Below are 72,089 nucleotides of genomic sequence, written 5' to 3'. Positions count from 1 at the left end.
TACTTCTTTGTAGTATCTCCCCCGACATCATACTTCTCAGGAGAGTACCTTGTGTGTATGTATGTATATACATATACATTTATTTAATTTTTAAAAAAGATTTTATTTATTTATTTGACACAGAGAGAGAGAGGTCGCAAGTAGGCAGAGAGGCAGGCAGAGAGAGAGGAGGAAGCAGGCTCCCTGCTGAGCAGAGAACCGGATGTGGGGCTCCATCCCAGGACCCTGGGATCATGACCTGAGCCGAAGGCAGAGGCTTTAACCCCCTGAGCCACCCAGGCACTCCTATTTATTTACTTTTTTAAATTTATTTGACAGAGAGAGAGAGAGAGCACAAGTAGGCAGAGCAGCAGGCAGAGAGAGGCAGATGCTGACCAGGGAGCCAAATGTGGGGCTCGATCCCAGGACCCTGGGATCATGAGCTGAAGGCAGACACTTAACTGACTGAGCCACCTGGGCATCCCAAAAAAATCTTGTATTTGGAACCTTGTATTTGTAATTTTTTGTTGACTAGGGTTCGGGTAAACTCTTTTTACCTCAAGTTGGTCTTTTCACTGTCATTGCCCTTGAGCCCCAGGGATCTCTGAAGAACAGTGTTGACAGGCACAAAGTATGCAGTTTTCCTGATGGCAGTATGCACAAGAAAACATACTCCCCAAGTATCACCCTGAACCACAACCTGTCGGAGGAGCCAAAATGGAATCTGTCAGGAGCTACAAGCCCAGAAGCATGGCTGGTGGCCATCTGTATGGACACGTGACCTTGGCGTGTCAGGCAGCCCCACACACACCCAGCACACAAGCCTTGGCCACTTACTCACCTCGTGTTCTGGAGCAGGTGGTGGAGGATAAACATTTCAAAGCTGGACTCAGAACTTGGCACAGTCCCACTTTCAACCACACGCAAGCCAGAAAACTCTGGAAAACTGAACTGGTTATAAGGGTCAAACTTCAGTAAGTCTGATAAAGTCTGGCTCCAGGTGCCCATCCTGTCTTTTGAAAGAATTGCCCAGAAGCTCGCTGCTGACTGGCTGGATGTCACCAGGCGCGTCCAGTCTCTCCTTGTGTGGAATCTGGCTGCTCAGACACGGCCCCACAGCTCAGAGGCTTGCAGCCAAGAAGATAAGCCCAGGGTAGCCCTGTAGGCTATCCAACCATCTGCCAGCTGGACTTACTCTGGGCCACTGGTGACCTCTGCAATGACACCAGACACCAGTAGCAAAACAGCCTGGGATCCAACATGCTTCTCCTTTCCTTTCCGTGCAACTCCTAGAGAGTAGAGATGGCTGGGTCCTACCCTCTCCAATGCAGCAGTAACCCCAAAGACATTCATTAATGGGGATCTCGGTTGAGGCTTGAATCCCATCCCAATCAGATCTTGTAGTCAGAGTCATGGATTAAAAGACCTGATTCTAGGGGCGCCTGGGTGGCTCAGTGGGTTAAAGCCTCTGCCTTCAGCTCAGGTCATGATCCCAGGGTCCTGGGATGGAGCCCCGCATCGGGCTCTCTGCTCAGCGGGGTATCTGCTTCCCGCCACCTCCCCCCAACCCTGCCTGCCTCTCTGCCTACTTGTGATCTCTGTCAAATAAATAAATAAAATTTCTAAAAATAAAAAAAAATTAAAAAGACTCGATTCTAGATTACATAAAGCAAATTCTAAGTGTAGAGGATTGTTTTAAGTAAATGAAGAATTCAGACCATGATATAGCATTTCTTTAGCTATTTTCACCTAGGTAGATTTTTTGTTTTAACCCTGATTTATGGGGAAAGGATCTGGAGATATTCGATATGCTGATGTTTATGAGCTCCAATTCTTGGAAATTTATCTGTGAGACTTGGTGAGGTAATAGGGTTTCCACCATTTCCTTAGGGAAAGTTCTGGAGCCCTGTAAGTTTCCAGAATTTATTATTGTAATCTCACTGTCCTTCAGATTTAAAAATGCCATAACTGTGGTGATTGCACTGTGTGGACAGCCCTTCCCAAAGGTGCCCTCTTCCTTCCTTTTTTTTTTAAAGACTTATTTATTTGAGAGAGAGAGAGAGCAAGAGTGAGATTCTGAGTAGGGGGAGGGGCCTAGGGAGACGGAGAGAGAAAATCTTAAGCAGACTCCATGCTCAACGTGAGACTGACGTGGGGCTCAATCTCACGACCCTGAGATCATGACCTGGGCCAAAACCAAAAGTCACCCAACCAACTGAGCCACCCAAGTCCCCCAAACTTACCCACTTTCTACTTCTTCCTGTGGAGTATGCTCTTGGTAGAACTCGCCACTGCTTCTTTATGATGAGGGGATAGTTTCTGTAAAATTAAATTAAAATACTAATAAGGAAGACTTCATTTTTTAAAAGATTTTATTTATTTATTTGAGAGCGAGAGAATGAGAGAGAGAGAGAGAGAGCATGAGACAGGGAGGGTCAGAGGGAGAAGCAGACTCCCTGCTGACCACAGAGCCTGATGCAGGCCTTGATCCTGGGACTCCAGGATCATGACCTGAGCCAAAGGCAGACGCTGAACCAACTGAGCCACCCTCATGCCTGGAAGACTTCATTTTAAAGATTTTATTTATTTATTTGACAGACAGAGATCACAAGTAGGCAGAGAGGCAGGCAGAGAGAGAGGAAGGGAAGCAGGCTCCCTGCTGAGCAGAGAGTCTAATGCAGGACTCGATCCCAGGACCCTGGAATCATGACCTGAGCGGAAGGCAGAGGCTTTACCCATTAAACCACCCAGGAGCCCCTGGAAGACTTCATTTTAATTTGTGTTTTTGGACAGAGTGAAATACTCTTCTTTGGTATAACCATCAGAAATCTTACCAACTGATAAATGGAGCTTCATTCCTAGACACTGCAGGCTAAAGCCCCCAGTGTTTCAGGGTGCCTGTGCAACTCATTCAGTGAAGTAGCAAACTCTTGATTTCAGCTCCTGTCATGATCTCAGGTCCAGACATGGGGTTGTCAGGGATTCAATCCTGACATGGGACTGAATCCCATGTCAGTCTTCACACTCGGGGGGAGATCTGCTTCAGAATTTTCTCTCTCCCTCTGCACTGCCCCCAAAATGAAAAAGTAAATCTTGGGGAAAAAAAAGAAGAAGAAGAAGAAGAAGCCACCATTGTTTCAAGGGCAGGGGCCATATCTGTTTCCCTCTTGCTCTCCCATGCTAGCAGTGATGATAAACATTTGTTAAAGCACTATGTGTTCCCAGCATCATTTCTAGCTTTCATCTTTTTATACTACTATTATAGTAAGTCTGAAACGTGTAAAGAGTTCAAATCCATAATTTGGCAAGTAAAATTAATATCTTTCATGTTTTGTAAAGTTTTCTGACTTACGCAACGTCTTACAGTTAAGGGAATACCTTTTATAAAAAAAAATCTGATTTATCTATACTCGAGGCTTCTGAGAATCCTATTTGATCATGTCCAGAGTCTGCTGCAATTAGTATTTAAAGCATGTTCTGCAAAGTTCACCGGGATAATTGCAGCGGTGTGCTAGAGGCAGCTCATATTAACTCTCGGGAGTCAACAGGGTGCCACCTCTTCCTAACTCTGTGCCCAGTGACTTCACACTGGTACCTTGAAATCAGCCTTGGAGGAGTATTTACACCAGGGAAATTGGAAAATGCTACAAATCAGGGCTTTCCCTCACCCTGGGAGAGCTGTTTTTTGAACATTTACCACTGGGGAGCCTGGGTGGCTCAGTAGGTTAAGCGTCCAACTCTTGGTTTGGGTTTAGGTCATGATCTCAAGATGGTGAAATTGAGCCATGAGTCAGGCTCTGTGCTCAGTGAGGAATCTTCTTGGATTCCCTTTCTCCCTCTCTGTCTGCCCCTCCCCCAGCTCACACACACACACACACACACACGCACTCTCTCTCTCTCAAAACAAACAAACAAACAAACATTTACTACTATTTCACTGAATACTTGTCTCAAATATATAACTGTGGTCATGTTTCCTATGTCATGATTTTTAAACTTTGTTTTCTTGTTGTAAAAAGCAATATATGCATGCATGTTAGATACGTAGAAGCTTGTTAAAAATAGATCTGCCAGTATAGTGGTTTAAATATGATAGAAATTTGGAGTGCATGGAGGGCTTAGTCGGTTAAGCATCTGTCTTTGGCTCAGGTCAGGATCCCAACCTCCTGGGGCCAAGCCCCTGCTCAGCAGGGAGTCTGCATCTCCCTTTCCCTCTGCCTGCCACTCCCCTTGCTTGAGCTCTCTCTCTCTCTCTCTCTCTGTTTAATAAATAAATAAAATCTTTAAAAATAAATAAATATGATGGAAATTTGATGTTTTTTTCCCTCAGGTAAAGGTCAAGAAATAGACTCCCTAGATTTGATAAGGTAGCTCTCTTATCCTCAATATACTGCCATTGTCTCTAGGTCCAAGGTGGGTGTTTGAGTTCCTGCCATCAGGTCTATATCCCAGCAATCCAGAGAGAAAAATGTTAGGGTAACATCTATCCATTCCTTTTGAGGACATGGCCCAGGATTTTTCACATACCCTTTCTGCCCTCATTCTGCTGGCTAGAACTTAGTCACATGGGCATACCTACTACAGAGGAGGCTGTGAAGTACACTCTCTAGGTGGGCTCCCACATGCCCAGCTAACACTTGGGATTTCTATAAATAAAGGAAGAGTTGGAGAATGGGTGTTGGTGGCCAGCTGGAGTGTAAAGAATTCAAGTGATAGGAAAAGGCAGACAGTGAGAACTGGTATCCTCCCCTCCCATTCTAGCTTCTAGTCTTCCTTCCTACAGGGAGTTTCAAAAGTTTCCTATGCATAGACTAGCACCGTGTATATATTCTCTCTTGGGAGATCATCTACACCAAAGGACTCGGGTGTCTCAGTAACCTGAGTTTTAACCCCGGGTTCCACAGCGGACTAGCTGTGCACTAGCACACTAGCGTCCAAGTGTGAACTTGGACGATATATTTAACCACTGTGCTGCAGTTTCTCCATATATAATATGGAGATCATAGTTGTGCCTACCTCTCTGGGTTCCTCTGAGGACCAGATTATTATTCTATACTTGGTGTTTCAATCAGTTCTTAACACATAGGAAGCACTCAGATGTGGGGTGTTATTATCATTATACTTGTATCAATTTAATAACATGGATATTTATTTACTTAAAAATAACGGCATGGGTTTTATTGATTTTATTAGTCTCAACTTGATGGTCTTCTTGGCACTTTTGCTCAGAAGATTTATCTACTCTCATGATAGAAGAAACAGGTAGCTTCTGGAGTTAGAAGACTTGCATTTGAACCCAAAAGCCATGGGATTTTATTAGTATTCGAATCCATCATTTAAACTCTCTGAACCTGGATTTTCTAATTTCTAAAAGAGGAAAAATAACCTCCCAGTGTTGCTGTGAAGATCAAATAAGACCACATACATGGGAATCGGTCCCAACAACTCAACACTGCATATTGTCATCTACAGCCATAGTGTGTCATTGTTTCTATACCAAACAAGAGAACCATCATGTTGGGAAGGATTTTTGGGGTGACTTGGTCCACTAGCCATGTGGTTGAGATCAGAAGGTAGACCTCTCGACCACCCACTCAGCCTACCCAGAGGCAGCTCACCAGCAGGTACAGACACCTCGACAATACCTGGTGAATCGGTTCTTTCCCATCTCCTTCCACAGCCACCTTCCAGGCCCGGCCAAGCGAACACCATCTCTTGCTGCGACTACAACAATGGCCCCTGAAATGGTCTTCCCTATTCAGATTCTGCCCCCAAATCCACCACCCTTCATACAGCTGTCAGCCATCTTTTAAAAAAAACAAAGTGAAAGGTCTGATACTCTCTGACTCTTCCACCTAAGAACATTTAATGGACTTCCATGTTCTGCAAGGCAGTGAGTTAGGCTCTGGAATGATCCTCCATGGTCTATTCTCTAAGACTCCTGAAGTATCAAAGGCCCTGGCGGGATAAGGAGTTGTGAGGTAGGCCCAAATCCAGATCAAACTGGAAAGCCAGAGCGCTAAACAGAGGATGGGAGTCACTTTTTTTCTGAGGAGATTTGCCGTAACTTGGTAAAGTCTGTAGCACACACTAGGATCTGGCAGTGATATTCAAAATGGCATCAACACGACCAAGCCCAGGCCAGATCTGGCCCTCAGATTGCCTATATGCTGGAGGTGAGAGGTGGTGGGGGCTGGTGCTCCGCAAAAACCCTCAGCTTGTGCTTATTCATGCTGTACGCTCCTCTGACTTTGACCCTCACGCTTCCCCAGGTGCCCGGCTATGGGCTGACTGCCTAGGGAGGCTTCCCCTCAGCGGGTGAGAGAGTTATAGCCGAAGAGAGTTACAGTTCTCTGCCTTCTCGGTATTCTTGAGTTCTCAGGTCTCTTGGCTCTTCCACATTTCCTGAGCCATTTTTCTGTTTTCAGGCAAAGTGCCTGATGCCTCACAGCTTGTGATGCCTCTGCACTTTTCAGGAAGTGCAGGTCGGGTCTGCAGGGCACATCCTTGGCTGCCTGGGGTCACTTACCAGGCCAAGGAGCGGGATGGCAGCAGAGACCTGAGACGCCTCAGCGGGCAACCTCTACGTTCACTGAAAGGCTCAGGGCTTTTAAAGTCGGAATATTAGTGTTCCAGTTTCTTGGTACCCCAGCTTCATAGACGGTATGTCAGGCTCCTGGATGACAGGAAAAGACAGAATTCCAAGAAGGAAACAGGGAAGGTCTGGGAGGCAAATGGTTAGACATTAAGAGTGTGGACTTTAGGATGCAGAGAGGAACTAAGACCAAGTCCTGGCTCTGGTACTTGATCACAATGTGACCTTTGCCAAATCCTTTAAGCGCCATTTCTTTCCTCTGTAAAATAGGGAAAATAAAATTTTCATGTCGGTTGAACGACATGAAATGGCTTTTCTGTAAGTCAAATGATCAAATACTGGTGATTTCCTAGAGGCTTAACCCCATATGGTCCCTTCCTCACAGGGTTGCATGAAATGAAAGGAGATCACTTAGGAAGAGGGCAGAGCACAGTTTTTGAGGACTATTTGAGTAGGGAACTGAGGGACGTGGGAAGCAAGCCAGGCAGAAGGAATGGTAAGTGCTAAGTCTCCGACGCAGGAGCTGGGGAGTATTTCCACAGCTGCAAGGGAACCGGTGCAGCCGGAGTCTGTGGGGGTGGGGGGCGGGGTAGCAGGGTGTTCCGGACCCAGGCTGGGCTGGATCACCCGGCGCCATGTTGGTCCCTGGGAGCCGGGTGCGTGTGAAGCCGAACGATGAAAATAAGAGCTGCTATGCACTGTGATTTATGTTCTGCACATTCCTGTGGTCCACAACCAGTGCTCAGTAAACAGAAGGGAAAGAAACTGAGGATGTAGATGGCCTGTAGATAAAGGAGAGAAGGAGAAGAAGTAGCAGTAACTCTAAATGGAGAGGCTGGGCCGCACAAGCCAGACTTTCTGGGGAAGAGCAGCATCGTATGCTCCCGGGCACTGCAAATAAGGACCCTTATGGCCTTGGATTCAGAGACCTTCGCTCTGGGCCCACGATGAACAGGCGTGTCATGATGCTTGACTCATCCTTCACTGGGGGCAGGCCAGGAAGTTGGTCCCAAGTAACGTAAATTTACTAAATGTAAATTTAGCACACTTAACAGTTACGCATACAGGGTCTGGAGTCAGCTGTACTAGTTACTAGTTATGTGACATCGAGCTGATTATTTAAACTCTATGAGCCTTGCTTTCTTCTTCTTCTGTAAAATGGGCAGAATGGCGTCACCTACCTCAAAGAGTTGCATGGGGTTAAATGAGATAACTCAAGGATTAAGTGAGATAACTCAAGCAAAGCAGATAGTAAGCACCCAGTAATTAGTACTATTTCCAGATCAGGTATATGGGATGTTGGCAAAGCATCTCCAAAGATGTTCCAAGCCCATTAACCGGTACTTATTGTAAGGGACTCATATGAGACACAAATTCTAGGTCAGAAGAAACCTAACAAACACCTCTAAGGTCCAGGAAATCCTGGATAGGAAAACGAAAGCCTTGAAGACATATTCAAATCAAGTGTTGGGATTTGGGGAGAGAGAAAAAAAAAATGTGAGAAGTGCTTGGAGAAATATATAGACTGTTTTTGCAAAATGGGATGGGAGGGGTTGGACCATGAGTTAATAAAGAAGAACCAATATTTTCTGGCTCAAGACAGAATGTAAGGCGGAAAGGGGGTGGTGTGTTCAGAAATAGCACTGTGCACCCCCCTCATTTAAACCCTCTATCCCCTACAACAACAGTAAGTGTCCATTTAGCCCCTATGTAGAAAAACTTGGGCTTCAAGAGGCAGCGCTGAGAAGAAATCAGTCTGACTGAAGCCAATACTCCTGCTCTTAAGATGTGACCATTAAAAAAGTCACCACCGAGAAGAGGAGCAGAGCACTTATGGCCTGATATTCGTGTGAATAATAAAGGACTCTCAAGGATGACACCTAGGAGTTAAGATTCTCTTAGCTGCAAGAAGCAAAATTCAATGAGAGCCAGCTGAAACAAACAAATACAATCATTATTATTTTAGGTGGGGGAAGGTTCCAGGCAAAACTGACCAACTACATTTCAGAAAGAACAGAAACTGGGGATTCAAATAGCAGGCATTTATTATTTTTAGAGAACTGCCGCTTATGTAACAGTACAAGAGTTGCATCTCTTGCTTCAAAATTCCTGATTTCTGAGAGAGAGAACCTGATTGGCCCAACTCAGGTTAGGGGTGGGGCCAACTGTACTCACGTGACTGCAGGGGGTGGATCCCACCTCGATCTGGGTCACGTCAGAAGAGAAGGGTTCCCTGGAGTTCTGCAGGCTTACTCCAGGGCGGTCCGAGGCACCTGTTGGTTTCAGATTCACAAATGGGTTCGGGCCACAGAAGAATAAGCCTTAATTCTTTCTTTAAAATAATGTAGTCATTTTTGAGTTTTAATAAACTTCATCCTATGAACGTATTAAGGGCAATTTAGAAACAGCGCAATGGGGCGCCTGGGTGGCTCAGTGGGTTAGGCCGCTGCCTTCGGCTCAGGTCATGATCTCAGGGTCTTAGGATCGAGTCCCGCATCGTGCTTTCTGCTCAGCAGGGAGCCTGCTTCCCTCTCTCTGCCTGCCTCTCCATCTACTTGTGATTTCTCTCTGTCAAATTAAAAAAAAAAATAAAATCTTAAAGAAACAGCGCAATGTCATACAGATGACATTGTCTGAGGTCAAACTGTGGATCTAGGTGGTAATTCAGGGAGGCCCGGTAGTAATTGTATGGCCTGAGGTTACTACTGTTCTGGTAACACAACCTGGAGAGGGGGGTCAGAGGATAGGAACCCATGTTTGGGGACACCATCTGAAATATTACTAAATTACAAAGGTATGATGGAAGTTATAGGAAATTTAGAAAGAGGAGGAAATATCACCCACAATCCCACTACTTTCATTCCATCATGTCTTTTGCCACTGTAGATGCCTTGACAATGTTCATACAGTTTTTTCCTGCTCTTTTCATTGTCGTGAGCATTTTTCTGCCACTCATAGTCTTCACAACCATGACCTTTAATGGAGACATACTAAGAATGTACTTTGTGTAAAAGACTTGAGAGGAAGTAAAATTGACATTGTTGTCAAGAAAAAAACTGACCCATGTGAAAAAGTCCTGAAACCTCAAGCCAGCTGCCCACCTACTCAATTTCTAGGGATCACCTATTCCTGAATTCAAGGCCATGTGCTTCCTACCCATCCTGCTATGGGATCATCAGGTCTGCTGCTCTGAGGTGGGAGTATCCAAAGCATAGAAAGCAATGTTGGTGGTGCAGGAATGAGGTGTTGAGTCCACGCCGATGGTCTGGATTTCTAGATCAATGGCTCCAACTGAGGGTAGTGTCTCCCACCCAATGGACACTCAGCACTGCCTGGAGACATTTTTGTTGCCTCGAGTAGGGTTGGGGGAGGGATGTTGCTGGATGCAAGTGGGCAGAGGGCAGAGATGTTATGAAGCACCATACCATGCACAGAACAGCCCCCCGGCAACCAAGAATGACCCCAGAGAAGACAACTGAGCCACCCAGGTATCCCCAGAGACTTGAATTTCTGATTGAGGCTTAAGCTGGAAAACACTAGAGATCCTTCCCAAGCTCATGTTCTTCCAACCTGCTGACTTAAAAAAGCAAGTTCAGGAGACAGAGTGTCAATGCCAAAGCTTTCAGAGGAATGCCTATCCTCCGGACTCTAAAATCAGTGTGGAGGGTCTAATCAAATCCCAAAACATCAACAGCATCCTGCTTGATTCCTAGGGCTGACAGGTGTGTAAAGTGTTACTACTCTTGATAGGTAGAAAGGCAGTAGTTGGATTGTTCTTATTCTTTTTTTTTTTAAAGACTTTATTTATTTATTTGACAGACAAAGATCACAAGTAGGCAGAGAGGCAGGCAGAGAGAGAGGGGGAAGCAGGCTCCCCACTGAGCATAGAGCCCCATGCAGGGTTCGATCCCAGGACCCTGAGATCATGACCTGAGCCGAAGGCAGAGGCTTAACCCACTGAGCCACCCTGGTGCCCCGGATTGTTCTTATTCTTAAATTCTGTGTGTTTCACATGTGTCCATTTCCTTGGTCCTCATAAAAACTATGAGGAAGGGCCTGCTGTTATCCTTGTTTGACAGAGGGGAAACCGAGGCTCAAGAGGTTAAGTGACATGCCCAAGGCCACACCACTGGTGAGAGTGGGAGCAGCACCAGAACCAAGGTGCTTTGGCTTCAGGGTCCTTGGCTGACCACTAAGGTATACTGCATCTCTTCAGACTATGGAAATTGCCAACATCTGACGCTAAGGTTTAGGGCCATTTCTCCAAAGAACTCTAGCCACTTAAACTCATCTGGAAAAGAATCTTTGAAATCTCTTCATTCAGCCCCCATCTTACAAATGAGGACCCCAAGAGCTGAAGGGAGTGTGGGCACCTGCCGGAAGTGTGTGGCTTTTCCCACCACGCTGTGCCTCCCTGTCGCTTCTCTTCAAGGGGGTTAGGCCCCATCTCTGGCCTCAAGGAATGCCGCAGACAAGACTGGGGCACAGTTCCCTCATCACAGTCACTCGTGTTTCTGAGTGACAGTCAACAGGCCTTGTCTGAGCCTTTGAAGAGGAGTAAACTCAGTCTCTAGTAATTCAAGAGAGGCTTCAGTAACTGGACGGCCTAACTCAAGGACAGGCCCTTCCAGGCCAGACTGAGAAGGCTTTGTCCCCGTCAACCCTGCCTCCAGCTGTTCATGCTGAAATCCAGTAAACAACTTCACCACTAGGGAAGTGTTAGGAGCAAATTGGGAATTCTTCATCAGCGACACAACTTGATTGGGAATCACTCCGGATGACTAATTATGACTTCAAGGGGAATTCACTCTGTGGCTGCAGTATTGGAAGAAGGATTCTTTGCATGTAAACTGGGCCATCTCACAGCTCTGAATCTAATAATTTAATTAGCTCCGTAGATAGTTAGACATTATAGAAGCCAGTGCAGCATGTCAAATAGACGGTTTGACAATGGGCTGCGCGGGGAGCCTTCATCGCCGTGTATGTGGATAGAAGCTGCCTTGTGCTGCCGAGAGACTGCAGCCCAGTGGGGCTCCCCAGGCCTGCCACCTCTTGGAATCTCAGCATGGATCTGGTTTCCCTTTGACTTGAACCTGGAAAATGCTTCAGTTCAGCTCTCAAGATTTTAAAAATTAATCATATTCATGTTACCTTTTATGGAAATTAAAAAACAGACAGAAATGCAGCGAGAAGGGTAATGAGGGCTGCTGTACTCAAGACCCAGCCTCAAGCATCAACCCACTCTTTCATCCAGTCTTCCACAAAGGAACGATGCCGTTGAATTGTCTGTTGGCTTTTGCTGGAATATTTTAAAGTGAATTCCAGATGATGTATCATTTCACTTATAAATAACTCAGGAATTATCTCTAACCTCTAAGTACCTTAATAAAAATATAACATGATACTGTTATCACACCTAACATTACCAAGAACTTTTTAACATCACCTAATACCCTGCTGGTCAAATATAATAACAATATCCCTGGATTCAATTACTGTCCAGTCAGTTCAGTTTTCCCTGATGGTCTCCAAAAATGCCATTTTGCAGTTGGTTTTTTTGAATGGAATCCAAGCAAGTTCCACCCTTTACATTCCTTAAATCCCATCAAATCTTTAACAATTCCCTCCCCATCCCACTCCCTTTTAATGCCCTTTATTTGTTGAAAAAACATTTATTTGAACAAAATTTCTTTGTTCATTTGTCCTAGTTTCCCTGGCTCTGGGTTGCCGGGTTGCATTTTTATGGTGTCATTTCACATGTTCTCTTTCCCCTGGGTTTCCTCAAAGCAAATCTAGAGACTTGATTGGAGTCAGGCTTAAATTTTTGTTTATTTTTTTCAATAATTTTTCACAGGCAGCTCTGGGATCTTCCTATGGAGTGATCTCTAGAGGCTTATAATGCCCAGTAGACTCAAACTTAGCGGGATTTGCTTGGTCAGGGACTTCTGGAAAGGTTGGCCTGATCCACCCATCACGAAGTCCCCATCATGTCCAGGTTTGTTCTTTAACTAGGAGTTCACCACTCAACTAGACTTACCAGAGGCTTTAAAAGAGATCAGTTCAGTTTCTGTTAGTGGCGATTTTTCAAGTCTAGCATCAGATTTCTTTTGCTTTATCATTCTGTGGGCCCTTCTGACGGCTCTGTGCTCTTACCCAGAAATGCTTCCCCTCAAGCTACTCTAATGTCCTGTGAGCTGAGATCTCCAGGTGGAGAATTTTACTTTACACAGAAGCCAATTCTAGACCACCACTACCAACCCCAAATTGATTCAATCACAAAATCAATGGTTTTTTTAAATTTCCTTTTCTTTCCTTTTCCACTCCCTTCCTCTCTCTTGATGATTTTGCATAGAGAAGACAAGCAGTGGGTTCACAGAAAGTCTGAACACTCAAGTTCCTCACATCCTGCCCCATGGATCAAGCTGACATTTGTTGAAAACTTCCACATGATAGCTCCATGCGAAACATATCCCATGTATGACTTTACTTGATCCCCACAACCTCCTGCTGATGTAAGATATTTTTTCGAAACCCATCTTTCAGATGAAAAAGCTGAGATTCCAACAGATTCAGACTCTAAAGCCCAGCTCGTAGCCACCACATCACAGTATCTCCCAAACAGATGTGGGGAGCTCGGTTAGGTTTTGTGTGCCTGTTTGCCAAGAATAGCAACTCTTGATGATGGGGCCTAATCTGCAGGTGATCGGGGCCTTGGGGCCAATGAGTCAGGCCCAGTACTTAGCAGGAGCTTCATAATATAAATATGTTCAATGAATGAACCAAGTTAGTCTTTCTGATCCTTAAGTTATTTTTATAAGTAGAGATTAAAGAAGACTTTTGCAGAGTTGTTATGAGATTCATTGAGATGCCAACACAGTGGCTGGCACAAACCAAGTGCTTGGTCACTGGAAATTCTCACCATGTGGATAATCCAAAAAACCAGATAACCCCAATTGTCCCTAATTCAGCTTTGGGAGTGCATTATGGGATTCAGGTAAGGTTTTGCTTTCCTAATTATGTTTTGTCTGGGCTAGTACCATTGAACACCTAGTGGTCCATAGAAGGTGGGTCCTTTGAGATCATCTGAGTTCATAGTTCTTGCCAGAGAGCATAATAAATGCCCTGAGCTAGCCCACACTAAAGAAAGCTTTTAACTCAAAGTTGCCCAAACATCTCTTCATAGAATTCCTTTTCCAAGTAATACTCATTGAGATCCTCCAAAACTATTTTCTGTAGACCACCCTTGGGGAATGTTGGCATAGAAAATATTAAAGAGAATTTGCATCCCCTCATTTCTCAACTAAGGAATGTGATATGCTCAGTCACAAGAAGGGTAGGCCCTTGGAGAGAGCCCTTATTAAAGTTTGCCACCCACCATCTACAAAGTGGGTGGGAGAGATAGGCTGAGCGTTCTCAACAAAGGATGAAAAAGATGAGTGTGTTTATAGCACATGAATCAAGGGTCAACTTCCCTAAAAGCTGTCGCCTTACTAGTAGCAGGAAGCTTAATGTTCTAGGACTGTCTGGTTTTAATTATTTCAATTTATCTATTTGATTTTGACTTTTTCTCTGTGGGGTGACTGAGTTTCTGGCTTCCATCCATGAGACATGAGCTAAAAACATTTGAGAATATCATAAAGACTGCTCTGCAACTCGCCCCACTCTTTCTATTACGGGTCTTGCTATTGGCTATGATTCTCTATTAGGGAAAAAACATCAACAAAAACTAAACAGGTGATAATGATTTGGTGGGAGGGAGCAGCCATTAGGAAACCTCCCTCATAATTTTTGGTCATATCAAGGTCCCATCTATATCAGTATTGGCATACTTTAAATCATCTCACCCTTTTAATATAAAGCAATATATTTAAATGGAAGTTTATTGTAGTGTATAAACAGAAAGCCAGAATCACTCACCACACAGAAGGAAAATTTAAAATCACAATAAAAATAAAATAGCTTATTAAACTTGAAATGTTAAAAGGATTAAAAGAAAATAATGAAAAGCATATAACACAGGGCACCTGGGTGGCTCAGGCAGTTAAGTGTCCAACTCTTGATCTCAACTCGGGTCTTGATCTCAGGGGCATGAGATCAAGCCCCGCATTGGGTTCCATGCCAGGCATGTAGCTTACATAAAAAAAAAAGAAAGAAAGAGAAAAAGAAAAGAAAAGAGCAAATAACACAACTACTGAAAATTTTAAAACACATACCTAGACATCAAGATATATATATTACATTTGTTAGATAAACATAAGTTCTTTGTGTGTTGTGGTTGTTTTAATTCCTAACCAGAAAGGATGAAAGAAGGCAGTTTAGCACTAACTATTGAAATGGCAAATGCACATACTCCTTGACCCTGTCATTCTCCGTCTAAGGGTATAGACACACTCAGCACTTGCTAGGTGACTATACAAAGCTATGACAGCATTGTTTGTATCACAAAAACAACATTGTTTGTATTGTATCCCAATACAACTCAAAGATTGGAGAAAGCTATATATCCTGATAAGTAAAAGTCAGTACAACATGAGATGCAACCCATGAAACCAAAGACCATGCAGACACAGAAAGAATGACACAGATCTTTATGTATCAACTTGAACGAACTCCAGGACATAATTTTTAAATGGAAAAAAAAAAGCAATATGTAGGACAGTGTTTATAGTGAAGGTAAAAAGTTTTTTAAAAACCCAAATATACATATTTTTCTTTAAATGCAAAAAATAAATCTAGGACACAGGATAACATCAGTTCTTTCTGGAGAAGGGAGCTTCCTGTCTGTGACCAGGGCACAGATGTAGAAGGAAGATTTTCCATTGTGCACCTTCTTGTGTTTTAAGTTTTTAATTTTGAACTAAGAAAGTGGTGGTAGGTAGAACAAAGACCTTGCTAAGATGTCCACATCCCAATCCCTGGAACCTGTGAATATATTATGTTATGTGGCAAGGAGTAATTGGGGTAGCAGATGTAATTAGTGTTGCTAGTCAATGACCTTAAAATAAAGAGATTATGCTGGATTATCCAGATATAATCACAAGCGTCCTTAGAGCAAAAGAGGGAGACAAGAGAACCGTTGTCAGAGTCAGAGAGAGAACTCTGAAGGTTTTATGCTCCTGCCTCTGAAGATGAAAGAAGGGGGCTAAGAGCCTAGAACTCCAGGTAGTCGCTAGAAGATGAAAAAAGCAAGGACACAGATTTTCCCTAGACCCTCCAGAAGGAACGCAGCCCTGAGTATGCCTTGATTTTAGCTCAGTGAGAAACACTTCACATTTCTGACCTCCACGATGCAAAGGTAATAAAATCATGTTGTTTTGAGCCAGTAGGCTTGTGGCCATTTGTCCTAGCAGCAGTAGAGGATAGCTTATTTTAATATATACACATACACACTTATATATTTAAAATATATGGCATAATGATTAAAGGTCTGGCTTTAGAAGCCGGAATTATCTGGGCTTTAATCCTGGCTTCTCTACCTATGCAACTAAGGGCAAGACTTAAACTTTTGTGCCTGTTTCATCATCTATAACACAGAGATAGTAACAGTCGCTTATTTATGGGATAATACCTGACCCCCAGCGTCATTGAGAGGATTAAATGAGTATGTGCACTTACAACAGCGCCTTATACAGGGAAAGTGCTAGTAAATGTTGACTGCTGCTCTGTTTAATGGTCTTTGCTGACTGGATCAGAGGCTGAGAAATAATTCCCACTTAAAAAAATATAAGTGAAACAGGGCGCCTGGGTGGCTCAGTGGTTAAGCCGCTGCCTTCGGCTCAGGTCATGATCTCAGGGTCCTGGGATCGAGGCCCACATCGGGCTCTCTGCTCAGCAGGGAGCCTGCTTCCTCCTCTCTCTCTGCCTGCCTCTCTGCCTGCTTGTGATCTCGCTCTGTCAAATAAATAAATAAAATCTTAAAAAAAAAAAAAAAATATATATATATATATAAGTGAAACAAAACGATATAAATAACTGTATTCAAAAACAAAACAAAACAAAAAAAAACAAAAAAAGAACCGAAAAAGCAGTTTCAAGAAACCACCTGAAGCTCTGTCTCTAGAATCTGCTCTTCTTAAAAAGATACAAAGTTATTTGGTGATGTCCTAAAATGGTGCCTTAAGTTTCCTCGTCCACAAAACCGCTTCCAGCTTGACTCATTAGAGCCCTTTCATTAAGTCGTCTAAGTGTCTCTTCCTATTTTCATGTGGGTTACTAACCAAATCTTTCAGGCAAGGGCAAGAATCTCAACTCCCCAAACGAAGGTCTCTGCTAGATGGGGCCAGGTTTCCCTCACTGTGACTCCTGGGTCTCCATGGTGGACCACTCACTCGTACACTTGCCTGCTAACAGCACGGACCAGAGTTGACATGAGCATAGAGATTAACTTGTAAAGCCAGGCCCATCTACTCACAATATCTCCCCCAGGGAACGTTTTCAATGAACAAGTCAAGTTCCTTTTATAACTTAAAAGAACGAAAGCTTTTCTAATCAAAAGACAATGAGCTTTCATTTGGAACAGAGCTTTGCAGTCATGACCCATCTCTTGCCATCTATAGCCAAGAAAAAAGGCTAGGTGTTTATTTAATGTCCTGTTTGGGACGCGATTGACAATTTTATCAGCCATTAAGTATCTGTCTTAAGTCTTCGTACATTTTCTGGAGGGCAACTGTTTCCTTGTAACAGCGTGAAGGTGGAGACGGTCTTCTGGTATTGCCAACCTGACCTTTAGCCCATGCGTGCCCATCCCAAATTCTCGCTTCCAGTCTATTATCACAAGGCACCCATGAGTGCAAGTTGGCTAAGTTTGGCAGCCTAAAAATATTTTCATGGGCTTCTTTGCTGAGTTCGTAGATTGTCATACTGACAACCTTAAAAGAACACTAGGACTCAAAATATCAGTGGGTTTGCCAGTTTGCAGTGACTCATTTCACTTGGTTGCCCTGATAAAAATGGCGGCCTTCTATCAGCTGCCATTTCTACAATTTATTTTGTGGGACAGAGATATCTTGTCAGCGTGTCAATCGTTACGTTTACTTTGATCATTGCCCTCCACTTTTTTTTTTTGTTTTTGGTGTCAGAACCGACAATTTGTCAATAAATTTAGCAGTTCTAGGCATTGCAATTAAATACCATCCTACACATTTGGCTTCCGCCAAGTTTACACTTTTCTCTCCTGATACACTGTGTTCTGGTCATACCATTAAATTACTTTGACAGTTTTTAATACGGTATTCTATGTACATTTCAAAATGATGCCTGATGTTGGATAAATTTATGCCAGAATTTAGGAGCATCTCTAAAATGTGCGATGCATGATGGCATCGGTTCTCTTTCACTGTCAGTCCATTGGTAATCCAGACTTCAAATAACTGCCACCACATTTGTGTGTGTGTATTTTATTGTTTTGTTGTCATTTGCCTTGTTTGCATCCGATACCTTTGCAACACTAATAGGTAGTCTGAGATTTATTCATGTGGTAATTACCTTTGCCCAAAGACAAATGCCTTTTTAAGTCCCAGTACCCAGGAATGCTCCCATGTCCTTCATAATTTCCACCTATCTTCAACCACTGATGCACAACAGGTTCAATTGGATTAGAAAAAATCAGATCAGAATCCCAACTCCAGTGCTCAATGATGTATTCTTACACATTGCAAACTAAAAGACTGTCAACTTCCAAAAGGGGTGTTTTGATTTATTACTGAAGAGAACACACGACACATACAGGAGTTCAGGGTTTGAGAATCTATTCCAGCAAATTGCTCTGGGTTTTTTTTCATCATAGCACTTATAACTTTCTAATATATTATTTACTTGTGTATTACAGTTATTTTTATCATCTGTCACCACCCCCTCCCAGGAATGGAAGCCCCATGAGGTAGGGATTTTTGTCTGTTTTGATTTACAGCTGTATCCCCAGCATGTAAAACAGTGCTTGACACAGAGCAGTTATTCAATCAGTATTTGTAGAATAAGGGGATGAATGGACCAGCAGTGCAGACAGTCGGTGGGCTCCTAAGAGCATCAAAGACCCAAACTATCTCTCAGCCCTGCCATGCTCAGTGACAGCTTTGTCCGTGGCTGGTTCCCTTAGCAGTCACAAGATGGCTGCCAGTGTCAGTTGGCATTATCTTGTCCACATCTATGAGGACAGAGAAAACGTTTAAGTGGGTCAGCTTCGGTCTTATGCTCCCAGTAGGGCGTGATGATAGACATGCAGATAGTGGCTTAAACTGATCAGAACCCATCCCTTCTCTGACAGCCACGTTGAACGGTTTTAGCCCCCCATGTAGTGGGCCATGGAGGCTGAGGGACACCAGAAGTAAGGAAGTGGGGGGGAAATGGGTGACAGGAAGCCAATGCTGTCTATTACAACTCTCTTCATTTTTAAAATACCAAATAGTTCAGAGGGTAAGGAGGAAAAATAAAGCTTCCTCTCTTCCCTTCATCCCAACTGCCAGAAGTAACCTTGCTACAGCTTTCTGTTGAGCATCTATTGAGCATCTATTAAGGGCAAAGCATCAGTGAGAGACATAACACAGGAGCTGCCAAGACTTGGGAACAGGGTAGCCAAGACTGAAGAAATGTGGAAAAAAATGATGCCAATTTTTTTTAACATGGGCATTGGTACGAAAATGTGTCAGCATTTGTTTCTAGAAAGGGTGAGTTTGAGGTGGGAGCCAAGGGTAGATATCAGATAAGCCACTCATTTGTCATTCAGCAAATAATTAAGGACCGACTATGTGCCAGATACCACTCTTAGGGAGTACCTGTGGCAGTAAACAAGCCCCATCCTCATGGAACTTATCTTTTATCGGGGGCAGATAGGTAATTAACAGAATATTAATAAAATATGTAACACATCAGGGACTGATACGTGCTGTAGAGAAAAACGAATGTATAACATGACCAGGGAGAAGGGGGCTGCAGATTTCAATAGAATGACTAAGGAAGGCTTTCCTGAGAAGGTACCATTTGAATGAAATTTAGAGATGAGGGAGCAAGCCCATAGACACTGAGAAAGGGGCTCAGTTTTAGAAAATTTCAATTCCAGATACTTGCAGAACATCTAAGAGCTTATCTCCTATAATGAAGTCAAAATATGTAAGATAAATATATAGGCTCATTATCTAACCAGAGTAGGAGATAGTAGGTTGCCCTTTTAAAACCTGGATCCAACCACAGCAGCTGACCCCTTAAAGGCTGGGGGTTTAAAAACAAAAAACCAGATTAACAAAGATTGGGGAATTCTTGAACAAAATATTCCCTCATTGCTTCAATAAATTCGACCTTTTAAATAAACTTCTATGAGAGAGTATTACTATGTTCTACAAATTTGGAGCACTTAGATTTGGTTTATGAAACTGGGTAAACTTTCCCCACCAGCTTTACAGTTTTGTCGGGGAGAAAACACAATGAAAACCTAAAATGAAAAATATAAGAGGTTAACACAAACACACACCACACAATATTGGGAAAAGTCCTCCTGCCTGAAGAGTCACCAAGAGGTGACATTTTATCTGGGAGAACAGGATGTGGGGACAACATTCTAGGCCAAGGAAATAGCATTTTGGGGGAGCAGGGAAAAGGAGAACAATAATTCAGTGTTGAGGGGGCAGGGAGACCACAGGGTAAAGGGCTGTGTGTGCACACTTCTCTCTCCAGAGATGAAATAGATTGTCCTTGCTTTAGGAAATCAGGAACACTAGTGAACATTTCCATTTTGGACAACTTCATTGAACCATTATCAGGTGAGCATCTCCCCCCAGCAAAGCACGTGCTTGGGATCCATTGTTCTGCCAGAGGAGGTTCAAGGAAGAGACCAGGACTGGAGATGGAAGTTGGGAAGCGAATGGCGTGGACAGCCTTGATAAAACAGGGAAATGTAGGGTGAAAAAGAAAGGGAAGGACTGGAGTAGGCCCAGATGTGGAACGAGGAAGAGCTGGTGCTCTCCAGAGAGGCTGAGGTGTTAGGCCAGAAGAGACAAGGGCCAGGCTTGCTTCAGTTGGTCTTGGGAAGATGGTGGCCTCTTGAGGCATTTGCTCTTCTGGACAACTCCCTCCTGTGGAACTCTTTCTTCCCTAGTCTCTGGAGCCCTAGTTTCTCCTCTCCCTCCCATCCCACTCCAGAACTCTCCTTGGCAGAAGCTCTTCCTTGGCTTGATTATTGGATATTGATATTTCTTGGAATCGTGCCATGGCTCTCTCATTTTGTACTTTAGCTGCACTTTCCCTAGTTGACCCCTTTGGAGCCTACGGTTTTCGTTTTGACTCTTCCTGCTTTGGAAAGAAGGAGAGCAATTGAAAAGGGTGGGGGTGGGGGGAGGCAGGAAGAAAGAAAGAAGTGGAAAATACTTCTGGAAAACACTACCACTTAAGATACTGCTTCATTAATGTCTTATTTTACTATATTCAAAACATTTTAGGGATTTGATCTTTGATTTTTTTTTAAGGTTTTATTTATTTATTTGACAGACAGAGATCATAAGCAGGCAGAGAGGCAGGAAGAGAGAGGAGGAAGCAGGCTCCCTGCTGAGCAGAGAGCCCGATGCAGGGCTCAATGCGGGGCTCGATCCCAGGACCCTGAGATCATGACCTGAGCCGAAGGCAGAGGCTTAACCCACTGAGCCACCCAGGTGCCTCTGATCTTTGATTTCTAAAACCCAATGAAATATTGACATGATCACGGTATTTCTTGATCAGGACTCAAAATATCTATGGTATTTCATTTCTTAACCTGGCATTTTCTCAAAACTGAAAAGTATACAAGAAAGTCCACGTGTGAGCATGGCCAGGTCTTGGTCCACTTCTCTGAGTTTCTTGCTAGGGTGACTACTGACCAGAATCCGTCTTTTAGATCTACCCAACCAAGAGGAACCCTGTCCTGGCTCCTGTTCTCTGTGCCCCTTCTCACTGGCCAAGGAGTCCACAGGGCCAAGAGACCAAACCTATCCAGAGGCCATGCCCTTCCCCTAGATCCCAGAATTTCCAACCCCAAATGGCCCAAACCAACTCTAGGACCAAACCAGGGCCTCTTGTCTGGACCAGTCCTCTGGAGCCACTGCAGTGCTCAGGATTGAGGGTGGCCTGGGGCCCTGACTGTAGGCACATGTGGCTGAAGCTTGGCCCTGTGCCCTGGTGTCCGCCTCTAGCCCGAGAAGCCCTTTAGTTGTACTGCTGAGCAGGTGGTGGGAGAAGAGGTCAGGAGGGAGCCCTGCCCACACTCTACATTCCAGTGCAAACTGCAAAAAACCTGACTGTTCTGACTTTGATCCTGGGCTTTCCATTAGAAAGTGATTTGGCAGGGTAGAGAGACAAACTATACACTAATGAAAGGTTTATGGTTTAAATAATTGGTAGATTCTTGCATACTCATGGTCTGGGCCTCATTTGTACTCTTGGCCCAGGCCCTGCCAAAGTTAGAGGCACACCAGGTGCTGAGAGTGGAACATCACTTCTGCAGTCTCTGTGGGGGGACACGTTTGGATGGAAGCGATGAAGACGAAGTACAAATGCAGGGTGTGCCCCGGAAGCACTTCCTCTGCCCCCTCTGGGGCATCGGGAGGAATTTATGCCCATAGTTTCATCAACTGTTTGTGGTGCTTCCTTTTAACCTAGAAACCCTTCCCCTGCTGTGCTCTCAGTAGTGCCTGCTATAAAATGGGCGAGCCTCTCAGCAGACCCAAAAGCAGTTCAAGGAACTGCAAGCATCCCCGACTTAAAATCATCGGACAAAAATATTCTTTCATTTATTGGGAGATGTTAAAATGTATATAAACAGGTTCTTTGATATGAACATTACATTTCATTGATATATCTAGTGTGGGTGTTTGGTTATATCCGTGAGGGAAGTCTGTTTTTAAAAATCTGAGAAGCTTTTTGTTTTGTGCTTCTGAGAAAGAGCTTCCGGAGCCATGTTCCAGCTTGGCCTCAAAAATAGCGCTGGTTTGGGGCGCCTGGGTGGCTCAGTGGGTTAAAGCCTCTGCCTTCGGCTCAGGTCATGATCCCAGGGTTCTGGGATCAAGCCCCGCATCGGGCTCTCTGCTCAGCGGGGAGCCTGCTTCCTCCTCTCTCTCTCTCTGCCTGCCTCTCTGCCTACTTGCGATTTCTGTCTGTCAAATAAATGAATAAAATCTTTAAAAAAAAAAAATAGCGCTGGTTTAGCGACACCTGGGTGGCTCCATCGGTTAAGCGTCTGACTCTTGATCTCAGTTCAAATCTTGGTCTCAGGGTCATGAGTTCAAGCCCCTTGTTGGGCTCCATGCTGGGCGTGGAGCCTACTTAAGAAAAAAAATAATAAGCCTGATTTAAACTGCCTCCTGCTCAGCTGGCTTTGAAAGTTTTATCTCTCTGGACTCTCTCCTGAGGGGTGTTCCATGCAGCCACTCGCCCAGCCAACAGCTCTGTCTCACTCCCCACATTTGACACAGAATAGTTCATATTAGTATCCTGTGGCTGCTGTAAGAGATTAGCACATATTCTTCCAAATAAGGTTGCATTCAGAGGGTCACAGGTTATGGTTGGACAAAGGATATATCCAAGTGGATAACCCACTATTCAACTCACTACATAATTCATTAAGTTCCATCAAAACCAGTTTCTTCTGCCAGCTCTGTGTGAGGGTAGGGAGGAGCAGGAACCCACATTTCCAAAGTTGATATAGGAAACCATCCTAGACCATTTTCTCTTTTCTGAAACCCTCATATCCAGTCTGTCACCAGGGGCTGTCAATTCATTTCTCTTAGAAATGAATCCCTGGAATCCATCTTCTCCCCTTGGTGCCCACTGCCACCCTCACTGACCTTCTGTCTGTTTTTCAAATCCCAGCCTCAGGGCCTTTGCACAAACTCTCGCCTCTCTCTGGAAGTTTCCATCCCTCAAGCTTCACAGACAGGCTTGCTCTTTTCACAGAATTCTTAGGTCAAGTGTTACAGCTTCTGAGAGGACTTCCTACCTCTCCTTCCACCATGTGCTTCAAATGACTTTCAGTGATTCTATCATGTCACTCTGCTTTCTTCTTCCCAAATCTCTCTCTCTCTCTCTCTCTCTCTCTCTCACACACACACACACACACACACACACACACACAATAAATTTCAACAGGACAGAGTTGTCTGCTTGTTACCTCTGCCTCCCTGGTCTCAAACACAGTAACTTGTGCATATGTGTTATCTCTACTTGCTGCTTCTTCAGATGTCAGTGTGAATATATTTGCCATCTCTTTGCTCAGAAACCTCTCTCAAGGTCATCAGTTTGCCAAATCCAGCTCCAGTGTACCACTTAACAAACATGTTCTCGTTCTTTCTGTGATATTTTACAACTGCATTTCTTCCTCCCTGGTGCTTTCACCTCTCGACCCTCTAAGGAGGTTGAATCTATCATTTGTCTTCCAAACTGGGCCACTGCTTAAAGTGACAAAGGGCACTAATGAATTATTATGCCAGGCCAACTGTCATAAACCAAGAATCTCCCAGGCAAACTCAGACATATGGTCTCCTTCCCTCCAAAACTTCCCTCTCTCTTCACTTGGCTGTCTGTCCTCAGACTCCTTTTCCTCCATCTACTCTTTAAATGTGTCCTGGGCCCTCCTCTGTTGTTGGATTACACCATCACCCTGTGTGACCTTATCTCCCGCGACTCAATCCCCATCTGTCAACAGTGTCTTCGTTCCTATACTCCACGTACAAACCCAACCACGGACCAGAGGTCTCTACCAGGATGTCCTCGAGGCAACTCCGCATCTATAACCAAATTCATTATCTTCAATGTCAAACACGTTCTCTTGCTGTTGATGAACGTAAATGGGGAAGTACCGAGGAGGAAGTGTTAAGAGTATAGGATCTAAAGTTATGGCTTCCTGGGTCCAAAGCCACATCCCAGCCACACCTGCAAAAGTCATGATTTCACCTTTCTAGGCCTCAGTTTCCTTACCTGTATAATGGAGATAAAGCATCTACCTCAAAAGTTAGTTGTGGGAATTCAGTGAGACAGGAATGCCAATGGCAGACATTTATAGGGCACCATATACAAATAGGTATTATTTCATTTCATCTGCACAACAACCTAGTGAGGTAAGTGCCACTGTTGTTGTTGTTGTTGCTGTTGTTATTTCAAACTCAAGGTCCACATGGGACTTGAACTCACCATCCCAAGATCAAGAGTCACATGCCCTATCAACAGAGGCAGCCTGTCTTCCTGACCTGCTGCGTCTTCACACGCCCTTTACTCTGGGTGAGCCCACAGAGATCTCTGGTGACTCTCTCAATCTTACAAGGACATCAGTCCTATTGGATTAGGGCCCTGCACACATAACCGTATTCCCCCTAAATTATCTCCCAGCGACCCCGCCTCCAAATACAGTCACACTGGGGGTTGAGCTTGAACATATGAATTTGTGGAGCACACAATTCAGTCCATAACATGCATCCAAGGGGGAGGGAACAAAAGCTGATCTCCATTAGCATTTGCTCGGGGCCAGGGCCAGGACTGTGCCCGGCGATCTGTGGAGTTTCTCTCATTGAATCCTTCCATCAGCTGTGTGAAGTAAAGGCAAGTATTGTTCCATTTCCCTGATGAGGAAGCTGAGGCACCGAGGAGACAGCCAGGAAGTGATATAAATGGGATTTGAACCCAGGTGACCCGACTTCATAGGCTGGGGGGATCTGACCTGGATTTTGTCCTGCTTCTAAAATTAACAGGAAAGCTGGCGGGTTGGTGGTAGCAGACTCGGTAGGGAACAGGAATTTGATGGCGATCATGTGTTCCCAGTGTCCTCAATTCTGTTTTCCAGTAGTAGACAAGTCGCTAAGCATTAGGCCTGGGGTTAGGAGGGGGCACGGGGCCCAGAACAGTGGGAGCTTGAAGACGACAAGCCTGAGGTTTGCTGCCCGCGCTGGCTGGTGAGGCTGAGCTGGGAGTCTGAGTGTGTCGTAATGCTGTGGGGTCTGTGTTTCTCCAGCGGCACTCAAGAGCCCGGAGAGGGGAGGAGAGGGCACACTGGCCCCCAAACCAGGGAAGAAGGCTTGCCAGGGCGGTGCCGTCAAAGGGTGAGAGAGAGGGCCATGGCTACGGATGAGAGTCCAAGGTTCCCGACGCTGGCTGCCTTTGAAGGCCCGGGAGGGCTGCTCTCCACTCCGCAGGATTTTCACCAGAATCATCAGAACTGGGGTGCAGCTCTGCTGTGTAGTCACGGTCCCCGATGAGGGCCTGTGATTCCAATCAAGCACGGAGGGCAGGCTGAGTCCAGGAGGGTAGGGAGTAAGAGGTGGACAGCGCAGAGGAAGGGAGTGAAAGAAAGGTGGAATCGAAGATGTGCTTGCTAGCTGGGATGGGAGGACACTCCAAGGTCTGAGTTGTCCTGCATGGAGGGCTTCGAGGGCTGGGGGAGGCTCCACACCCTCTTCCACACCCATATTCCTGTGGCGAAAACTGAGTGGAATTGTCTCCGACCTTTCCCTTCGGCCTCAGAGCAGAGACCTCCGAGCGGCTGAACTCGGGGAGGCCTCAGGAGTGAGCTGACTAGAATTTTCTTCCCATATGACCAGCACAGCCCTGGAAGAGCCACCCAGAGTAACATCAGGAGGGGGTTATCTGTGGGTCTGGCATTTTCCACAGCTGAGGGACTTTTCAGGGAAAGGAATAATGGGGATTGGGTTAGGATGACTGAAAAGGGGAGAAACCATTTTTTATCCAACCAATATCTTTTGAGCTCCAACATGTGCCAGGCAATATCTAAATACAACTGGTAGTGTGATCTTGTGTGGTGTTTCCCAAAGCATTCTCTGGGACGATAACCGTGTCCCTTTTAGAAAAGGGGTGGGATCCAAGTGCAAATAAGTTTGGGACACATTGGGTTAGAGAGAGTTAAACAGATTTACCCCCTGCAGGACTTCTCAGAACCTTTCATCTGTCAACATGGTCTAAGACTCTCCCAGAAGCGGAAATGTGAGCATTTCCCTAGTGTGTTTGACCCCAGGTCTCTCTCATTCTTGGCAGACGTAGAGGAATGAATGATTCATGGAACATGTTTTGGGAAGTGTAACATGGTGGCAGAGAAGCTTTGAAGCTCAAAGTCATAAGACCTGGCTCCCAACACAGGCCGTGCTGCGTTATGACTTTAGGCAAGTGGTTACATTCATTTCCACATCTGTAAACTAGAGCTCCTTGTGTCTCCCTCACAAAGCTGTTGTCAGAAATAAATAATTCCCATGAAGCACTGGGCACAGTTCCTGGCACACAGAAACCACTCATTAAAAGGGTGCTGGGCTGGTTGGGGACATCCTCATGTCGGTGCTAAAATTCTGGGACACATGGGCCTGAAAAACTCTGGTTGGGGACGAGGGGTCAGAGTTTCTGTCTTCTACTAAGTTACACAAGACTCAAATCCTTTCAAAGCCTGTGACATGACCAGAGAAAGAAGAATCAAGGAGGGTGGGGGTGGGGAGAAGAGAGACTTCCATTTCCATTCCGGCCTGAAGAAAGAGACTCTAGGAGTCCGCTGGTGGTGGACTGATTTGGCTTCTAGCAGAGGGTGGTGACTGGGAGGGGACTGGCCAGCCACCACCCCTGCCCCCAGGTCCCCAGGACTGTGACGTTTGGAGCGGGTACACAGGAAGCCTCCCCAGGCCAGACAGGGGCCCAACAGCTGTGGGACTTGGCCTCTTCCCAGCAGTGTCCTTCCCGGGGGTAGATGCTTCGAGAAGGAGATTACCAGAAAAGCTCCACAGCCCTGCTTCTGGCTGACATCAGGGCCCCGGAAGATGTTGGGTGTGGGGAATTTCTACCTCAAACGACGACTGGGCAAAGGGTTTCCCTCTCGCAAGTGCTCTGTCCCATTGCTCTAGGGCCCTGCTAAGTGGGAACAGATGACAGCGTGTGGGAGGTAAGCATCTGAACTGGGAGACATGGAATAAAAACTGCGCCACCCTGGGACTGGGGTGCTTCCAGAGACTCTGGGGGCTTGCGCCCAGCTCCCCGAGGTTCCAGACCCCACCTCTTCACTCTGGCCCCTAGAAACCAGCCCCCTCGGCTTTCATGAGACCCACCTGTACACTTGAGAGCATCTACCTTGACATTCATGAGGTTTCTTTGCCTTCTCCTCACCTCTAGGGTGGGGGAGGGAAGAGTCAGCGAACCCCTCCCAGTAACTGGGATCTCCATTTTAGAAGTCTCAGAGGTCAAGCACCCTGCCCAAGGTCGACGCCCACACCAGGATCTGAACCCCCATTCTGTTCAACACCAAAGCTTTCTCTGGCAGCGATCGCCAGTTTAACCCCTGGCTTTGTCCCGGTTTCCTGGGAAAATATATATGTATAAGTCAGTAGAACCTCTCTGATGGAAGGCTGCTTATCCTGTTTTTTGTCTTTCTTAAGGAAAAAAAAAAAAGCAGAACCCTTGTACACAGAGCTCTGTCAGCTGCCTCCGAGCAGGACCTAACGGTTTTTCCAGGAGAATACCCCATCACCACCAGACAATGCAGACAGCCCCCCTCCTCTGGCTTCTGGGCTGCCCCCCAACACTTCCCTAGTCTCTTTTTCTAGCCAGGGTGGGGCCTTTGGGGCTCGTGGCCTTGGGCCCAGAACTCGCCTCGCCTCCTTTCTTGGCAGGGGCTAAGCATCTCCACAGTTTTTGGCCCAGTAAAACCATTTTTTGCCCGCCCAGGGGAGAGTTTGGATTGGCTTCAGCTGGGATGACCTCATCCTCTGCAGAATTTGGGGGTGTTCCCATTTTCCACTGCTCCGCCTTCATCCAAGGAGTTCCCTCTGGCCATCTTTTCTCTACAAGGCGCCCCCGCCCCGACTTGCGGGGGCTCTCGCCTCCCCCAGCCTCGGCTGAGAAGGCCAAGTATGTGCCCTGGATACCTGCTCTCCCCACAGTCGGGTGCTCGGGGCTGTCTGGGCTGCCCCTCTGCTCTGCCCAAGCCCCTCCTGTGCTTTCCCTCCGTCCTCACAGCCTGCTTTCCCAGCCATGGGCCTCTGCTCGATTTCCGGGGCACAGGGGAAGCTGCATTATTTTAAATAATCTCTTCACAATAATCCCGTGATATAAGGATTCCTTAGTTTGCTGATGAAGAAATGGGAGACTCAGAGAGTCCGTGTAGTGCGGATAGAGTCAGGAGCCACACACAGGCATGTTCAGCCCCAAAGCCAGGACACCGTGCTTGTCACGTGGAAGGACGCCGCTGGCTGTGCCCACATGAGTGATCCTGCCAGACACACACCTGGCTTCCCTGGAAGGATCAACAACAAATCCCATGAGCTCTACCTTCCAAATATCTCCAAAAGTTGACCACTTGGAGCACAGCCTACGGCTAAGCCACCTCTGCCTCCCACACCTGGATTTGCCAAGATCCCTTTCTAAAGGGTCTCTGGCCCAGCCTTCACTCTTCCCTGCTCATTCTCCACACAGCAGCTAGAGGGATACTTTAAGCTGTTTTATTTGATCACATCTCTCCTCTGCTCAGAGCCTGCCAATGGCTCATGTCTCACTCAGAGTCAAAGCCAAAATCCCCACAGTGGCCTAGAAGGCCTTTCATACCTGCAGTCCCATTATCCTCCCCCACAAGACTTCTGATCTCACGTCTTACTGTTCTCCCTTTCTGCTCCAGTTACACCAGCCATCTTGCTTGTCCTTCAACATGGACAGTAAGCTCCTGCCTCAGGGCCTTTGCACTTGCTGTTTCTGCTGTCTGAAAGGCTGATCCTCGAATAGCCTCATGACTCAGACCCTCACTTCCTTTAGGTTTTGCTCAGATATCACCTTTTCAACAAGCCTTTCCCTATTCACTTTATTCTCTCTGTCCTGCCCAAACCCTCTCTACCCCCCTGCTTTTCCCTCCCTCTGGTACTATCACCAAGTGACACAATTTTACTGATTATTATCTGCTCCCCCTGCTAGAATGTAAACTTCACGAGCTTAAACATTTTTCTCTTTTTTTAAACTGCTATATTTCTCATGTCTAGAACAGTAGTACTTGGCACATAGTAGATTCTCAATAAATCTTTGTGGAAGAGAGGGAGGGAGAAAGATGTTGGTCAACTAATTTTGAGCAGTGCCAAACAGGAGGGAGTCTGGACAGGACTGTGAGCATCCTAGTCAGGTGCTGGCAAGGCTGCTTGTGGTCCAGTACCCAGCTAGAGGAACAGCTGGACACTTGGTACCTCTCTTTGCAGCTTTAGGACCAAACTTTGACTTGAGTCTCTGATGAGGCCAGTACCAGGGCGGGTTCCCAGAAAGCAGACTTTGAGACAGCACTGCACCTGGGGGCTCATGAGAGTTCACTCTTCAGAGCAACACCCACGGAAAGGCAGGGCAGGATGTTGGAGAGGCTGAGCTCTGATTTAGGCCCAAGGGACAACCTCTGACGACACCAAGGGAATCTGCAACAAAATAGCACCTAAGCATTGCCCCACACTGCAACTCTGGATCTTTATACCCCAGCCTCAGCAGGTCACTGGTCGGGGGAGGAGGGGTTGGGGCGGGGGGCAGGGGCTGGCCTCTGGCCTAGTGATGCTCTGCACGGGGGAGGCACTCCCCACAGCTGGGGCAGTAAGTCCTTTTTGAAGGGGGGTCTGGGTGCACAGCCGTGCTACCCCAAGTCCCTCAGTGGGTCTGCCTTATTCAATGATGGCTTCATCTACCTTGATGGGTCCCCGAGACCCCAGAAAGGGGTGATCTGATCCCAGTATTACCCAAGCGAGGTTTGGTGCACTGCTGTTCAGAGTTGATTGCCTTCTGGCGAGAGCACCAAGACAAAGTCTAATTGAGAGTCGTACTGACGGTGCCCTCTAAATTAAAATTTTAAAAAATTAGCATGAAGGCGCAGGTACTCAAACCATGATGAATTGTGGAGCACTCTGCCCACCTTCTTCCTCCAGCACCTCTTCCCTTGTGTCTGCCGTGTCCACGCTCTTCGCTGCTTGGCACACAGAGTGACAGGTGTAGGCTGTCACTTCGAGACTAGAAAATGAGGGGTGCTGTGCTCGTTAGGGTGCAAACAGCAGCGGCCGCCTCTCTTCTCCAGAGGAAGGGCTGGGAGGGTCGGAGGTGCACCAGCGGGACCGGGCTTCCTGCAGAGGTGGTCAGTGGGGAAGCGGATAATCCTTGCTTAGAGCAAATATCCATCAGTAGCTACGTGGGGAAAACACTTGTGCTGTCAGTAGGTTCCTCCAGAGCAAAGCACAGAAAATGCGAGATTATACTTAGGCAGTCCTCAAAAGTGGTAGGTGATCTCTACCACCTCTGGTTGCTGCTCCCGATGTGACTGATGGGGACCCCGGGAGCAGCCTAGGGTTTGGCTAAGGGCTGGTGCCAGATTGTCTAGGTTTTGAATATTGGCTCTGTAACTTTTTTTTTTTTAAGATTTTTAAAAAATTTATTTATTTGACAGAGAGAGAGAGATCACAAGTAGGCAGTGAGGCAGGTGTAGGGTGGGGGTGGACAGGCTCCCTGCTGAGCAGAGAGTGCAATTCGGGGCTCGATCCTAGGCCCCTGAGATCATGACCTGAACCAAAGGCAGAGGCTTAACCTACTGAGCAACCCAGGTGCCCCATCTGTAACTCTTCAGAAGTGAGATTTTCGTGTCCACTTCTCTTCTTCCCCCGGAGAGAGGTTGTAACCCCAGTACCAGAGAATGCAGTCTTGTTTGGAAATAGGATCTTTACAGATGTAATAGAGTTAAAAATGAGGTCATCAGAGTGCACCCTAATCTGACAGGACTGCTGGCTTCATGAAAAGGGGAACTCTGGACACAGAGGCACACACCTGGGGAGAATGCCATCAAAGATGAAGGGAGAGATTGGGGTGATGTTGGCAAACATCAAAAGTTAGAGTAAGACATGCGTGGAACAGATCTCCCTCCCCACACACACACACAGTCCCCAGACCCAACCTTGTGGGCACCTTATTCTCAGACCTCTAGCTCCCAGAACCGTGAGGCGATCCATTGTTTAAGGCACCAAGTTTGTATACTTTTTTGCAGCGGCCCTAGCAATCAAACATGCTGGAAGTTTCGGAAGCTCACTGATTCTGATTCTCTGCTTTCTCATCTGTAGAATGGGGATGATTCTACCTCTCACAGTTGCAACAATTCCATGCAATTAAACCATCTCTGTAGTAATTCCAGGCAGAGCATGTCTTTCTCATGTCTGTGGTGGTGGCTCTTAGAATTCGGAGCAGCTCATAGCAAAGATCATGTCCTACACCTCATTTCCCAGCCATCTCTAACCACTGTCCCAGATGAAGAGAGCCCAGAGCAGAAGCCAGTTCTGAGCACTGAGCAAGTCACTTAGTTACCTAACAGGTGCTGGCCAGGCTGCAGGGAGGGGAGGCCGGGCAAGCCTGTGTTCAGAGCCCGCACAACCATCCTGGAGCCTGCGTTAACCCTGTTGCTGATCCCTGCCTGCGGCTCAAAATCTACAGATGGAGGGGAAGGAGAGGATGGTAGGTCAGCCCTTCCAGATATTAAAATGACTTTCAAGAATAAAAATAAAAATAGGATAAAAATAAAAACAAAACGAAATGAAATAAAATAAAATAAAATAAAGTGACTTTCGGTCAGCATCATTATCAACTGCAAACAGAAACTTAAATCACACCCTTCACGCTCAGCACTGAGCTCCAAGCAGTGATCTTAACAATTCTCCTTGCTTCGGAGAAAGGAAAGGCATGAAATGGAAAATTGCCCCACTTCCAAAGTGTAAAGTGAACAAAACTATTGTCCATTACATGTGTACTGTTTGTTGTAGCTAACCTACCATGCCTTGGGATGATCTAAAACTTGTGAAGTTGTGTATGTTGGCTCATATGTGATATGTATGCTTAAAAGTTCAGTGCAGGTTTTTAGAGAATCTATGTGATATAATTTTTGTAGAGCCCAGAAAATAATCTTACTGTGGAGATTTGTAGTTACTATGGCATTGGTTTTATGGTTTATTTCTGGCTCTATCTATGATTCATTTATTTGTTCAGGAACCTGCAATTATAACATTATTCCTTTTGGAAGCTTTTTTCCTCCTTGACACCTTAAAGTTTATCTTTTTTTCTCTTTGCTTCTATAGTTTGTGTTGTTAATTTTATATTTTAACAACATCTACCACAACTAAAAGCTTTTATGGGGGAGGGGTAGTAGGGATTGTAAATGTGATACTTGCTTTTTTTTTTTTTTTTTAAATTTTGGAAAAGACAGCAGAGTATAAAAAAGAAAGTAAAATCTCCCGGGATCAAAACCTCTTAGAATATTTCCTTCTTGTCCTTTTTCTCAGTCTGAACATAAGTCAGCAGTGCAAGAGGAACAGGTGGGAGTAGAAAGCTGTGTCTATGGCCAACCTGGGACAAGTCTGGGCTTGCCTAGGGACATGGTAGGACAGCTGTCAGGACTGATGCTACAGAAGGAGTGAGGAACCTTCTGTGTGAGAGCTCATCCCATGGGGAGAGAAGGTCAGACAGATGCCTTTGCCTTAGTGACTGGGCCTTCATTATCAAGGAGTGTTTCTGGATATAACCTGGGTCTGCTCTGAGCTCAGAACCCGTGGAATCAACCTGAGTCATGGTGTTGTGGGGAGGGATGCGGTCCTGAGCCACTGTGTCAGACACGGCAGAGCTGTTTCCCTAAAAGCCCTGTAAGACAGTGGGGCTCTGACAGCCCAGCTCTACAACTCCCTGACAGAGTACAACACGCAGGAGAGAGGCGTGATCTGTGATGTCACCCAGGTCTAGGACCTGCTTCAACATCAGCTGTAGGAGCCCAGCAGGGGTGCGGTACACAGTGCACCAGAACCGAGCAGGGAAGAGGGGAAAACAATCGTGGAAATTATGTGTTAGCAGCATTGTCCGGACTTAGACATGAGCCTATGTGAAACTTCTAGAAACACTTGGAGAGAACTTTCAGAAGCGTATGGGAGCAAGAACATGCAAAGCTCGGGTTCCTTTGACTGTGAGGACTTGCTCTATGACTCTCGCCAGACAGTGAGACCCCTGGGGTCATGTCATATTTAACTTTACTCCCATCACCTGGCTCACTGCCCGGTATATAGTAAGTGCTCAGGGCATGAAATTTTTGTGGACTAAATTATCATCTCAATCTGATTTATGACATGGTTTCCAGAAACACATTATGGTTAAAAATGGGACTCCCTGGACAGAAAAATGAAATCAGAGAGGCTGCTCACAAATTCGATATCAACAAAGCTTGATACTCTTCCCCCAAATTCTCTGGGCACCTGCAATCCATTATATTCAGAAGCATCCAGGTTAGAAAGATGGTGGAGTTCTCCATCAATGAATGCCCTTGGGCTCGGACCCTTCTCCTCATTATTTAAATGGAACTGGGAGTAGAAGAGAGATCAGAACCAACCAAGCTGCCTCCTTAGGTGAACAGGAGCCTGGAGATCTGGCCTTTGTTTTACTGGTAAACCGGGGGATGTTAACTGCTCACCAGCCGCATGTGTGTGCTGGGTATCTTAGGGGTTCTAGACGAATGCATCTTGGTCCTTCCCCTTGGGGAGTTTGTCCCTAGTGAGAGAGATTAACAGTGCAAACACCTCTGTACGACACAGCTGTCTGGGGCAGTGTGCAATCAGGATGCAGTCGTGTAGAGGAAGTGGCCAGGAGGATCTAGCAAGACAGGGACCCTGGCGGCCAGAGGAAGGAGAGGGCTTTGGGAAGAATGTGGGCAACAAGTGAGCATGGAGTACAGTATTGCCTTGAGGTTGAGAAGAAAGCCGACTAGCTGGGTTCCAGTCCAGCTCTACCCTGTCCAGCTGTGTGGCCTTAAGCTAGTCATGTCACCTTTCTAAGATTTAGCTTTTATAAAATAATTCCTACCTCACAGGGTTGTTGAGGAGTAAACAATGCACATAAGGCACTTAACACAGTGCCAGGCACACAGTAAACACTCAATAAATAAAAGCCATTGCTTTTGTTATAGGGAAGAGTGGCACCGGGGTGGGGGGTGGTTTGGAGATGGTTAGAGACTGGGGAACCTGACTGGGATTCTGGAGTAGTTCAGTTCAACTGGACAGGTGTTTACTGAACATCTACTACATAATCAAGCTTTGTGCTTGGCTCCCAGTGGCAGAGACAGGGGCCCTGCCCTTAAAGAACTGACAGGCAAGTCGGGATATAACAAGCAGGCATCATTCCCTACTGTATTCCCTACAAAATGCAGGAAGGGTGTGGGGTCTGTGGCCTCACAAAAGAGGTCACGGGGCCAAGCCTACAGGTAGCCAGAGAGCCCTTTCCCAGGATGTGTGCATCTCAGCTGAGATCTGGGTTTGAGCAGGAATTAGCCAGCGGGTAGAGGAGGGCTGGATGGGAGAAGAAAGGGAGAGTCTTAAGCAGAAAGAAGAACATTTCAGTCATCTGGAAAGTTCAGTCCATTCAAGCCACTACAAGTCAGTTCAGTGTGTCTCGATCCAATTACATGGGGAGGGAGTGAAACTGGTCATGAAGGCTCTGTCTGAGGCCAGTGGCGACTCTAAAAGGGAGTGCCACGGACTCATTTGTGCCTTCAAAGGATTGCCTGGATGCCCAGCGGGAGGGGACAAGGCCAGAGGAGACCGGCCAAGATATTTTATGATCATCCAGGTGAAGGACGGGGGCCTCAGCTAGGGTGGGGTGGGCATAGTGACAAGGGGACACATTCAAGAATTCCTTAAGAGCAAAAGTGAAGGCAGTTCTTTCTGCCCACAGTTCCTATCCCTGTGCTTTAATAAAAACCACTTTATGGGGAGGGGGAGGGAGGTGTTGCTTAGTCAGTTGAGCATCTGCCTTTGGCTCAGGTCATGATCCCAGGGTCCTGGGATCAAGTCCCACATCAGGCTCCTTGCTTGGCGGGGGAGCCTGCCTCTCCCTCTGCTTCTGCCTGCCACTCTGACTGCTTGTGCTCTCTCTCTCTCTCTCACAAAAAATAAATAAAATCTTTTAAAAAGTTTTTTTTAAAAAGCACCTTTTTTGCACTGGGGGAAAAAAAAGTGACAGGAGCGAGTCCATCCACCACACTTACATCAGGCACGTGAAAAACAGAGACAATGTGAGATGCCTAGCAATGGAGAGAATGCCTGGCACCGGGGGCCACAGGAAAGGGCTCAGCAAAGGTTGGCAGGCGGGCCCAGGCCAGAGGGAGGGGATAGTGGTGGCCTGGGAGCCATTGCACAAGGCATGGTCTTCCACTGGCCCTCCAGATCCCAGCTGGGTCGCACTTGATGGTCTGGGCTGTAGGGGTCTTTTGGGGGTCCCAAGAGGGAAGAAGGAAGTGGAAGTGGAGTCCACTTCTAGCAGTGTTCGAAGCAGCTGCTGGCAGGGTTCCTTGGTATGGGGGTGGGGGGTAGCTGGAGCCCAGAAAGGCAGATGCGCTGGTCTGGGCTCCATGCGGGAAAGAGGAGGAGGAGGAGTGAGGAGGAGGAACTTTGCAGGAAGTGACTGGGCTGACAGAGGGAAGGCTTCCACTGTGGCTCAGAGGACGAGAGGACAGCAGTGGCCCTGTTCAGACCCAGAACATCCAGCACTCCATAGAAGGTGGTCAGTGTAACAGCTCCCCTTTCCCGAGTACCTCCTGTGGCTAGACCTGCAGCCTGGAGATGTGAGGACATCATGATGCCACCTCACCCTTACCACTGCCACCGCCCATGGTGTCATTCCCCATGTGACAGAGGAGGCCACCATGGGCCAGAGAGGCTAAGCAACTGGCCGAGGTGCCTAAGTGACGTGAAGCCATTCAGTCACTTAAACCTTCAACACGGACTGTGTGACTCAGGGTTGAATGTGAAGTACATGAATGCATGTGGGGGGCACAGTACAGCGCCGGGGACTGAGAGAGCATTTTCCGGAGTGTTTCCCGTTACCATCATTGTGAGACACAGCATCAGGCCCTGGGGATACTGTGGTCAGCAAAACATGAGATTCCTGTCCCCGTGGACCTTAGAGTCCTTTGAGGGAGCCGGACACAGAAGAAAGGTGCAAGGAAACAGAACACCAGAAGTGCATGAAGGAAAATGGACTCCACGTCACGAAGCCCCCAGTCTGACCCTGAAGCCCAGGCCACTGGACCACAAAGGATCGAGGGGTTTACCGTCGGAGACCTCGGTTGTCCAGCTGGTTCTACCAGTCACGGTGGTGCCTCCACACCAGGGTCTCCTCATGGAGAAAAGCAGAGACAGACTAGTGCAGTGGGTGCAAACTGTTTTAGCTGAGGAAGTTTTTATGAAGAGATGATCTTAAGCAGAAGCCAACCCAGTGTGTAAACCAATGAAACTCAGCTGCTCTGGCTGAGGGCACAACTGTTCCCAGCCCTGTATCCCCCTGTCCATTCCCATTCTCAACAGCCCCAGACGAGCTTCACAGAATTCCTAGTAGAACACCATGGGACCGTAATAGGACTTCACATTAAGTGAGCACTTACTAACAGCTATCCTCATCATGCTGCTAGCTCATTTCATTTTCTCAATGACCCTATGCAGTCATCATTTTATGAGGAATCTGAACCTCAAAGGGGTTAATAATATCATTCAATCAATGGCTGCTCGAAAAGCTGTTTGCCCATCATGGTCTGGCCCCCGTCCAGCTCTGCAGCCTCCTTGCTCCCACTCCCTCACACACACCCACACACACACAAACACCCCAACCACACCATCTCTCTTTGAATCAGGGTACCCCTCCCACATCCCCGGCCTTGGCACATGCTTTTCTACTCTTCAGCTGGTGTGTTAGTCCCTTACTGTTGCTGTAACAAATGATCACAAACAGTGGCTTAAAGCCCCACACATTTATTATGTTACACTTCTGGGGCTCAGCAGTCCAAAATGGGCTAGCTGACCTTTGTTCCTTCTGGAGAGTCCAGGGAAGAATCCACTTCCTTGCCTTTTCCAGCTTCTAGAGGCTTCCTTGGCACATGGCCCCCTTCCAGCAATGTCATCACTCGACCTCTGCTACCATCTTCACATCTTCTCCTACTCTGACCCTCCTGCCTCCTTCTTATAAGGTGATTACCTTACGCCACCCAGAGAATACAGCAGCAGACTCTCACATCTTACTTCCTTAGCCAATTCACAGCTGTCTTCCCCACTAAGGTAACCTGTTTCTAGGTTCTGGGGATTAGTACATAGACATCTTTGGGGGGACCATTATTCAGCCTGTCACACCTCATAACCCCACACTCCTTCTTCACATCTGAGCTTAGAGATCATGTCCTCAAGGAAGCAGTCCCAGACCAACCAGGTAAGACCTTCTGGATAAGGGGTCCCACAGCAGCCTGTGTCTGTCCCTCACACGGCTTGTCACAGTCACAGTCGAACATCTGTTTGGACATTAATTGATTAATGCCATGCCTCTAAACTTCAAGAGTCAGGAGAGCCACTTGGTTTTTCCATTTGTGTTTTCAGCAGAGCCTGGCACATAGTAGAGACTCAATTAACATTTTCTGAATAAATGGATGAACAAACAAAGGACCTTGCCCGAGGCAAGAAGCAGAGGCAGGATTTCCACGTGGGCAGTGGGTTTACAGAATCCTGGGCTCCAAGCATTACACCGGACCGGGTTGCCTCTCACAGACCTGCAGTGGCTCAGGCGGGCTGCCTCTGCCAGGACTGCCTCCTCCAGGACGTCCCACCGGGCTGGCCTGAGGGTGCTGAACACCTGCAGAGGCACCAGTGTGACATCTAGTGATTTCGGACATGGGGTGGCGGTGGGGTAAGAGTACAGTAAACCCCAGCCACTGGTACTGGGGCGGCGACAGTGGTGGGAGGCTGGGAGAGGTGGCGGGGGGGGGGGGGCGCGGAGGAGAGCTCCAGGGGCGCCCGTGGGCGCAGGGAAGCAGAGCGAGCCAAGGGCAGCGCCTCGGGCAGGCCCACGGGGAGAGGCTGGGAGGGGGCGATGGCGGCGAGGAAACGAGCTGTCAGAAACTCGGGGGTGGCGTGGGAAAGTGCAGTGTCATGGAAACCAGGGGAGCGAGCAGGTCCATCCGGGAAGAGGCGGCTGTCGGAGCATCCGCGCGGGGCGGGAACAGGAGTGGGAGGCCCAGGGCCAGCTGTCCTTGCTGGGAGGGCCTGGTCTGTCGACCTTCAGCAGGGTGGTTTCAGCACAGTGCGGGGGAGGTGGAGGCCGAGGCGGAGGCTTCCAGGGCTCGGGAGGCAGCGGACCAGCCAGCCCGCTTCCGGCCCTGGCAGGCGGGGTGGGCGGAGGGTGGTTGCTAGGAGGGGCGGCGGCCGCGAGCGGGTGTGGGCTGGCAGGCGCCGGGAAGAGCCGGGGAGGAAGCGGCGGAGGAGCCAGAAGGAGGGCACGTCGTGGGCGCGCACCCGGCTGGACGGGGAGAGTCCCAGCGTGAGTCAGCAGCCGCGGGGCGCAGCCGGGGAGGCGGGAGACGCCCGGCCCGGCCCGCAGACCGGCTCGCGGCTCCTGTCCAGCTCCCGCCCAGCTACCCCGGGGCAGGGGAGCGGCGCTTTCTCCCTTCAAATGACCGCCGGGATTGCTTTATAGAGGACCCCCACCCTCCCAGACCCGGGGCTCAGGCCACTGAGCGCAGAAGCACAGCACAGCCTCCTGCCCAGGGGCCAGCTGTTCCCCAGGCTCTCAGAGACCTTGGAGGAACCCAGGCTCTGGGATGCAAGGGACTGGATGGGAGTCTGTAGCGCTTCTCCTGCCCCACTTCTCCAAAAGGTTCTACAGCTGCCTTCCCCATCCCAAGGGATCTGACAACCACAGTTTGAAGAGATGAGTCCTAGTATTGTGCTTTGCATTCCTTTCACAGGCTGGTGAAGTCCAGAGATGTTTTTCTCAGAATAAATGCATAAAATACATCAAAATACTAACAACATTTCTCACAGAACTAGAACAAATCTGAAACGTGTATGGAACCACTAAAGACCTTGAATAGCAAAAGTGATCCTGAGAAAGAGGAACAGAGCTGGTGGTATCACAATTCCAGTTGTTAAGATACACGACAAAACTGTGGTCATCAGAGCAGCATGGCACAGGGCACGAAAGTAGACACATAGATCCATCGAACAGAACAGAGAGCCCAGAAATAAACCCATGCTTATATGGTCAATTAATCCAGAACAAAGGAGGTAAGAATAAAAATGGGGGAAAATAATCTTTTTGATAAATGGTGTTGGGAAAACTGGACAGCTACATGCAAAAGAATGAAACCAGACTACTTTCTTGTGCTGTATACAAAAGTAAACTCAAATGGATGAAAGACTTAAATGTGAGTCACAAAACCATAAAAAATCTTAGAAGAAAACTCAGGCAGCAATTTATTTGACATTGGCCCTAGAAACATTTTTCTAGATATGGCACCTCAGGCAAGGTGAACAAAAGCAGAAATAAACTATTGGGACTACACCAAAATAAAAAGCTTTTGCACAACAAGGGAAACCATCTAACAGAATGATAAGGCAACCAAGTGAATAGGAGAAGGTATTTGGAAATGATGTATCCATAAGGGGTTAATATCCAAAGTAGATAAAGAAATGATACAATTCAACACCAAGAAAAAAAATAATCCTATTAAAAATGGTCAGAGGGCCTGAATAGACATTTTTCCAAAGAAGACATACAAATGGACAACAGACACATGAAAAGATGCTCAACATCACTAATCATCAAGGAAATGCAAATCAAACCACAATGAGTATCACCTCACACCTGTCAGATGGCTAGAATCAAAAAGATAAGAAATGGATGTCAATCTCACCAACCATTGTGCACCATCGGTGGGAATGCAAATTGGTGCAACCACTGTAGAAAACAGTATGGAGTTCCCCAAAAAAGTTAAAAATAGAGCTACCATATGTTAATAAGTCCACTAGTGGGCATCTCCCCCAATAAAATGAAAACTCTAATTTGAAAGGATACATGCACCCCTATGTTTACGGCAGCATTATTTATAATAGCCAAGATATGGAAGCAACCCTAGCGTCCATTGATAGATGAATGCATAAAGATGTGAGATATACCTATATATAAAATGGAATGTTATATATATTATTACAATATATGTTACATATATATATATGTGTTTGTGTGTGCGTGTATATGTGTGTGTGTGTGTGTGTGTAATGGAATATATTGGAATAGTACTCAGCAACAAAAAAGAGAGATCTTGCCATGGACAACTAGGATAAAGCTAGAAAGGTACAGGACTAATTGAAATAAAACAGACAGAGAAAGACAAATATCATATGATTTCACTCATATGTGTAATTTAAGAAACAAACAAACAAAGAAAAAGAGGATGAACAAAAAACCAGACCCTTAAATACAGAGACCAAACTGGTGGTTGCTGGAGGGGCACTGAGTACTACATAGAACTGAATTATTATACTGTATACCTGAAACTAATTAACACTATATATTAATTATATATCAATTACAAAATACTCAAAATGCATAAAATACATGGAATTACAAATGAAACCAATTATATTGAAAATCACATTATATTTTAAAAATCAAACTTCTATTTTATTCCAATTTATGTTCTTCTTTATCAAAGGCATTCAAAAATAAGTTCTGGTGATAGGCTCTGACGTTAGAGTAGTGATAAGCACAAATGACATTTGGAGACATCTGCAAAAAACAAACCCCCTAACGTGATAATGTGATAGGAAAATGTCTGTGATTTTTTCTGGTGACAAAGTCCCAGATCCCATTATTACTGTGGTCACTGTCTACAGTCATAATGGAAGGAAATGTTCAGTTTTAGGTAGAGGTTAGTGAAAATAAAGATATGATTCTTACCCACCCAACTTCTTGGACTCTCGTGAATTCTATCTATAACCTCCAAAATGGTGAGAGTTTCTATTCTTAGCAAAAGTGCTTACAGGAGCCAGAGAAGTGGCATCACAAAGCAGTAAGGGATGGCCATGGACTTGGTGCCCAGGAGAGCACAAAATCCTTCTAGGGCAAGGCAATACTGCTCAGCTCCTACTATTGCCCATCTGTACATTTCTAAGAAATACCACAGCAAACACCAATTTTTTTTTTTTAATGTTAGCAAAAGTAGTCACGTTTTGGAGGATACTCTGGGAGCCAAACAGAACACAGCTGTTGGCAGATGCTAGTGGAGACACTGGATTTTAGATCTCTGCTGGGTGGGGTCTTCTGTGGGTCCTGGGCCTTACCCTCCAGGTCTACAGTCCTCCATAAGAGGCCCATTGGAGCCTACATAACCCATAGCTCTGGTCTAAAAGTGGGCTAAGCAATAACCTCAGTCCACACAAAGTCACCACATTCAAACTAGCAATTGTCAACTATGCCATCTCATGAGCTTTGCTTCCCCTCCTACCCCCCTGAGCCCAGGGGCTGACAGTGTCAGAGCTCTGTTTCCGTGTGCATTGCTCAACCAAGAGGCTGGATGGGAACCAGAAGCCCTGAGTTTTGGTCTTAGCTCTGCCACTTATCAACCTGGTGACCTTGAGGAATTGTGACTCTCTTTCAGCCCCTATAAGCTCTCGCCTACAAAATGGTTTAATGAATTAATGGCACACCCCATGTTGCAGGATCCTGAACCCCATGCCAGGAGTTCTGGTTATTTCTATCCAGTTCCTTTTTGTCCTCTGCTCCAGTCAGCTGGGTCCCTGTGAGGTAAGCATGTAAGAAATGAAGGAAGCCATGTTTGTCCCCAGATGTTGCATAATGGACACTATCTGCTAAATGCCTAAAGCAAGAGCCTACCAACACCAGGTGAGGCAACCGTCTGACTCATTCCAACAATAATCACTCTGCAAGGGTCTAGCGATCAGGCAGTTCCCTCGGTTTTTTTCTGGCATCCCTGAAATCTGGGTGCTTTGTAGATTCAAGAGGGGGAAAGAGAGGAGCTGCAGGCTTCAGGGATGCTGGCTGCTTTCATTTTGCACACACTGTCCTCGTCTGGCTCCTTGGGGTCTCACTCTCATTTTCACACAGAGCAAAGGGATACTCTGAGCAGCTCAGCAGCAGGTTCTCAGGGGCTGGGCTTTTAGGGAAGCTGGGTAACGAGACGCGATAAGATTCCTGCCACCACACTGTCACATCAGAGCTTAAAAAAAAAAAAAAAAGAAAAATGGAAAAAAAAAAAAAAGAAAAAGAGGGCCCTGTGGCTCCGTGGGAGTTTTGCCTGCATCTTCCGGGTAATTGCCTCGCCCCCACCCTCTGGGAGCTGGGCTGTGGCAGGCGCTCTGACTGGGGTCGTGGCCAGCGGCCGCCTCTTTCCCTGCCATCGGCTGTGGGGCTGCCTGGGACGTGGCAGGCAGGAGGATGAGAAGGACTTAGGGCCCTAGGGAAGTGGGGGCCACAGGGGATCAATCCATCCCGGTGACACAGAGGGAAACCAGGAGCCGCCCACAGGAGGCAGACCCAGGGAAGGCTCAGCGCCCGTGTTCTGAAGGCGGGCTGCTGGGTCTGGTCCCAGCTGCACCCTTGAGGTAGCTAGAACTCAAGCAGATGCTTCGATCTCTCAGTACCTCTGAGCATCTCTCCGCCTCATGGGTTACTGTGAAGATTAACAAATTAATACAGGGAAAGCTTAAAAGGAAAAAAAAAAAAAAAAAACCAAACCTGTGTTTTCTTCTATACTCATGGGATACTCCTGACATCAAACGTGGGGAGCTTTTCCAGCTCTTCAGACACCAGCTGGGTATTCTCTAATTCTATTCTAACCCTAACTGCCCAGAGTTAGCATTGAGACCGCAGTCCTGCAAGGCGGCCCCCCACTTCAGAAGCCACGCATATGTCCCAGGTTGTCACCCAGACTCCGACCAACTGCCTAGAGATGGGGGCTCCCGCAACCCACTCCTCGGGGTTGATGACCTGTTCTAATGGTGCATAGAACACAGGGAAACACCTTTTTATTTATATTTACTGGTTTATTATTGATTCCAAATGAGCAGCCCGGTGAAGAGGCGCACAGGGCAAGGGATGGGGGAAGGGACCCGGAGCTTCCAGACCCTCTTGGGGCGCACCACCTGCATCCCTTGTGTTCACCCACCCACTCTCCAAACCTCATACCATAGGGATTTCTATGGAGGCTTCATCACATAGGCATAATCGTTATTCATACCATCTCCAGCCCCTCTCCACCCCCCACAGGACAGAGGGTGGGACGGAAATTTCCAAGCTTTAATGATGCTTGGTCTTGCTGGTGACTAGCCCCCACCCAGGAGCGCCCTGGAGAGTTGCCTCATCAGAGCAAAAGACAGTCCCATAATCCCAGGAAAGCCCAAGGAATCTGGGACCTTGGGGTCAAACACTCCTATAACCCCTGTCACTCAGGAAATGACAGGAGATTTAGGAGCTCCATGTGAGGAACTGGGGTCAAAGACCAAATATCACAACAAAAGATGCCTCTAGCCCTCCCATCACTAGGGACATCAAAAGAGTTTTAGGGACTCTATATTAGGAACCGAGGACAAGGACCAAATAGATGTCTTAGTACAGCACAGCGGTGCATGCCAAGCACCCACCAAACGGTGGCTCCTATTATCCAACCAGAAGCATGCCTAACGGGCCCATGGAGACATCCCTGCACATCCATGCGGACACCTGTGTTCCCGCCACCCTGTTTGGAACGTGGTAAACCTTTGCTTGTCTGTAAAGACCCAGTTCAAAGGTTCAAATGACACCTCCTCCATGAAGCCCTTTTTCATGTTTATTTTTTTTTAAGATTTATTTATTTTAAAGAGAGCATGCGCATGCACATGTGTGGGTGTCCTCATGCACGAGCAGGGGAGGAGGGAGAGGGAGAGAGAGAATACTCAAGCAGACCCTCCACTGTGCACAGAGTCTGACGCTGGGCTCGATCTCATAACCCTGAGATCATGCCCTGAGCCGAAATCAAGAGTTGGCCACTTAAGTGCCTAAGCCACCCAAGTACCCCTTTTCATGCTTATTTATAAATACCTTTATTTATTTCATGCCTATTATTTTTACATTATTAAATGGTGGCTTTAAATGAGGATCTATGCTGAGCCCTCCATATATGGTCTCCAGCAGAAGCACATTCAGGTTTGTGGAGCCTGACACTTAAATGGTCTAGCTTTTCTTTTAAAAAAAGAATGAAAAATAGGGGCGCCTGGATGGCTCAGTGGGTTAAAGCCTCTGCCTTTGGCTCAGGTCATGATCTCGGGGTCCTGGGATTGCACCCCACGTTGGGCTCTCTGTTCAGTGGGGAGCATGCTTCCTGCTGTCTGCCTCTCTGCCTACTTGTGATCTCTGTCTGTCAAATAAATGAATAAAATCTTAAAAAAAAAAAAGAATGAAAAATGACCTCATTTTATAAAACAGAAAGGTTTTATAAAGTTTATAAAACAAAAAACTTGTGAACACATAGCTAGGGCATCGGAAAAAGCCTGGGCAAGTGAAGGCCTTGATGCTTAAGCTTTGTCAGATTCATGGTAAACCCATCTCTGGTCTCAGGTAAACCCCACAGTAGTCAAGTGAAGTGGTATGTATTATTCCCATAAGTATCTCCACATCCAGATCTGGACAGCCAGACTTGGAGAAAAGTCATTCACCTAAGATTGTGCCCTTGGCCATTGTACCACGCTGGTATTCCCTGCTGTCCCTGATGGGTAGAGATGACATCAGTTTCATCCCTCCATTGCAGGGCTCTCCCCTGAAGACAGGGCACTGTGAACACCAGCCATCCAGCGGTCTCCACCATAATGTCAGCGTTCGCAGTGGCGGGGGGCAGTGGTCCATAAAAGGCAGTCAATAAAGGCATGTTGAATAGACACACACTTCACCTTGTCTGTTTTGTGCCCTTGGTCTCCACCAACGGATCTGTTTCATGCTCCTGGGTTCCCAGTCCTACTATAATGTTTTGGATAGAGATACTAAGGAGCATGGGGTTCGGGGTGAGGGGGAAGAAAACTTCCTGTAGGATCTAACAGGGCTATAGAAGAAAATAGTCCATTTCTACCTTCGACGACTGTTTATTAGGTACTATTCTTAAATATCTCTGCCTCCGAGAAGACCATGTGCTACTGAGGGGAAATAGACTGTAGCAAAATAACTAATATCATAGTCTGACAGATGCTGATTTAAGTGCTATGGAGAAAAATAAGGCAGGAAAGGAGATCAGGTTTGCTAGGGGATGTGGTGTGTGTAGGAGGGCCTCATGCAAAAAGTGACATATGAGAAAGCCCTGGAGAAGAGGAGGGAGTGAGTCATGTGGCTATCGGGGGAAGGGGCTTCCCAGCAGAAGGAACTCCCAGTGCAAAGGCCCTGAGGTAGGAGCATGCCTGACAAGTGAGAGGAACAGCAACAAGGCTATTTTGAGTAAGGGGAAAACATGTGAGAGGATCAGCAAAGTGACAGGGGCCGGCTGAGAGGTACTGAGGGTCATCATGAAGAATTTGGATTCTACTCAGAGAGAGATGGGAGTCTAACTCATATCTTGGAAGGATCCCTTTATCTGCCACTTTGAGAATAAACTGTAGGAAGCAAGACTTGAACCAGGGAGACCAGTTAGAGATTATTTCAAGAATTCAGGTGGGAGGGGCGCCTGGGTGTCTCAGTCTGTTAAGCATCTGCCTTCCGCTCAGGTCACCATCCTGGAGTCCTGGGATCCAGGCCCATATCAGGCTCCCTGCTCCACAGGAAGCCTGCTTCTCCCTCTCCCACTCCCCCTGCTTGTATTCCCTCTCTTGCTGTGTCTCCTTCTATCAAATAAATACATAAAATCTTAAAAAAAAAAAAAAGAATTCAGGTGGGAGACGGTTGCAATGAGGACTGGGTTGGTGGCTGTGGCGGGATGAGAAGAAATGGTCTGTTTCCAGGTGATTTCGAAAACAAAGACAAAAGGAAGTAGGATGTGAAGGAAAGGGTAGAATAAGGATGACCCTGAGATCTCTGGCCTGAGTAACTGGAAAGATGGGGAAGTCTAGTGGAAAAGAAGCTCTTGGGGGTAAGATTACGATTTGAGATTTGGACACGTGAAACTTGAGACATTTCGTGAAGTCAAGTAGGCAGCTGCGTACGTGAGACTATCTCTGGGGGAGACGTCCAGGTGAAGAAATAAAACTGGGAGTCATCCGCAAATGGTTGGTATTCAAGGCCATAAGACTGAATGAGATCACCAAGGGACTGGAAACATAGAAGGGGACCATGGTCTGACCTCCGGGGCTTGTCACTGCTAAGTCAGGGAGAAGGAGCCACCCCAAGATCAAAGGGAAACCCAGAGAGTGTGGTGTTCCGGAACCCAAGGAAAGGCGGTATTTCTAGGAGAAGGGAGTGATCACTGGATTAATGACATGAAGATCTTTGGTGACCTTGTCACTAGAAGTTTCCACAGAGTGGTGGGGAAGGAAGGCTGACTGGGGTGGTCTGAGAGAGAAGCAGAGAGGAAGTACGGACAGCAAGCACAGACCACTGTCCGGCAGAGTTTTGCTATGAAGGCGGACAAAGAAAAGGACAAAAGCTGGTAGGGGAAGTGAGGTCAAGAGCAGTTTGCTGAGGATGGGGAAGCAAGGGTGTGTTTCCCTGTCACCGGGAACAATGCAGCAGGGAAGTGACGGCGCAGGAGAGGAAGAGAGAGTGCGGGAGGGACAGCCTCCCCCGGGCAGAGGGTGGGGACTGAGGGGAGCATTAGCATCGGAGTGGGTCACCCAGATGGGCAGCAAAGAAGGACTGGACCATAGACCCTAATACCAAGTGAAGGAGGATGGGGAGTTGGGGTATGAGAAGGAACTGAAGAGGGCTGGGTGTGAGGTGTGACCATGAGGCAGGAACAGGCAGGGTGAGAAGGTGATGGCTCCAGAAGGTCTGGGTCTGGGAGGGCAGGAGAATTGTTGGAGACTGTGGAAGACCCCTGGTTGGCCCCCAATCCATTCTCCCCTTCTTCCATAACTATAGAGTCCTGCTGTGCACACTCCTGCCCAGGGAAAAGGCATATTTCTCAGCCTCCCTTGCAGCTAGGCGTAGCCATGTGACTGAGTTCTGGCAGTGGAGGGTGACAAAAGTGAAATGTGTGAGTTCCAGATCACTTGCATGGAAGGAATGTGTTCGCCCCGCACCTGTACCCATCTCCCTTTCTGGAATGCTGGCATGCAGGGACCCAGTTTCAAGCAGTGGAGGAAACAACAATATGAGGCAGGGCCACTTGGGTGTTGGTCCTTGGACACCTCGGCCTGCCTGGAGGAGCCAATAGGTGCTTCTCAGAATAACGTTCTCAAATTCATGGAATAAAATCGTTAAGATTACAAAGGAGAACAACTATATTGAAATATTACAGAAATATCAAAGACTATGATCTACTAGCTCATATTAATAACCACCCTGCTTTCAGAGTAAGGCTAATGAGGATAAGTGATATTTTACAACATCTGCAACACCTACAGGGGATACAAAAATCTCCGTGACTTCTGTTGGAGATGAGGTCACAGGCGTTGCTAAGACTCCCATGCTTGTGGCCTGCTCTCATAATGGAAGGAAGTGCCAACTTTTAGGTAGACCTTGGTGGACATCAGGATGTGATGTTCTCCCACGTAGGTTCAGAGAGCCCCTGGATTCTGGCCAACCCTGTTCAGGGCCCAGGTTTAGAATATCAGTCTTTGGGGATGGCAGAGCCACGAGCCTGGAAAAAAAAAACCACATTCAGGAATAAGGGCATGAGGCAGAGCCACCCTGTGGACAGGGGGCAGCCTGGCTGTCGAGTGAGAGAGAGGGAAAGTCCTGCCTCATGGACATGATCATCTTTTGGGGTTTTTTTGTTACAGCAACTTCCCCTGCACCCTAACACAGAGGTGGACGGTGACTAAGCACTTTTCAGTACACAGCTGCCTGAGTCAGTTGATTGCCTCGTCCCAAAGCAACCTGAAACCCAGCTGAGGGCCTCTGAACTCCCCGGCCTGGGAACACAGAAGCAAGTCTTTCTCATCTGGCCCCGCACCTCCTCAAGCCCAGACATGGGCCTCTGCACGTCCCACCCCCATCTGGGCCTCGCCAAAGTCCACCTGTTTCCTGTTCTTGGCCTGGACAGGCTGTGCCCTGGCCTCACCCGCCAGGGACTGGTTGACAAAAGAGCAGCTGTCGCTCGACTCCCCTCCCCCACCCCCTCCCTCGCAGGCACAGACACACCCCGGACAGACCTCAGGCAGATCCCTGACTGCAGTGAACAGGAATGTTCGAGGAGAACTCGGGTTGGTTGGGGCTGTGATTGCTGGCAGGCTCTCGGGACTCCGAGAGGGTCTAAACTGGAGTCCACGGCAGCTGGAGCAGCAGAAATTCCCTTAAAAAGGGAAGGGGGAGAGATGCCAAGGAGAGAGCTAACGCCTGTGCCAGGAACACAGAAATCTCAAGAGGTGGGCGGAGGGAACCCAGTCAACAGTCATAATGGTGAAAGCTACCATGGACCAAACACCTACCGTAAGGACTGCTCTGGTGCTTTCCACAAGGGGCCCACTGACCCTCACCAGACTGTATTTCACTTTACCACTCTGCAGACTGAGGCTCAGAGAGGTTGAGGCACCTGCCCAGGGTCACAGAGCCAGTGAATTAGTAAGAGGTAAAGCCACCCCTTAATAATAAGGACAGGAGCAAAGCGTGAAGTGCCTCTTCCTTCCCTGGGAAAAAGGAGGGCCAGCCTTCACTTTAGACCTTCCTGCTGATCCAGTAAATGTATGCCCTTCACAGAAAAAGGCAAGTCTGCAGGGAAACCGCTCTGCATCCTGGGGCGGAAAGGGACACTGCATGGTAGCCATGCGGAACCACGGGGTGATAACAGAGCCAGAGCCGGTAGCCTCAGCCTGGGCTTCAACCAGGCCTGGCCAGTCTGTCCATCCTCGCCCTGGCCCAGGACAAGCTGGACGGGACCTCTGCCCTAGCAAAAGGCCACAGAGAATGGCCTGTGGATTCCAGGAGGCAAGGAGCGAGATGGTTCCCAACATTGTGAGAGGCCCTGATTTCTGGGGGAAGGGTGTGGCTAGGGAAGGACCCATAGAAAGCATTGCAGGGGAGGGGGTCACACAGACCCAGCATGTGCCAAGTGCGTGGAAGTGTGTTTCTTCACCTACGAAGGACAGTCAGCATCCCAGCAGCACCAGTGTCTGCTGGATGAGGGAGGTTGTATGATCTCTTTTATAAAGGGACACTGAGGAGAGCACTGGGCACACAGTGATCTCTCCATGGCCGCCCTAATCACTGAGTGAAAGTCGGGACATGGTGTCACAGCCGTGCGTCCTGAGAAATGGGTAAAGGCTCAGGGGAGATAGGCGAGCAGACTCACGCAGCGTGGGGCTCCCTGACCCACAGCCAAGGAAACACGAAGTCTATCTGCTCCCCGCAGTCCAGAGAGCGTGTGGGACTGCGTGCCAAGGGGACCTGCCACCCCTGGGTGCTCAGGGAAGGCTTCTCGAAGGAGGTAGCCTCTGAGCCAAGTCCAAGGGTTCAGCCAGACAAACATGGGAAGTACCTTGGGGTAAAGCACAGAATGATGCAAGAAGATTATTAGAGGGAGCTTGGCATCACTTTAAAGATCCGCAAGGAATTCTGTGAGCAAGCTGGTAAGAGACACCGTGAGGAGCAGGAACCAGGTCAACGGGGAACCACTGAAGGGTTTTACGAAGGAGGAAATTGACTGAACCATTGCTTTAGAACCAACCTCTGGCTGCAGCCGGAAGAACGGACGGGAGGGCAAGACTAGAATCAGAATTAGGAGGCGGCTGCAGGAATCCAGGTGCGGGGCGGTGGCGGCCGGAACCAAGATGAAGGCAATGAGGGCTGGCATGGCTAAGAGGATGCGGGGTCAAGCAGAGATGATGACTCCCGGACTTCTGTCCTGGGCTTCTGGGTAGACAGGTGGTGGGGTTATTCTCAGGGATCCAAGAGAACAGGCTTGGACAGACAGAAGGGCAGTGATGATCCCATTTGGGACTTGAGTGTGAGGTGCATGTGGGACCTTAAGTGGAGGCAGTCCAGGGGACAGATGCATAGAAGACCCCCTGGGGAGAAGGCCTAAAGGGAGCACATGGGTGCAAATGTCGGGGCTACGAGGTTCAAGAGGAAGGGGAGACTCTGAGGGGAAAAGACAGGCAGAAGGCCTGGCATGTTCATGCCCCGCTCGGCTGAGATAAAGCAAGACACACTTGGGAAACCAAAAGTGGTTCCATGCAGCAGGGACAGGTTAGGGCAGGTAAGAGGGTTCCAGAACGATGGACTGCTGGAGAGCTGTACATACGGGAGGCTTATAAGCCACGTTACAGAACGTGGGCTTTATCCTGATGGTAATGGGGAAACACTGAAATGTATTCATTCATCTGGGCAGTGCCTTGCTCATGGACATTCTGCTCTCACCAGATTTCATGACTCGGTCGGGGCAGAACCCACTACTTGCTCTCCAGGAACCACTCTTCCTTTCTTTCAGAAGGAAGAGTAATAGAGTTTGGGGCGGGAATGGGGTTGTTCAGCTAAGGACTACATTTCCCAGCCTCCCTTGAAGCTAGCTGTGGTCATGTGACTGAGTGCTGAGGGTTGGGGGTGGAGGGGAGCAGGGGATAAAGGCAGAAGTCATTTCCCTTGTCTTGATTAGGTGAGTGCTCCCCTGACTCCCTTTCCCCCTTCTGTCAGCTGGGAGACCCCAAGAACTAAAGCAGCTTGGGAGCCAGCGGTCTATGCAAGGAGAATGGTACGGTCTCCCCTAAAAGCTCTGGACCACTGACCTGCAGGCAAACAGACTCCTGTTTTGTCCGAGCTGCTGTATTTGCCTGGCTCCTGCTACTGAGAGGAGCAGGGATGACAGATCCCAGTGACTTCTTCTGGGATCTACTGACTGCACCCATTCTGCACCCTTTCCTGGTGTTGTAGGAAGACTTGGAGCAGCCTGTCTTCGAAGTAAGTAAGGCTGTTGCAGAGGTTTAAGGTCGGAGAGATGTGCAGAAATACTAAGCAGATACAATTTTCTCAAGTCCTTTCAGTACTAATATGCCAGATGAAACCACATGGAATCCTCATGGATTGCCCTTCAATTGTCCCTTCGAGATGGGAAGGGACTGCCACTTACCCCTTTGCTAGCTTCTCCCTGAATTCCACCCTGTCCCTAGTGGGGAGCCACACATCTAAAACAGCTGGAATCGGGGTGGCAGGGGAAGCAGAACACCCCAAAATCCAGAGCTGGGACACAGAGGTGCAGCCATTGGGTTCATTCGCCCGGCAGCCCACTACAGAGTGCCGACTGTTTGCCGGGCTCTGAGCTGAGCACGAGGGGTGAGCAAGCCTACTGGTGTCTGCCCTCCGGAAGCTGACTGCCTACGTGGGGACGTCCAAGGCTAGACAGAGAATCATGCAGCGGATACGTAATGCCAGAGAGAGGAAGGGAAGGAAGGAAAAGATGACCGGGCCAAAGTCACCAGCAAGTTTGAGGCAGCGGGTTGGCCCCAGCTCTGGAACTGGGATGAACCTCTAGGAGTCGGGGAGATCAAGCAGGAATTGATTCCCCCAGCAGAAGACTTCCGAGTGCTGCCAACACAAGGAGGCCATCTGCGTGTACATTATGACCCGCTCTGACCACGCCTGCCGTGACTACGCCCAGAATAGGCCTAAGAATCTGTGTCCTGTGTCCTAAAAATCTGATGCAGACTTCCTCACAACTCCTTGGTTTTACCCCAAGATGATTATTTTCAAAACGTGTTTTAAAAAGAAAGAGCTCTGACTTCAGCTATTAACAAAGACTCCATTATGCTCTTACTAAAAAGGTGTGCTTTTTGTTTTGATTTTTAATGAGAGGGAGAGACAGCACAACAGGAGGGAGTGGCAGGCAGAGGGAGAAGCAGGTTCCCTGCTGAGCAAGGAGTCCAAAGTGGGACTCGATCCCAGGACATTTAGGACCATGACCTGAGGGAAGGTGGCAGCCACCCAACTGGCTGAGGCACCCAGGTGTCCCTAAAAAGGTTTGTTTTAATGATCCAACAACTCAGAGCCCACTTGCTGAGAAGCTAAATAGCCAGAACTGTGAGCAGGACCCCTTTCTCTCTGTGCTTTTCCATGCAGCACAACAGGCTTTAGAAGTTTCTGGAAACCGGTTTGCTTTATCATTTAGAGATGGATTTGTCTGGGAGCCTCCCACTGATAAGCTAAGTCCCAAGGCCTGCACGTTGTCATTTCCCAGAGTTTCTGTATTCGCTTTTGCAGTTCTCCAACATAACAAGGGAGTAAATAAGGTAGCTGTAGGTTTTATGAAAGAATTAGCAGTTTACACGTTCCACATGCAAAACTCTGTCCGACCGGTCAACAGTTCAGGAGCAAGCTGCCAGCTATGGGGCACTTCTTGTGCATAACAATGTTTAAATTGAACTATAATTGACATACACTGTGGTACATTAGTTTCAGGCGTACTACGGCGTGATTCACTATTTTTGAAATGCTCACCTCCATAGGTCCAGTTACCCTCTGTCACTATACAAAGTTGTTACAGTACAGTTGTCAGCCCAGACTCAGAGTTTGAATCCCTGTACAGGCATCAGCCTCTGCCCATTCTGGATAGTTACAGGGAGCCAGAGGGCTGCGGGTAAGGTTTCCTGGTGGGTGGTGATGCCACTTTTCTCTTGCACAGAAACCTGAGCCTCCGATAGGGTAGAGGGAAGGAGTATGCACGGAGAACATAAGCCTCTAGTTAGGCACATGGGGCGTGGGGGGTATCAGTGAGGCCAGGAGGGAGGGGTCAGGTGGCGAGTGAGGGGATAGTAGCTATGGGAGTGACACAGAGTGAGGTCCACTTGGAAGCACTCCCAGGAATGGTCTATACTACATACAGAGTCACTGGAAGCAGGCCCCACCTGTCAGCCCTGAGGACCGGAAGACAGGGACTGGTGGGGGTTCTTCAGATGGGAGCCAGTCCCAGGCCTATCTGACTCCCTCACTCGAAGAAACTCTTGGGCTGACACCACCCACAAGGGAACCAGCAGCCAGAGGGTCAGAGGAGTCTCCAAGTCTGTCTGCCCAGCAGCTGCCTGACCTGCAGGAAAGGAACCTGTGATGTCTTCCCCAGCAGCAGCCCTGGGACAAGGGAGACCCCTAGCACGCAAGCACGTACACGCAGGTACGCGCAGGAAACTCAGCTGAAGGCAATACATTCTACTCACGTGCTTCTAAAATTGAAAGCTGGGTTGGGATGGCTGTTTGGTAAAGGTTTCTCAATTGCATGGCCAAGGGCTACAGGATAGAGGCAGTGGTCCTTCCCCACCCAGTTAAAGGAAAGAGAGGTGAGGATCCCAGGGGAGGAAAAGGAAGGAGGAGGGAAGCGTGGGCTGAGAGGAGATCAGATGAGAGGGAGGGAGCCCACAGAGCTTTGCTCATGCCTCGGTCACCATGCCCTGGCCTCCTTTCGTATGACCAAGGACCGACTATACGCGCATACTTCACTTCCAACATTGACTTTGACTTTCACAACAAACCTGGGAGTGTGACGAACCCCACTTGTAGATGGAATAGCTCAGGTTCGATTAAGTGGACAAAGCTACGCGGCGGATCCAGACCAGGAGCCAGGTCTGCCTGACAGCCCGACCCTTGCTCACTCCCCCACACCCCCACCCCCCCCAACACCCCCACCCCCCACCTCCACCCCCCCCCCCCCCCCCGCACACCGCCCACACTGGCTTGGAGGCCAGCGCCTTCCTGGAGGAGCTCCTGGTCTCTCACCTGGGTCCGAACCTCATGACGCCTGTCCTGGTGCCTGTGCCTGGAGACATGCGCAGTGAATGACAGAAGAGAGGGGGCGGGGGCTTGGGAGAGGGGAGGAGAGGAAAGCAGAAGTGACCGAGACAGGAACCCCATTGCCAAGGGGACCATTCTTTGGCCACCCCCAGGCTGGTTGGGAGACGGTGCCTGCGGCCTTGTCGGTGGGCTTACTCACTCTTACCCTGCTCAACTCTGACGTGGGCTGCATTCAAGGGAAGCACGACGAGGAAATGCAAGGGAGGGAGGGGGTCGGCCCGGGTGCCAGGCCCAGCTGCGGGCGCAGATGCATTCCACCCGGCAGCCCTGGGCCTCTGCCCCAGCTGACTGCCTTCAGCAATCACCTGGGGAGTTGTGAAAACACCTGCAGCTTGGGCCCTACCTGCAGACATTCTGCATTCATTGGTCTGGGAGGGGTCCTGGGCAGAATTTATTTACTTCTTTTTTAAGGATTTTATTTATTGATTTGAGAGAGAGAGCGCACTAGCTGGGTGAGGGACAGAGGAAAAAAACAGACTCGCTGCTGAGCAAGAGAGCCCGATGTGGGGCTTGAACCTAGAACTCCAGGATCATGACCTGAGGCGAAGGCAGATGGCTCAGCTGACGGAGCCCCCCAGTCACCCTAGTGAGCAGAATGTATTAAAGCCCCCCAGGTGGCTCAAAGATACACTATGAGAACCACTGCAGAACCACCGAAGACCTGACCTACCACTTAAGGGGGAAGGAGGACAAACTAATTTCTCAAGCCCCTCCTGTGTGCTACCCACGCCCCATGAGGTGACCTTAGGCCCACGCTACAGGTGACAAATCGAGTTGCTGGGACATGAAGGGACACAACAGTTAGCTTGCTCTGGGATTGTCACTACTAAGGGGCAGAGGTGTGATGGGAATTCAGATCTCCCTTCAAAACCCAGCTTTCTCTATCCAACACACAAATGCTCACCCATCTGGGATGAGCCCTGCCTGGCATCGCCCTGGCTTCCTTATTCCCCCGGTCCACGCGCCTGTGAGAGGCACAGTCCCCTCCTCAGTCAGGAGGCCGGAGAGATTTCGTGCCATTCATGACAAAGCTCCATTTACACAGCCCCGAGCATCTCCAGAGTTCTCCCACGCGTTATCGATCCCATTTGGTCTTCACACCCGCACCATGAGGTGAGCCTGACGAAATGACCATCAAGTCCACGTCACAGTGGACCAAACTGAAGCTCTGAGAAGCAAAGCGATTTGCCCACGATCACAGAGCTAATTAGCTGGCCCGTTGGGGGTGGGGGAGGGGCGGGCGGGACTCGAACCCAGCTCTTCTATCTCTAAGACCAGCCCTTTTTTCCTGCCTCATTCCTGGATCAGAGTTGGACCATCTGGCATTGCTCAAGGGAACCATAACTGGTGACAGAGCAGGCCACCCAGCTTAGCACGGTCAGGGACAGAGCTGTCCTTTAAATGGCATAGAGCACTTTGAAAAATGCCCACGTGCGACTGTTTATGAAAGTGTTGGTTGTGATTATTATGATGTCACACGGAAGTGTTGCGTGCCTTGCTGAATCAAAAACCAAGAAATGCAGTCTGGCAAGTTCAAGTTGTCGTGGGAAATCAAGATTGAAATCAAGATTGAATTGGAGAACCGTCCCCTAGGTTTCACAACGACCCTCTCTAGCCATCATCATTGGGCCACCAAGAGCAGGGCCTCTTAATGAGGTACTGTATATCGGCTCATTGAATTTAAATAAAAAATTGAAAGAAAAAAAAAGAGAGAGAGAGAGCAGGGCCCCAGCAGTATGATCTCAGCGCCTTCCTGCCTGATAGGAAATGTGTTCTCTGACCTTTGGCTGGTCCTGTGACCTTGGCAAGGTGAGTCTGTCCTGTTGGAAGGGGTGTGGTTGGAAAGCAGCCTGGGTTTTGGGTCTGACAGGGTGACTTGGCTGGTTGAGCTGGGTGTGGGCAGCCTGTGACTCGGGGATACCCCCTGCTCACCACAGGTCCCGGGTACTTTTTGGCTCAACTGTCTTGGTCAAATGAGATGGTTAAGAAGCCTGAGAGAAAGGAGAAGAGGGAAGAATTGGAAAAGTGGGAGACCCATTCCCAGGATATCCGAGGCTGTTCTCGAGGCCTCTCCTCCCTGGGACAGTGCAGGGCGATGGCACAGGTCACCACATGTCCTCGGCTGACCCGGCCAGAGCTGCTCTGAACTCCAGCAGAGGCTACAGTAGCCCAGTTGGCCCTTAATGCAACCCTAATTCTGGGCATAGCTGCTTGGATGCCATGAGAGCAGGAGAGGAAGCCAGAGGCAGGAGGATGGGAGGAGGGTTTAGGCCACCAAGGGGCCCAGACTCCCAGCTGAAACTTTGCCCCCTTCTGGAAGGTTAAAACCTTCCGCAGGGCCTCAGGGCCCCCCCAAGCCCTGAGATGCCTTGCACCAATCTCTCTGGCTTAAGCTTTTTGAAGGCTTTTTTGGCAGGTTCCTATTTCCCAGTACAAGAATGAGTGTGTCCCCAGGGTGAAACTGAATCCCACTACTGAACTCACTTTAACCAACACTGAGGGATTAGGATTATGAGCTTGCTCAGGGAAGGACGCAGAGTGAGAAACGCTCCCCCTCTGCACCAAGACCAGGCTCTCTACCTTCCCTTGCCTTCTTCTGTGTACCCCACCTCCGCACCCCTCCCCGTTGAAAAGGCATGTTCTTCTTCCCTACCTCTACCTCCCAAGGCTCTCAACCTCGAATAATTCATGTTTCTTGAGGACTCACTAAGTACTAGGCGCTCTGCTAAGCGTGTTGAATCATTTCGCCTTGCATGTTCAGAGCAGCCACACGCGGTTGGCACTATGAGCCCCCATTCTAAAGACCCAGTAATTGAAGCCGGCACAGCTACTCACAGACGACTGTGTGTGCCAGGGCTGGGCTCCAAACTGGGGCTGCTTGAATCCACACCTGTGTCATGACCAAACAGTCTCTAATGTCCCCCAGGAAGTGAAAGACTCATTGCACCCCAAGATGCAATTAATTAATGGACCCGAAAACCGAGCTCCCTCCGTGTCCATATACCTCACTCCAGTGCAACTACCGCTCATGACCGTTGCTCTGTGTAGAAACTTCTCCAGGGCAGGTATTCCGTATTGTCCAAGGCCTAGCAGGGTGCCTGGTGCACAGAGCGTAAGAAATGTTGACTAATGTTGAGTAAATGTCGAATGGATGAATAAAGATCAAATAGGCAAGGAACAATATACTGGACAGACTATAGCAATACTAGAAGAGGGATCTGGACAACAATAGAACAACAAGTTTGGAGCAGGGAGTGGTCACGCCTGGGTGGGGAGTCAGGAAAGCTTTCTGAGGCAGGAGGAGGTGGCATGTGGTTTGAACCCTGGGCCTGGTTGGGTGTAAGCGTGTGGCATAGGGAGGAGGGTGAGAGGAGTCAGCCACGGGAAGAGCGCGGGCCTGGGAGCTTAAATGGCGGGTGTGCTAAGCTGTGGATTAGGGGGAAGTAACCGCATGCTGCGGAGTTGTGGGAGGACAGGATAAGTGGAATCTGACGGCATTCCCCTCAAAAGATGCGGAAATCCTAACCCCCAGTACTTGGGAGAGTGAGCTTGTCTGGAAACAGGGTCTTTGCAGATGACCAAGTTAATGAGGTCTTTAGGGTAGGCTCTGATCCAATAAGACGAATGTCCTTATGAAAAGGGGAAACACGGGGGGCACCTGGGTGGCTCAGTGGGTTGGGGCCTCTACCTTCGGCTCAGATCATGATCCCAGTGTCCTGGGATCGAGCCCCGCATTGGGCTCTCTCCTCGGCGAGGAGCCTGCTTCCTCCTCTCTCTCTCTGCCTGCCTCTCTGCCTGTCAAATAAATAAATAAAATCTTAAAAAAAAAAAAAAAGAAAGAAAAGGGGAAACACGGGCTGAGAGAGACCTGCACACAGCATAGCAAGAGGAAGTAGAGATCGGAATGATTGTTTCTGCAAGCCAAAGAACACCAGTGGTTGCCAGCAAACCACCGGAAGCTAGGTGGACAGGCACGGAACGCGGGGTGCCTGGGGGCCTCGGTCAGTTGAGGATCAGACTCTTGGTTTCCTCTCAGGTCACCATTTCCCAGTCGTGGACTTTGCGCGCTCAGTGTAGACTCTGCTCCAGACTCTCTCTCCCTCCCCTTCTCCCCTCACCCCCCTCTGGAGCAGTTGCTAGCCCTCAATCTCTCTCTCTCTTCCTCTCTCTCTCTCTCAAATAAATAAAATCTTTAAAGAAAGAAAAGGCCTGGAACAGATGCTCCCTCACAGCTCCTAGAAGGAAGCACCCCGTCCACACCTCGATCTCGGACTTCTGGTCTCTAGAACTGGGAGAACACATTTCCGTTCTTGAAACCACTTGGTGGTACTTTGCTGCAGCAGCCCCAGAAAACTAGTACCGCTTGGGACGCTCTCCACAGGCCAGGGACTGGGCCCTTGCCAGCCAACAGGAATTTAGCGTCGGCTTCCAGGCAGGAACGATCCCAGTCATGTATCTTCCTCTTTGCTACCCAACAAAAGTAGAGGATTCTCAGGGTGGAAAGCTCATGGTAGGCCCTTGATACAGAGTCAGGTTGAAGGAAACTGTCCCGCCCATGTTAATGGATTGCAAGGCCTGGGCCCAGCTACCCCCACCTTGCTGAGCTAAGGGGCAGGGGCAGCCGTGAGCAGTGCGCAGCCCAAGTTCGGGCTCTCTGTGATCCCGAGGAAGGGTGTGTGGCCACCAGGGCACAGCTCCAGACCACCTCAGGGCTCTGCTGGGTGTGGGGTGGCTTTAACCAGCTCAGGCAGTTTGGGTTCCAAACTATAAAATACAATTCTAGGGGCGCCTGGGTGGCTCAGTGGGTAAAAGCTTCTGCCCTGGGCTCAGGTCATGATCCCAGGGTCCTGGGATTGAGTCCCGCATTGGGCTCTCTGCTCAGCAGGGAACCTGCTTCCCTCTCTCTCTCTGCCTGCCTCTCTGCCTACTTGTGATCTCTGCCTGTCAAATAAATAAATAAAATCTTTTAAAAAATAAAAAATAAAAAAAATAATAAAGTACAATTCTAACTTGTGCAAACAAGAGGAATTTATTGGGCACCTTAATCAGTGTGAATAAAGGTTGAGTCAATGGCGGTAAATTGTCAATGATGGAAGGTGAGTCGGGAAAGTGATGTACACTAAAAGAACTCCTGAACAAAATGCCAGGAGGCGGGAATTGGTCCCATCTGGCTGGGGGATCCAGAGCCCCATCCTGAAGGACGTTCACAATTAAGAGGGAATGGCTGTGCTCAGGAAGGACGGGACCAGGCACTCTGGGGAGCAGGGTGGGCACTCTGGAGGTGGCCTGTGATTGGCAGCTTGGGTAGAAGGGACTAGTTCCTCAAAGGAAAAGAAGAGGGGTCATTCCCTAGCACGTGGTGGAAAAGCAAGGCAGGCCAACAGCTGTCTGGACAGGAGGAACAACAGACACGTGCGCAGAGAAGAGGAGGACCTGAACTTAACAAAGAAAAGAGTTGGAATGAATCATGGATGAGACAGGGAGGACACGCCCCTCCCTGGCCAGAGCCCAGTGCGAGAGCAAGAGTAGCAGACACCTATTGGTTCATGGACCGGGAAGCCACACCCCACACCCCTTCCCTCCTGAGACCTTTCTCAGCTACTTCCCAAACCCCACCCGCATCTCTGTGGTTTCTATGGAAGCCATTCTCCCATCCTGTCCTAGTGGATCATCTGGGGGTGGCACCGGACCCACCTTGGGCCAACCATGTATATTCTCAGCCCTCCGTGCACAACTCTTGCCTGGTAGATCCGAGTTTGAATTGCGTTTCTAGTCCTTGAGGTGACCTAAACTTAGGGTCCTAGCTAATGCACAGTTCCTGCCCCCGGGGTGCTTACAAAGCAAGAGGGACCATTACAAACATTGCTAGAATTGAAGGTGAATATACTTAGCCCATATTCGGTTGCTCCCCTAAGTGAGCACATAAATACACAGGTAAATCCTTACAAGTCATATTCATACATTCCCGTACAGAAGGACTGGAAACACGGATGAAGACTGGTAGAGGAAGAGAGGCATTGCAGGGGAGAGAGCAGGCAGAGCAAAGAGAGTTTGCTGGAGCAAACTCCACAGCTGGGGAGAATTTAGGCCAGCACGGCGGGAGTGCAGGGTTCTTGACGGCCAGCGGCTGCAGGCAAGGGGAGGAGTGGAGATGAGCCTCGCGGGTGAGGTTCAACAGCGTGGACTCCATTCTTAGATGTGGGGAGACAAGAGAGCTAGGGTGAGAGCTGTGTTTTATGAACAGCACACGGTGGTGATATGCAGACGTGAACAGCGTTGGGGAACCTGGTGACCGGGCCTCCTCCTCTGTTGGGTGGGCAGGAAGAGAATGCAGAGCTCATGTAAGCACAGGGCATGAATGGTCTCGACAGCTGTCAACCCCCACGGGGTCTGGAGACGTGCAGGTCAGAGCCAGCAGTTTCCAAACTGGGACATCAGTCCAAAGGGCTGATGGGAGTGGGTTGACCCAGAGTGGAGACCCAAAGGGAAGGCTGGTTGGAAGGGGAGTAGAGGTTGGAAGGAAGGGGAAAGCCAAAGGCAAGGCGTGGCAGAGCTGGCGAATAGGAAGTGAGCAGAAGCAATTCTGGAGTTAGCCAGGGCTCCCACAGGCTCTCCATCACAGAGAGAACTTGAAGGAGCCCACTCGCCCCCCTCCCCAGGCCCATTTAAAGGGGCCTCAGTGCACGGGAGCAGAGCAAACAGCCACGGGAGCTCTTTTCATAGTTGAGGCAAGAGTTGGTAGGGATCTAGGGCAGTGGTGGTGGGGATTCAGGGGAGGAGAGAGCCCAGAAGCACTTTCAATTTAAGTTTTAATAGAAAATGCATGCTCGTGGTTAAAAATAAAAAATATTAAAAAAGCATTCAGTACAAACTCTGTTCCTATCCTTGTCCTTCAATCCCCTGATAACTGACCTTTAGCTACATAATATAGTCCAGAGGATTTTTCCCTAATTTATCTACTTACTCTTCAATGAATATTTGTATTATTTCCAATTTTTCCTCTTACAGATTATGCCTTAATAAGCACCCTGGAACAAAGGTATTAGATTATATGAGCAAAAAAAATATGCAAGATATATTTCTAGCAACAGTCAAATGGTATGGATATTTTTGGTATGGTAGATATTGCCTAATTCTGCTCCCAAAAAGATATACTGACTTGCAGTATATCCTTGCAACAATGATATATGAAAGGGCCTATTTTCTTACCAACACTGGACATCACTGTGTCACTGTGATATTTCATTGTTTTGTGTTGTTGTTCTTCTAATCTGTCTTCCCTTGACTGTCAGGATGACCATCTCTTCATCTGTTTGTTGGGCATTTCTTTTTTTTCTTTTGCAAATTATCCATGCATATTGCTATCCACTTTTCTATATAGCTGTCTTTTTTATCAAATTCTACAAGCCCTTCTCATGTAAAAAATTAGCACCTTTGACTGTCAAATATATTACCGATATTTTTCCCAATTTCTTGCTCCCCCCTCCCATGTGTGTGTGTCTTTTTTTATTACTTAGGAATTTAATTCTTCAGGGAAACCTATTTATTGATCACTTCAAAATACAATGCTCACCCAGAGTTTCTTCTAACACTTTAATACTTTCATAATTCACACTTAAACTTTGATTCATTTGTAATTTATGTGATGCTTGGAATGAGTTAGGAATAAAAGTTTATTTACTCAAATGGCTATCTAGAGTTATTCTAATAGCATCAAGTGAACTGTCCATTTTTCTCATTTGGTTTCAAATACCAGCTTTTTCATACACTCCATTTCACAAATAAGAAACAGAATCTCAAAGAGGTTAAGTAACTAGTTTGAGGTTGCACAGTGAGCGAGTGACTGAGCCCAAGTCTGAAAAACCAAAGTCTATACTGCTTTCAATACAACCCGCCTCCCACAAGGAGGGCAAGGAAAAATTAGCAAGATTCAGGGGCTGGCTGGAGGGAAAGCAGGAGGCTGTGTCAAAAGTGAGCCTGCTAATCAGGCCACTAGAAGTCAGGAAAGCTTGTCTTTTAAGACAGTTTTAAGAGAAAAGGTGCATATTGTAGAGATAAATACAGTTTAGGATATATCAGAGTAGTTAGTAGCCAAGTAGAGGAGTACCTTGGTGGAAATTTCCAGAATTCGACTTTGGAAGAAGTGACAGAGCATGAGGAGTAAGAGAGGGAGGGGTTAAGGCTGATTTCCAGGTTTCTGGCTTGAGCACCTTGGGGGGCTAGAACTGCTGTCTCCCTCTCAGGACGGGTGAATCAGAGGAGAGACAGGCTGGCAGGGGTGCGTTAGGGAGTTCACTTTGGGGCCCATCAAGCTTCCCATTCAGCAGTTAGATGCTCAGGCCGGGAGGTCGGCATAGGCTCTTTACCAAGGGAAGGTAAAGGGGGGCAGGCCAAAAGGGAAGGAGGGAACCAAAAAGACAGTAGATAGGAAGTAGAAAAGGGAGCTTTAACTGCCATAGGCTAGAGCAGGGAGACTCAAACTCCTCATGAAATAGCCCAAAATATAGGTGCCAATAGGTAAGGGCTTTAGGGGAAGGAAGGAAATCCAGAAGCTGATCCACCATAAGATGGCCCATCTTTGTTGTAAAGCTCTTCTTGTCACACTCCTGGAGGCTAGTGGAGTTCATCATGCTGTCTGAAGGAGAAAAAAGACAGCTGCCACATTGCCTACTCATTTCTTGTATGGGGGTGGGGACAGGTAATCCCAGACAGATCACATACCAGTCATGGTGGTACAGACCCTGTGGACAGGAGCCGGAGGAGAAAGATATTGCTGAGGCTTGGAGTGATCACATGTAGCCTCCAGAGGGCTGAGTCTTGATGGGTGGGTAGGATTCGAAGCCCTATGAGCAAGTTCAATGAGGTGAAGTGAGGCCCACCTAGGATACCTTGGAAACTCAGGCCAAATTCAGATCTGATGGGGTTAGGAAAGAGGGATCTAGGGAGGCTTTTCAGCCAAGGACTAACACTGAGAAGATGGCATTCTAAGAAACATTGTCAATGCCAGACAGGAGAGGCAGGAAACTGGGAGACACAGGGGTGGCTTTTAGGGGGATGTTTATTTAAGAAACATGTCCTGGGAACCAAGTAGACCCCAGGTAGGAGGTGTAGACACAGAGATAAAGAGAAGAACAAAGATCTGGGAGAAGGATCTAGAAAGTCTTCCTAAAGGAGTTGGGTTTTGAAGGATAAATACAAACTTACCAGTTAAATTCTCCACTGCTGAGAAATGCCTTAACTTATCTTTAGGAAGCTATATGAAAAAGTCAAGTGATACAGAGGGATACGAAGTAAAATACCTCTCCAACATAGTTTGGCCCTCAGTGCCCCACTCCTGGAAAAGGCAGCCACTGCCGTTAGCTTCTAGCACAGAGTGGTGGCGGAATACATACATGTTGCCTGCATTTCAGTCACAGCCTCACTACTGGCAAGCTAGTCAGTTTGGGCCAACGGTTTAACTTTCTGCCTTAGTCTCAACACACGAAGAGGGTGATGAGAATAGGACCTACCTCCAGGGCTGTGGGAAGAATTAAATGATTTAGGGATGTATAAAGAGTTCACAACAGTGCCTGGAACGTAAGGTGTGTACAGTACACATCTGCTTAATGTTCCTAGTATGCTCTAAGCGTGGAATGTGGTTGTGTGTGATCACTTGGTACCGATAAGGATGAAATAAGATGACATATATCAAACGCTTAGTAAATGATCCAGAAAAAAAAAAAAAAAAAGAGTGTTCAAAAAGGGCCAGTTGCTGCTGTTGTTGTCCTCATTCATGCAGCAGTGTGGCCAAATGGCCAATGAGAGCAAAAGGCCAGAGCCTTTACCTAGGAGGATTGCCTGCGTGCAAGGCACGAGAATGCCAAGGGAACGTGTGAACACATGAATGAATGCTTCGCCTTCTATCACAAGATGAGCTAGATCCATCTAGATCAGTTCCATGCTGCTTGTCCTGATTTTAAGGAAAAGAAAAGTGCAAAAGAAGGAAGAGGAAGTTTCTCTCTTTGTACCAGCGCATCTCACCATTCCCTACGTCCTACGTGTCCCCTCTGCCATGGATGCCGAGAGCCTGATAATTACAGATCCCAGAATCCTTTGCTGTTAGGGACCTGGGTTCAAATGTAGTCCTGAGAGGTGCCTATGCAAGATATGGAATGAGGAACAGAAGAGTGAACATGAGAATTTGGAACTGCCTCTAGGAATGTGCCTGAAGATCCCCTGCTGTGGTCTTTAGAGACCTGGGATCATTACCGCCATCTCCACAGTCCCTGCTGGCAGCCGACCCGACAGCTTGGGCTGGTTTTTCATTCCTTTGGCTCCTCTGGCCTTTGCAGCCATCGCATAACCACTTAATTCCAGGTCTTAAACTCCCAGAATACCCAGAATGGTGTCCTCTTCCTGGCTGAACCATATACTAAACACTTTTTTTCCCCCGCCCAGGAAAGAGAAACTTCCCTAGAAATCCACTGCCATACTTTTACTCACATCTGATTGGCTGGAGCTCATCAAGTCCATTGACGAAGAAAAATGGGATTACCGTAACAGCTTTACCCCAGTCAGGATCCATGCTCCCACCGCCTTCCAGGGTTGTGCACATCCCTGCCTCATTCTTGAACAAAGAGGGAAATGGCCATTGTGCTGGTACCTACAGTTTCTGGTTGGCCTGGGACAAGTTGGCCTGGGGGTGGGGTTGGTCTTCCAAGTCTGGCTGATGGTAGAAATGAAGGTCTAGAGACCTAACCTTCATGATCAGGCTGAGAACCCATCAGAAGAGAATCGGCTGTGTTTGGACTGATTTGAGGGGAACAAACGTATTTTCTTCTCTGCCGAGGCTGGGCATTCTTAGGACATACTAAAAAAAAAAAAAAAAAAGCACATCAAAGTAAAGCAGGAAGAAAAATTATTTGTACATTATCTATTGTTAGAATAAATAACGTGTCTCTCACAGCCATCCTATGTTTTAATAAAATCACAGTAATTACTTTCACAGCACTTACAGTATCCCAAGTGACACTGAGTCATGTTACCCTCCCAATAATATGAGGCAGGTGTCATCATTATTCCCCTTTACGGCGAGGATGCGGAGGCTGAGAAGTGAAGCCCCACAGTCTGGGTCAGAGGTCATATTCAGGATGAATGAATGAATGAGTGAATGAATGAATCCATCCTCTTGTAGGGGCTAGATGTGAGTTATACTGCTTCTCGAATGTTCGCAGCTGCTGCGCCCTTAACAAACTATTAGGGCGTTACTGAATTCGGCATGGCCTGTTGTCATTATGTGTTCTGCTCATCAGTACATGCTAAAAACCAATCACGGGCAAAGCCATGGCCTTCCCTTATGTTTGTATTTGCTCGCCGTTGCTGCTGTAACAAATTACAAGTTTAGTGGCTCTAACCAACATACATTTGCTCTTTTACAGTTCTGGACCTCGGAAGTCTAGAATCGACACGGCTGCATTCCTCCCGGGGAATCTGTTGCCTCGACTTCGCCAGCTTCCAGAGGTCGTCGGCGTTCCTTGGCTCTCGGCCTGTTCTTCCATTTTCAAAGCCAGGAGGGTAGCATCTTCCCTCCTCTCTGACCTCTTGCCTCCCCCTTACAAGAACCTTTGTGATTACTTTGGGCCTGCCAGGTAATCCAGGAAAACCTTCCCACCTCAGAGCCCCTGACTGAATCAGACCTGCAAAGTCGGCGTCACCTTCTAAGATTACATATTCCCAGGTTCCAGGGATCTGGACATGGCAGTCTTCGAGCGGGCAATGTTCAGACTCCCACGATGGTGTGAAAAGATCCTGTCCCTGGAAAAGGTAGAAGAGAGCCTTATGTACATGAGTCCATCACATGGATAAGGAGGCTGTTGAGGTCCTCTCCAGAAGGCCCAGGCCCTTCTGTAACTCACGCCTGCACCTGACCAGTGGGCCCAGCTGGGCTCCTGGGTCCTGAGAAGAAAAGGGGAGAGAACCCTGAGGGGCAAAGCAGCCAGTCTCCCAAGAGCGCCCCTGCTCTTGGCTCTACACAGCCAGCTTTGAGGGGCCTTTCCAGGGGAACTTTGCTTTTCCAGAAGAAAACGAACAGAGGCACAACAGTCCCAAAACAATAAGAATGAAGTAAGGGCTCTGAAGATATCCAGACATCCAGAGCTTTCCACCCCTCACACAGGTTCCGCTCCCTCAGACTTCAGCAGCCACGTGATTCCTGGTGTGGTTCCAGGAGAGGGGGGGCAGAAAGCAGGAGAGGCTGCACTTGGGGCTTGGAGACAGGCTACAGTGGTCTGAGATACCATACGTTCAACAGGGTCTGGTCACACGGGGAGGGAGTGGGGGTGCTGCTCCCTGGTCTCTGAGGGGGCTCAGGCTTCTGCTCAGCCTTCTGCAGAGCCGTGGCTCAGGCTGTGGCTTCTCCTCCTCCCTGTCATCCCTGACAACAGATATTATACACAGTTGTTTTTTTTTTCCCGGAGGCCCTCAGAGTGGGAGTGAGGCAATGGGTCCGTGGGGGCGGTTGGGGAGGTCAGGGAGGTCGCTACCCACACGCATCACTTTGGCTTCCTGCCCTCTGCAGCTTCCGGCCTATCTGAGGAAACGAGGTGTGAACACAGAGTGACCACCGCAGGTCGGCCACACCACCAGAGAGTTGCCTGGCTTTCGGAACGCTCACTTGTACGTTGAAATTACAGAAGAGCCATTAAGTCTCTTGCTCTCTCCAGAGCCTGTTCCCAGACCCCCCAGCAAATCTGAACCTGCAGGAGCAGGCCCAAGAAAACTCTTCTCCAGCGGCTTCCTGTCCCGCCAGCTGAAACAGGGGGTGCCCTGCTGTGCCCCTCTTCCTGGAGGCACTGCTGAGCTGTTCACGCCTGCCAGGAAGTTGCCCCTCCAGCTGAGGAAGCCACCTCTGTCAACCCCTGTTCAGGGTTGAGTGTCGCCTGCAAGCGCCTCCGGGCCACCGCCCCACAGCTACAGGCCACACACACTTGAGTTTCATACCAACCTTCTCTGTTCCTGACCACGACAGCCTGGAGCCCGGGTCCAGGGGACAGGGATAGCAGGGATCTGCCACGGTGACTTTGGACCCCTTCACCCACAGCTGTCAGCTGGGCATGTCTGTCCCCGTCCCTTGTGAGTCTGAGTTTGGCTGATCAGACAAAGCAGAGGCCTAGGGCATGCAGACCTGTGCCTGGGAACTCAGTCAGGGGTGAGCAGGGTTACAGAAAACATGCGAGAAAAGAGAACACTGAGCGGGTGGACAGGAGCGGGTTCCAGAGGCCTCCATTCCTCACGACGGTGGGCAGGGGTGGCCTCAGCCTTGAGCCTGAAGGCAAAAGCCATAAGGGCACACCCTGGCTTACCTTCCTGAGTAAGGAATCCTGCTGTATGAGGACAGGACGCGCCTGAAGGTGACAAAGACCAACCCTGCCGTCTAATACATGAAGAGACTAGGGCCCAGAGATGCTGAATGACATGCTCAAAATCAAAGAAGGGGGGCAAACCTAGGGTTAGAACCTGGGACCTACGAAGGCAACAGCAGTACCATTGGCCTTCAACCTCCACCCCAACACACCTACCCACACGGGCTGCAGATGACCCTTCTGTGACTTCCACACGCTAACGAGAATGCCTTTGACCCAACTACATTTGCATACAAATGTGGACTCAACGGGTGCCTGGGACCCACTCCATGATGATTAGAGCAGCCCAGCTGTGTACCAAACACGGGGCCAATCCTTGCGGCCTCAGTGGAGTAAGGATGATTCCCAGCTTACACAGGAGGAGCCTGGGCTCGACAAGATCCCTCACTCACCCTAGTTACTTGGCTAGAAATAGGCAGAGTCAAGGTTTGTGCCCAAGTCTGCTGACTCCAAACCCATGCTCTTAGTTATTCCAGGATCTGCCCCCACAGAGACAGGATCTGCTTCTATCGCTCCCACTAAAAGCCTCGAATAGGCTCTGAGATTCTCCCCTGGACCTTCTCTTCAGGCAGCAGTCATAGTTTTTGGAAACGGGGAAGGTCAAGGGTTGTAAAGTTTGATGAATATCAATCCAGACACAAACGTGTAAGAAGCCCATGGACCCCCATGGGGGCCATGCCTCAAGTTTACCGGAACCTCGACAGCACAGTGTCCTGAAGGAAGGGTGAGGGCAGGCCTGGCCCGGGGTTGGAGGGAGACCGACCTTGCAATACATACCAACGCATACGGTCGGTCTATATAGCTTTCAAATCTACCATCCTGTGTGTATCTTGCCCTTTAAAAAACAAAACATGTTTTTTAAGAAGTTACCCAAATATATTCAGAAGGGGTTATGACCTCAAACCGACCCACAACGCAGGCTTTTTGTAGCACAAGCCCTTGGGACACCTGCCAGCCTCCAGAACCAGCCAAGCGCTTCGTGCTTTGGGGATTTATTGTGATAAATAATAACCTGTCACCGCCTTGGCTGAGCGGTACAAGAAGGTTCTCGCATCTCCTGGCCCAGTTCACACTTTGACTAGCCCGAAAGTTCCACTTAGCGGAGGCCGGGTATCCTGGCCTCCTCCTTACTCAACCAGAAAGACGGGTAGAGATCGGGGAGATAGGGTGGCCATGAACCACTACTCACCCCACTCCCCCAGCCCGTCATCCCCTGTTACTCTCTTCAGAGCACTTAACACTATATGAGTCGACCCCCTTTGGGTATCTGTCCCCTGCTAATCACATCTCTGCCCAGTGAGCGAGCACCATGGGGTCGGGGACTAGGTCCTGTTCCCAGCACCTAGCATAGTGCCTGGCACACAGCGGGCCTGTTTTGAATAAATGACCACATAGACCTGTTGACTATCAGAGGAGAACTGTGTCCCTGCCTTACACACCTGAACTGAGAGATGAGATGATCCAGGAGGCACTGAAGGCTCTTCTGAAGGAAAATTACTGTGCCTCATACAATAGAACGTGGGAGTATTTATGGACTGGCCCAGCCCAAATGTTTAATTGAAGACAAGTGAAGTAAAGTGGGCTTCACTCACCTCAGGCTCTTTGAGAAAAGAGGAATGCTGTTCCCCCCTCTTTGGTTATGAACCCAATCTGGGGATCTGCTAAGCCAAGGCCAAACCTCACCTGAGCCCCTGCCCCACCCAGCAGCCCCCGAGAACATTCAGACCCCTGTAGACTGCCCTATAGACCCCTCCCTGGGTATCACTGAAACAGCAAAGCAGAACGTGAGTCCCTCTCTCCCCACAGACTCTCTCCCGACAGACTCTCTCCCCACAGACTAACAGGGTTGAGAAAGATTGAGGCTGTAGTCCCAAGGACTGCTGTCCCTAGAGAGTCATGAGTCTCTCTGTACTCTAGGCATTCCAGAAAATTTCAAGGAGAGGCCCGGCTGCCTGGACAGGCTTTTCTCCTGGGTTCCCTCAGGCTCCTGCTCTCCCAGGCTGGCTCCTATGTTGTTAGCTTATTAACGCTCATACCATCTCTATGCCACGCACCAGGAGCTCAGCCCCTGTCGTGCTCTTTCAAATCAGATCCACCGGGAGGTGGCCTGGAGCTCCCGGGCCGCATCTGGGGCGCCAACTGTCCAGCACTCGTCCTGAGATGGCCACTTTGGCCTCGGCATTCGCCTCTTAGTTTTGCTTGCTCCCCCACCTTGCCTCCTAGCATGCCCCAAGCCCAGCAGAGCACCCCCAGCCCTCCTGGAGATCAGAGGCAGCAACAGAGGGGAGGCTGGGAGAGAGGGAGGGCCTCCTGGGAGCTGTTATCTGTCCCTGCCTTTACCCTCTACGAGGGCCTCTGTGGTTCTAAGTCTCCCGTGAGATGACGTGCACAAGGGCAGATTCCCAGCAAATCCCCACCGACTTGCGCTTCCCTTCTTTTTTGGTTTTCCCAGAAGTCCCCTCGTTCCTCTAGTTCAGTTGCCCAGATGGTGGCAAGCACAAATCCTTCCTAGAGGCTAAGTAACTGAGTAAGATGACCGAGTCAGAGAGGAACTGGAACAAACATCCTGAGAGACTGTATTTTCTGCTCGCTCCTCCGTAAGCCAGCTTCACATCCGGTTTCCTGCAGGCACAGAGACCCGGGCAGGGCCTGGCTGCAGCCCAGGTGAACTCCCCGGAAGGAGGGGGCCTGGTTTCCAAATCGGAGGGAAGAAGTTTGTAAACGGGCCGAGTAGGCCAGAGGGCAGGGAGAGGAACCGCATTGACGCTGCCCCTTCCAGGTGTGGGAACAGGACAGTGCGGCCACAGATGGTGAGAAAACACTTCTGACTGGCATTTCCTGGCACACCTGAGCGGCTTGATAATTTTCTGCTCCTGAGACATGTGGGTGCTTGGGAACATTTTAACCCAGAGGCAAGTAAGGGAAGGTTTTGTGTGGATCGAGTCTCTTCCAGCTGAAGTGACAGAAAATTCAGCTCAAGTACAAGTAATAATACATAATGTTGTATAGCATTTACTGGGCATCAAGCTTTATCTTAAGTCCACCTTAAACGCTATCCCTTTCAGCAGTTCTCTTCTTGTCCCCATCCGACATTAGTCACCGAGGAACCTGCTCAAGATCACACAATGTGGCAAGCCAGGATTAAGCCTCAGAGATGTCGTTCCTCCTCACCCCTACCCTTTCCTGCCTCTTGAGACTGAACAGGAAGAGAGAGGTTTGTGTGCGCGCACGTCCCCTGGCCCACAGAGGCAGGATGCAGGTGGGCTTGGAGGACAGGTGACAGGAACAAGGTTGCCTCGGAACTCCCCTTCTCGGACTTGAGTTCCTGTTTTCCTGTAGGCCAGACTGATTCTCATCTACTGCAACTTGACTTCCTCCACCTGTAAAGGGGAACACGGCTCCTGGCAGCCCAGAGCTCCATTCAGCGCCCCAAAGAAAAACAAACTACCCTCTCCCTGTGCTCCCAATTTGGAAACTTCCAGAAGAGGGTTCTGACTGGCCAGTCAACAGAGACCAAGGAGCGGGGGATCTCTAAGAAGATGGGAGTTTCTCTTCTAATTCTTGGTCAGCGCTGTGGGAGGAGCCAGTTCCAAGGAGAAGGGTGTAGAGAACTTTCTGGACCCATATGCCCTTTCTGGGGACAACTGATGAGTGGAAAAACTTTCTGAATCCAGGCCCGCAGAACATTGTAGGCCAGAATCCTGGGGGGGGCTGACTGGGCAGCAGGGTCAGGGCAGAGAGGAAATAAGAGGAGTTAGTTGCTCTTTTTGAAAGGAAATGAGGGTAAGCAGAGAAGGGAAGAAGTCAAGAACGGACGCTGGCATGATGGACAGCTGTCCTTGACACAGGCTGGGAGCCAGCCAGTGAGTATAAAGGACAAATGCTCTTGGGGTACATGGGAGGAGGTGGCATTACTTCCCGGGTTGAATGGTTTTGAGGATTAAATCTCACGGACTTGTAGAGACTAAATGAAACAACCTAGTTATTTACTTAGTACTGAGCCTGGTCCAGAGAAAAGTGCTCAGCAAATGTTAGCTCTGGATACAGCTTGCAGCCTCCACCAAGTCTGCTGTCTTATTACAGGTATTAAAACTACTATACAGACTTAGAGCAACTATGTTTTAGGCTGATCGTGGTTCTTAACAACTAAAGATATTGGGTGAGAGTTATCTAGGCAGAAGACTCAAAGCAGACCTGTTAGGGATAGACATGTACACAGAAACATGTCTTAGTAATTTGTTTCTTGTTATTTTCTGTTGGGGAAATCCAAGTATCTTCTTTAGCTGACATGGAAGTGAGCCTTCGCAGGCTGCTGGGGTGAACGGGATGGACCCCTCTGATAGTTATCCCTGGAAAAACAAACCCCAGGTGGATATTTCCTTCGTGTCACTCTACCAACAAATGCATTTGCTCCTCCCATGTGCCCTGCCCTAGAG

This window comes from Neovison vison, chromosome 4 (genome assembly GCF_020171115.1).
Source record: "Neovison vison isolate M4711 chromosome 4, ASM_NN_V1, whole genome shotgun sequence".
NCBI lineage: Eukaryota > Metazoa > Chordata > Mammalia > Carnivora > Mustelidae > Neogale > Neogale vison.
The sequence above is the reverse complement of the archived record's forward strand: the minus strand, read 5'-3'. Positions refer to the sequence as shown.